Below are 72,089 nucleotides of genomic sequence, written 5' to 3' on the forward strand. Positions count from 1 at the left end.
ACCATCCCAAATTCTCTATAAAATGCCTATGTCCTGGATGAAGCACACTAGTCGTTAAAAATTCTTGGAAATGCCATGAATCGTATGCCGTGTGCTGTTTTGTTCGTAGCTCAAGACAAAGATGTGCCGCGAGAAGGGAAGGATTGCCCTCCACTGGGATAAATAAAGCAGATAGCTAGACCTGAGTGGGACACTAGGACACCGTTATGTCGCCATTTGTACGAAAAAACGGTAAAATTATCATACAGTGTCTTGATGGCTGTTTCTGGTCTATCTTTTGATGACACGGATAGTAATGCACTTGGTATCGGAAATTGGCAAGTGGTAGCCAGCGATAGAACCAGCGTCAGGCGACTCCTGTGGGAGGTCAAAGATCACAGTTGTACGACCAGTGAAGTAAGTAAGTAAGTTTTGATGGAAAGCAAGAAATATAGCTCTATAAATAAGACGTCAACTGACAGTGGTCAAAGATCACAGCTGATCTGTATGGCCAGCGAAGGAAAGTAGTAAGTAATGATTCGAACAGTACATCATATTTGCTATGATACCACTGCATCTCCGTAATTACCGGTAAAACGCAAAATTACCCTGAATGCACCACGACGGATGATTTCGACCCTGTTTTGTTTCAAATAATGCGATTCACTGCATTTGTCGCTCAGAAATGAAAATTGATGAAAGTAAATTGATTGAATATTTCCGAAAAAGACACCAAGACTAGCAATCTATTGGTCAAATAGCCAGACAAACTGCAAACATTTTAGCAACCATCCTCATTGCAGAAAATCCACTAAAAAAATAATAAAGTAAGTAATCATTTTCATCCATGTCATTTCGACAATTTTTCACTCACTACATTAATTCTTTTTTTTGAGTCTGGTGTGTGTTAAAGTGAAAAGGCCGAAAGGTGTTGATCGCTGTATAATTTATAATGAATTGAGTTTTCTCACATTTTTAGCTTCGGTGAATGTTTTTTAATATTAAAAAAAATACAAAATGCTACCACAGTTGCATTAATGCATAAAATATCCATGAATAGAAGCATCCAATTAATTTTCAAGACATCACAAACTTTTTTTTTTTTCTTTTTCTTGTGTTGTTTCCACCAACTATAATTATAGCGCTTTGCGGCCTCGCTCTTTATATTTACAGGTGCAAATTATTATACGGAATGACGTTCTCTTTATTGTTTGTTGACTGTATTTTATGATTAACAAATTAATGAAATTACATTTCAACTTTTTTTTTTCTTCTTTTTTCCATTCTTTTCTTGACTCGGACTTTTTTATTTTACCTCCTCATCGGCCTCCTGTTTTTTTTGTTTGTGGATTGGAGGTTGAGACTTGTGTGAAGTTAGGTTTTTTAGAAATTTTATTGGAATTTAAATTTTTTTATTTCGATAATTTTGGATTTTTTCAATTTTATTTCAGAATTTTTCATTATTCAATTTCTTCTAAAATATTTAAAACATAAAGCTTTTAACATTTATTTCATAAAATTTAAAAATATTGAAAAACTCATAAATCCCAAAATTAATTATTAGATTTTGAATACTCAATTTGTTCAAAACATTTATAAATTTAAATAATATTTTGAAATTTGAATCATTTTTGGATAGTTTTAAATGTTAAGAATTTTGATCGTTTATTAAATTTATATATATTCAATTGTTACGAAAACCTTACAATTTTAAAATTTAAAATACCTATTCTCAAACTTTTTGAAATTTCAAGTTTTCTTAAAATTTTGAAATTAAAATTTTTTTAAAATTTTGAATCCTACCTAAATACATTTTGAAATTGAGACAGAAAATTTTGAAATTTAAATTTTTCTTAAACAAATTCAAAAAATATTGCAATTGAAACAAATTCAAAAATTTTTGAAATTTAAAAAACTTTATTTTTTTTTTTTAAATTTAGTCAATTTTAATTTTTTTTAAAATTTTAACAATGTTTAAATTTTTATGAAATTTAAGAAATTTTTTTTTCTTTTGAAATTTAAACAATTTTAAATTTTTTTTAAAACTTATGAAATTTGAATTGTTTTCAAAAATTTTAAAATTAAAATTATTTTCAAATTTTAAAAATTTTAGAATTTTGAAATTTTAAAAATTTTTGTTTTAATCTTAAAAAATTTATCTAAAATTGAAAATTTTGTAAAATTTAATTTATCAAATTTTTTTTCAATTTTTAGATTCTTTAATAGAATTAAATAAACTTGATTCTGAAATTGAAATTTATTCAAAATTGTCTTGCATTTTTAAATTTCAATCTCTTGCAATTTTAAAACTCTAATTTAAAAGTATTAATAATTTCAAATGCTATCATCTGGATATATTGAAATTTAATTTAAATATTTAAATTCTAAATTTTAAACTTTTTCAATTATTTTATCGATTATGTGCCATAGGACCGACCGAATTTCTGACGGATTTCTGATGGAATTCTGAGGGATTTAGGATGAAATTCTGACAAAATTCTGATAAAATTCTGATGAATTTTTATATGAATTCTTTACGAATTATAGTGTAATTAAATGATTAAAAAATATTTATTTCTGACGGATTAAAATAAAATTCTGACGGATTTAGGATGGAATTCTGATAAAATTCTGATGGATTTCTGATGAAATTCTGATGAAATTCTGATGAAATTCTGATAAAATTCTGATGGAATTCTGATAAAATTCTGATGAAGTTCTGATGGTAATGAAAAAATTATTGTTATAATATTTATTATATTTTTTTATAAGTGTGTGTGTGTGTGTGTGTGTGTGTGGTGGTCACGAAAAGAAGTGACGGTTAATTTTCAAAAAATACTTACTCTAGAAATGTATGAAATAATATACTTCACAAGAACTACTATTTTGTATGAAATTATATACTTCACAAGAAGATATTTATTCGTAAATTTTTGTAAAAGGAAAAATTACAGTAAAGACCTTAAAATTTCTTCTTGTGAAGTATATAATTTCTTACAAAATTTATGAGATAATATTCTATTGTGAATATATTGATATATTTTTGCCATCATCAAATTTCCTGATGTTTAATATAATTAAAATAATTTTATCAAATAAATATTTATATATCTTTATATATGAAAATTGCCATCACAAAAGTATGAATTAATATGTCTTGATGGCGAAATGGTAATGGCTAGGGTATCATACGGTCATGTGTTCAAGCCTTCGCATGAACGAAACTTTTTTTTTTTTTGATAAAATGTGAAAATTATGCAAAAGAATTTAGCTCTTGTGAAGTATATAATTTCATACAAAATAGTAGTTCTTGTGAAGTATATTATTTCATACATTTCTAGAGTAAGTATTTTTTTGAAAATTAACCGTCACTTCTTTCGTCACCAGACACACACACACACACACACACACACACACTTATAATAAAATATAATAAATATTATAAAATAATTTTTTCATTACCATCAAAACTTCATCAGAATTCTATCAGAATTCTATCAGAACTCCATCAGAATTCCATCAGAATTTTATCAGAATTCCATCAGAATTTCATCAGAATTCCATCAGAATTTTATCAGAATTTTATCAGAATTTTATCAGAATTTTATCAGAATTCCATCAGAATTCCATCCTAAATCCGTCAGAATTTTATTTTTAATCCGTCAGAAATAAATATTTTTTAATCATTTAATTATACTTTAATTCGTAAAGAATTCATATAAAAATTCATCAGAATTTTATCAGAATTTTGTCAGAATTTCATCCTAAATCCGTCAGAATTCCATCAGAAATTCATCAGAAATTCGGTCGGTCCTATGGCATTCGCCCATTTTATCACTAAATGAGTTGTTAAAATCATTTGAACATTAAGCAAATAAATATCAAATCCAACTATAAAGTCTCAATATACTCCAACAAATCATTGCATCTATCTTCACACAAATCATCCATATTAATACAAATTGATACAAATATCTGAAAGATGTCTATATAGCTACCAAAACTTACCATATTATTAGACCAATTTCGAAAGCTTACAAAGAGTTTTACTTTCATGGCATTCATATGGAAACATAAAGGATTGTAATAGAGATATGGCGCAAGACTGGGCAACACCCATCATCATCTCATGTTGGCGCACCACATTTCATAAATGCTTGCTTATTAATTAAATTATTATACGACCATCTATGCAGGCCCAACAATAAAATAATTGACTTGATATTTTGAATTTCTTCTCATCTTTCGCTCTCTGTCCGCGCGGTACTCAATGGAATGATTTTGTAAAAATTTTGATTGTTAATTTCTTTATTTTCTTTGTGATTGAAAAATCCCGCATGATCATGTAGAGAAGGCCTTCTTTCTATAGATAAAGTAGGAATTACCATAGATGACTAATAATAACGATAATAATAAGGTACATAAAAATAAGTATTTCATTGTTTAACATAATAAACTTAATAATATTATCAAACAAACATTACAATAGAGTCTTCAAGTGGTAATGATCGACTATGGTACGGCAGCGGCAGCAGCAGAGGCCGTGTAACCTTATTTAGAGATTATTGATGTTTTAGCGTGGATTTTTTATGATTAAAGAGAGTTGGGATTGTCAGTTTGAGATGATTAGTTGTATTAGGTATTTAAATTTATTTAAGGCTCATGTAGTTTGAGCTCCGTTTGCGTGCCATCCGTAGGGACACCTCATGTCCACTCAAAACTCTAGTATTGATCCACTTTTAATCGTAGAGCGTTTAAAGCAGTTGGTTTCTGTTCCCGACCAGAACGGCCACCTCTGGTAGTTTATTGTGTTGTTGCTCTGCCTCCTTCTCTACGGTTGTATACCAACTCATTTTTCTTCTGTTAACACTCCTTTGACTTTTTACGTTCCAAATGTTCGGAATGCACTATGGGGCAAAATGAAAAAAAAGGGACATTCACTTTGATTTTTGGACTTTTTAAAATCAAGACTTGAGGGTATTTTTTCTTATAGTACATATAGCAATAGACTTGCATGCAAAATTTCAGCTCATTTGGTGCTGTTTGGTCGGTTCTGGAGCTGTTTGAAGTTGAAAAATGGTAAAAAAATGGTTTTTTTCACTTCTTGTTTGACTTGAAAAGTTTCATATTTAATTAAAAGATATTGAAAAACGGTTTTCGGTTCCTAATTGTACTATATAAGAGCTTTAATTTGACATAGGACAAAGTTTATATATACTGGGTTTTAGTGGCAGGACTTGAGAAAATGTATGAAAAGACCAGGAAAAAAAAGCTTCAAGCGTCCGGCAAATATGCTAGTTCTCAAAGTTTCTCATATAGACCTATTTTTCGTAAAGTACTTACGTTCTACTTTACAAAACTGAAAAAATATTAAAAATTGGTTGGTACGAACAAAAGTTATTGCATTTTTAGTTTTGGACGAATTTTTTCTCAAAACTAATATTTCTGAGATGAATTTGGAAGATATCATTTGGAATAAGTTTTTTAATGTTTTTTGATGTATTTAGTGATTTTAAGAAGACTTGTGAAGAAATTTTTTGAAAAAGTTCAAAATTCTTCGAGTTAAAGGTACATATGCTATTTGACGACTTGACCCTCTTTTCATCACTCAAACTGCTATAACTTTTACATGACTAAATATATTTCAGTTCTGTTTCTTGTTTAGTGTAGCTTGTTAAATACCTTTCTAACGATATATAATACTTAATAGTTGGAAGTAGTCTTGGTCGTGAAAACGGACCCTGTTTGTGACTGACCCTTTACAAAGAAATTTTCAAAAAAGTCATTTCTAAAACTACCACTTAGAAATTAAATAATATAATGATTTTGTGTTTTTTAGATCAAAATATGATAGTTATGAATCTCAAAACACAAAAAATCTCATTTTGTAAATTTTCTGTAACTTTAGGGGCCTTCATAGGTAATACTCAGGTAGTCTCTCAATTCTCAGAAATGAAACTTTTTTATTGACTTTTTTTGATTGATATTGAATATTTACAATTATTTTGTGCAGAATGTATCAATTTTAAAAAGTTTGGGTCGAAAAAAAGTGATTTGTGACTATTTTGTTAAAAACAGGCTTAGGTAGGCCACATTTAAGGCACTCCAGTAGCCACTATGATTAAGTTCTATACATGTTTTATACATATTAATAAAGGTAATAGTAGTAACTAGCAATAACAGAAAACAGAATGTAAAAATATTGGTTCTAAAAAAAGTTATAGTCATTTGAGTGGCCAAAAAAGTGTCGAAGAGAGCAACCAGCATAGGCAAAAACACAAAAATTTAAAATTTTACGTTCATTTTGGCAAAAAACGCAATAATTTGAATTATTACAACATAAAAATAGTTTTTGTTCAAAAATCTTCAAGAATTTCGTTAAAATTTTGAATTTTTGTGTTTTTGCCTATGCTGGTTGCTCTCTTCGACACTTTTTTGGCCACTCAAATGACTATAACTTTTTTTTAGAACCAATATTTTTACATTCTGTTTTCTGTTATTGCTAGTTACTACTATTACCTTTATTATTATGTATAAAACATGTATAGAACTTAATCATAGTGGCTACTGGAATGCCTTAAATGTATTTTACTAAGCCTGTTTTTAACAAAATAGTCAAAAATCACTTTTTTTCGACCCAAACTTTTAAAATTGATACATTCTGCACAAAATAATTGTAAATATTCAATATCAATCAAAAAAAGTCAATAAAAAAGTTTCATTTCTGAGAATTGAGAGACTACCTGAGTATTACCTATGAAGGCCCCTAAAGTTACAGAAAATTTACAAAATGAGATTTTTTGTGTTTTGAGATTCATAACTATCATATTTTGATCTAAAAAACACAAAATCATTATATTATTTAATTTCTAAGTGGTAGTTTTAGAAATGACTTTTTTGAAAATTTCTTTGTAAAGGGTCAGTCACAAACAGGGTCCGTTTTCACGACCAAGACTACTTCCAACTATTAAGTATTATATATCGTTAGAAAGGTATTATAACAAGCTACACTAAACAAGAAACAGAACTGATATATATTTAGTCATGTAAAAGTTATAGCAGTTTGAGTGATGAGAAAAAGGGTCAAGTCGTCAAATAGCATATGTACCTCTAACTCGAAGAATTTTGAACTTTTTCAAAAAATTTCTTCACAAGTCTTCTTAAAATGACTAAATACATCAAAAAACATTAAAAAACTTTTTCCAAATGATATCTTCCAAATTCATCTCAGAAATATTAGTTTTGAGAAAAAAATTCGTCCAAAACTAAAAATGCAATAACTTTTGTTCGTACCAACCAATTTTGGATATTTTTTCAGTTTTGTAAAGTAGAACGTAAGTACTTTACGAAAAATAAGGTCTATATGAGAAACTTTTGAGAACTAGCATATTTGCCGGACGCTTGAAGCTTTTTTTCCTGGTATTTTCATACATTTTCTCAAGTCCTGCCACTAAAACCCAGTATATATAAACTTTGTCCTATGTCAAATTAAAGCTCTTATATAGTACAATTAGGAACCGAAAACCGTTTTTCAATATCTTTAATTAAATATGAAACTTTTCAAGTCAAACAAGGAGTGAAAAAAACCATTTTTTTACCATTTTTCAACTTCAAACAGCTCCAGAACCGACAAAACAGCACCAAATGAGCTGAAATTTTGCATGCAAGTCTATTGCTATATGTACTATAAGAAAAAATACCCTCAAGTCTTGATTCCAAAAAGTCCAAAAATCAAAGTGAATGTCCCTTTTTTTCATTTTGCCCCATAGTGGAATGTCTGTTTCATGCGATCTTAAAATGCGACCATCCTTCTCCATTTCCTTCTACTAATCTCGATCGTAATAACTTCCTCGCTTATCAAGGAATAAGTAAAGGGAACATTTGGAAATGACGTCACGGAGAGCCCATAATTGGCCCCTTCCACTCCACCTAACTAAGTGATGAGCAATCTCAGTGCCGCAGCTCACGTGTACGATTTAAGTAGAGGTTTATCAAAAAGGATTGTTAAAAATAAAAGGTTGCTCACCCCTGCCTTAAGTATTCGTAATTTCCGAACGTTCCAAAGCCACAATCTTCTATGCCACACTTGGCGACTCTGGTTTACATCAAAGATTGAAGAATATTAAGAAATCTTAAAAATGAACAGAAAACAAGCGTGATATTGATTACAAAATTGATCATGCACATAAAGTGATTGAGTTTACTCATGAGTACGCTCATTTAGGTGAGTATCTTCATTGTCTGTCTGTTAGGGAAAAATGAACTGACAAAATTGAGTCCGGATCATCTGTCTCAATCATTGAATCCATGGAATTTATGGAATTTGTGGAATTCATTGAATCAAAGTTTCTGCCAGATGACTCCACTCCTGACAAAATTGTAAACCTAAAATAACTGCGTTATATCCACTTATTACCCAACTCATTCCCACCTTACAGCTTCCAACAAAAATTACCATAGGTATATTGGCTATTATAATTACTCTCATTGTTGTGGGTTGGGATGGTATGGAAATTTGAAAGGCAGCTGGCAAAATATGTATCTTTATATATCAAACAAAAATTCTTCGTTTTACCATTTTACTATCAAATATGGACATCAATAGATGCCATGATGCTTCAAAACAGGATCCATTGAATTTTTATTTGTCACGATTTTCAAATAAAACGACAAAAAAAGTAAAAAAGTTGAGCACGAATATTTTTATTGAATTTCTTTTCATCCTTTTGTGCCTTTCATAAATTTTTTTTTTAGTTCTTCATCTCTCAATATTTTATTCAGTTATGTAATTCATCATTGTTGGTAATGACATGAAAATATTTCTATATTAAAATGTAAAAATATTTAATCAAGATTATGGTAACAAATAGGTTTAAATAAATAAATGTGTCATGATGTCACATTCAGTTCTTCTTTTATTTAACTTATGCATTACACACATAATATTATTGTATTGTGAACTAAAAAATTTGTTGTTCTTCTTCTTTCAACGTTTAATATGCATGAAGGAATCGTGATATTAGAAAATATAATGAAGAAGTTAAATTGATAATCTTATTAAATAAATCATTTTTTTAGAGTAAATTTCAGGTGAAATTGTGGAATTTGTTAGGAAATATTTTAATAATGTTTGGTCTTTTATTGAAGGACATTTACTATAGAGCTCTAAGTTGAATTGGACTTGATATCAATAAGTCATCTTAAGTTGACTTCATATACTCAAATGGTCATTGCTGCTGAATTTCGAGAACATTTTCAGAAGACACTTACATATTTACATGTTTAGTTTGTCATACAGATCAATTGTGATCCATGGTCTCCCTTAGTTTGCGCTTGAAACTGGCTCATTCGCAGCTAATCGCTTGTCGCTAACCGATACCAAGTGTGTTATCTGTGGAAGATCGGATTTGCCGCAATTCTGCGAACGTCGAGGATAAATGGAATAATTTAAGCCGTGATGATTCTAATTCACAAAATGGTATTTTATTGAATAATTCCTTAAATCTTTGAAGTTCACACTATACAAATAATAATTGGTGAAATAATTAATTCACTTAATTTACAATAAATAATAAAAGCTTACAATATTTGCTATCCTTATCCGTCTTCTTCAACGTGTGAAAGTAGAAAGAACGCATGGATCGGATATTGAGCAAATTATCAATAGAAAGGGTATGAAAGCTAATAAATTGAGCAATGCGTTATAAATTTTGAAACAAGTAAGAAAGACGCTTTTTGTCTGTCATTCAGCGTTAATGACATACTCGGGCCAAGGAAAGAAGTATTTCATAGAGGGCATAAAATAATCATAATTAATTGGGGATTTCATGTTAATTCTGGATTTTCAAATACGATGTCAAGAACTTCTTCACTAGGTTCTCCTTTGATTTCTTCTTCCTTTGCTTTACAGCTTTCTTGCTATTCTTTCCTTTGCCTTTCTTAAAAACTTCTTGGATAAATTCAACGATACTTGTTGATGTAACTGCATACGGTTGATTATGTTGATTTTCCAATGAACCGCCATAAATTGTGTAGCCTAATTTTGTCTTTAGTGCTACTGGATTATTAGCTCCGCCTTGCTTCACTGCTTCGACTCCTTCAATTGCAAATGCATGTCTTGAACCTATTAAAATACAAGGAGTTGCATTATAATAAGAATCGAATGGTACGTCACGCAAGTAAGGAAACTTTTCCTTCAACTGCTGAACATTAAGCGACCTAGGTGCTATTTGCAAGTCATCAATTGCATAACATTCATTGAGATTAAGAATTTCACTGTTGGGAAGGATTCCTGAAATTGTCAAGTCAACTTTCATTGCAGGCATGATTTTGCTCTTTGCATCAGTCCATTGAAGTTCAATCTCACAAGGTATTCCTTTCAAGCCAAGATCATCCATTAATGATCTTTTAATAAGAGTAATTTCCGCTGCCGAGTCACCAACAGCATATCCAACAGCTTTATTGTTAACACCATAAATGTATGTACGGAATAACTTGACGGTTCTTTCTGAACTTTGATAGCTTCTTGGATTTGAAGTTGAGCACATGACATATCCCTTGTTGATATTTTGACTAATTGTGCATTGAGATGTTGGATATCCACGATATTGACTTGTCTGTGGTGCGTTTGATTGCATTACAGCATTGGCTTGTTGCTGTGGTTCTATAAGTGGAGGTGCAGAAGGTTGTGGAACTTGTGCTGTATTTTGTTCAGCAATTGCATTGACCTTTTCAGCATTACTAGACTTTGGATAAGTTTTTGAATTTTTGTGAGCATTATTGGATTTGTATCTTCCACGATGAAGCGAAATATGGTGCTTTAATGAGCATTTGCTGAAATTATCCATGTTATGTCCACATCCTAGCTTGATGTTGCAGTCGCTCGCTTGATGATCGGGTGAAATGAGACAGTTAGGACATAAGTTATGAGACTTTACCATGTTGTATCGCTGATCAATGGGCTTATCACGATACTCCCGGCATTCAAGTGAAAAGTGACTTAATTTATCACAAAAGTAGCACTTTTTCTGGATTAATTCGAGTTTGTCCATATCATAACCGATGTATGGTGCCTTATCTCTGGATCTAATCTCAAATTTGAAATCGTCTTTGTGTGTATTGGAATGAAACTTCGGAGAAGATGATTCCGAATGCGTTTCATGATCAGTCGATGCGACTGAGGTTGAGTATACTTGATAATTACTGTTTTTATGTGTAGATTCTTTTTTGTCACTGGATCTTGATGCTCCCATCGGTAGAGTTTTCGATATTTCATTGAGGAATTCAAATTGAACATCAAGTCGTTCCATTCGTGTTTGTCCTGGATATTTAGCATAATAAAAATTATAATACTGTTGTTGATGAGCAGGTTCCAGTTGATTATGAATGTGTATGGAGATGCTCATGTCCAAAACGGGTAAGTGTGCGTATTTGCACGCTGCCATGTAAGATGCGATTTTTGTCGTCACTTCCATAGCTGATGAATGTGTCAATGGTCTGGCTAATTTTACTGCCATTAGTTTCATACGAGAATTTGCTACTATATTGTTGGAACATCCATAACATTCCCTTAAAAAGCTCATCAATTCATCGGCTGTTGAATGATTGTACAAATCGTCAATTCGTTCCAATGCCTGTCCTGTGAGAGCTTCACGAATCAAATTTTTTGCTATGCTGTCTGGATATTGACCTTCCTTCCTGTTCCTCTCAACTGCACGTTCGAATGTCAGCCACTTGTCAACATCACCACTAAATTTTTTCGATTTTAGGTAAAGTTTTGCGAATGTCTCTCAAAGTGATGAATTGGCTATTGTTGGCATATGAATTTGAGGAGGAATCATTAAGTTGTGTTGGAATTGATTGTGGATGTGATGATTGTTGATTCAGCTCTCTGGATATTTGCTCCATAATGTCGTTGGCTTTGAGAACTTTGATGCTGTATGAAATTTCATTGATTTTGGATGCGTTTCTGTTATCGTCATTCGCAAGAGTATGACTCATTGCGTTTGAAGTACCAGAAGTTGTGGGATTTTCATGATTTTGGTGAGATGGATGATTCATCACCATAGTGGAGGATAAATAAGGAGGATTTTGACTTGTTCCTACTCCAGCTTGTAATTTTTGTAATTTTGTGTCCTGCAAGTACATTCTCTCATTCATTGTCCTTTCTAATTGCTCTAATTTCGCTGCATATGACTCATTCTCTTTGAGTTTCTCGGCTAATTTTCTTGTCAGTTCCAGCTTTTCCTTCTCAGCGGATATCAAATGACTTTTGAGTGCTTCAAACTCTTCCTGTTGACTCACTAATTTAGTTCCTAGGATTCTGGACACGCTTACTGGCTCCAAGTCTTGAAAATTGGCATGTAAAGACTTTTCAATTGCAGAAATTTCCAGGAATGAATCCAGCTCAATAATTGGTGGATTGCCAGTCTTCTGTTTTGGCGATGGAATTTCAACGATTGTTGTGAATCTCTCAAGACGTGCCTTTAATGTCAGATTATAACGATTGGACTTGAAAAAATCAGTAGCATGGGAATTTAGTGGATCTTTGGTGCATTCAGGACATATCCATGGAGTATTGTCATTCTCTAAGTCCTCATCTGAAGTATGTGAACACCGTTGATGGAAGATTCGGTCACACGAAAAGCATAAAAGAAATAATCGAAGGTCCTCATTATCTGGATCACGACAATCTTTCTTTAATTTCTCACAATTCTTGCCTGTTGCACATGAAAAGCCGGTTTTCAACGTATTGACTGAGATGATGTAGTTGTCGATTTGATTGGCCCCTGGATTATTGGACATGTAATTGAGCAACCACTGCTTATCCTCAGCAATCAAGTTCCTTAATGATTTGAAAGACTTTGTAGACATTGTAAGAATTTATGTGCTGGACCAAATGCTCCTGACTTGATTGATGCCTTTTGATGGCTTGTAGATCTCTTGAATGATCCGATTTGACTGTAAATGATTTGAATGTCTCTTGTATGACTGTTTGGATCTTTTGTACGATCCGGGAAATTGGATTGAATGGGAATTTAGGTATGTGAAATGTATAAACCATGGATTAATTACCATGCGTAATTAAAGCCAAGTTGTGCGTGAATCTACAACCGGGTGATGGCGTGTAGTTGTCCACGTCTTATGAGTATGTAAATAATGTGTAAATAATGCACTATAATTAATTGTATCACTATAATTCACTGCTTCTTTTGAACTTTATTATTATTTTTTTATCACTCAAATTTGACACTATATCTCACCCTAATCCGTACCACTGATTCTATGGAGGTTCCGGCAGGCTCAAGTGCGGTGATTTAATTAATTGCAGAGGCTTACAGGCTGCTAATATCGCGTTGACTGCTCTAAAATGGATAAAAATAATTCCAAGTGCAATAATATTTTTGGATCACTATTTTGACCGTTAATTATGGACGTTGAGCTGCTTAACTAAGCTCTAGTGCTTCCTTCCTAATTACTGCTTGGTTGATGATTGGTTTGTGAATGATTTCTACACTAATTAAGTCTTGTTTTGCGAATTTTGTGCAAAATTGAAATATCACTCGCGGAATTTGTTGTTGTTACGGAGTGTAACCTGACAGTCCGTGTATAACTGGAATTTACAAAACTGCTGGTCCGCTGGATTGACTTAAATAGGTCCACACAAATATTTGTGAAAATGTGGAAGATCGGATTTGCCGCAATTCTGCGAACGTCGAGGATAAATGAAATTATTTAAGTCGTGATGATTCTAATTCACTAAATTGTACTTTATTCAAATAATTCCTTTAATCAGCGAAGTTCACACTATATAAAATAATAATATGGGATGTAATTAATTCACAAAAATGGCAATAAATAATAAAAGCTTACAATATTTGCTCTCTTGATCCGTCTTCTTCAACGTGTGAAAGTAGAAAGAACGCATGGATCGGAAATTGAGCAAATTAATGGGGGAAAGGGTATGAAAGCTTATAAATTGAGCAATGCGTTATAAATTCTTAAACAAGTAAAAAAGACGCTTTTTGTCTGTCATTCAGCGTTAATGACAAATAAGTACTGTCTATAATAGGAATGCCAATGCGTAGGCAAACCTAGCATAGATTTGAGTAGGTGCGTGATTTATTTTTCATTTTTACAAAAATCACTACCTAAATACTGGATCTTGTTTTGTTGTGGGTTTGGAAGTGGGGTTGGTCTACATCCTTCTTCGTACCGCCATCTGCTGAGATGTTGCTGCCGAGTTACGTAGAATGCTCAACTCGGTTTACGACTTGTCCACCAATAAACAATGGGCTATTGTTCCTCGTGTTGACTCGAATCTCTTCCGTCTTTTTGACGTTGATGACAAAGTTCACTTTTTCTGATTCTAATTCAAGATCTCTGAGCTTTCCTTGCATGTCCTGATGGGTATGTGCCAGCAAACACGCGTCGTCGGCGCAGTCCAAGTCTTCAAGACGATCATTTAAGGACCAAATGATTCCTCTTGGCTTTCCTCTTGTCGCAGAACGCATTATTTGTCCATAATAATTAGAAAAATTAATGGTGACAGTAAATCTCTTTATCTGACACAAACGACTCTGATTGTACCCCATCGTGCAACACTCTGCATCTAAATCCATTATAAGCTTCACGCATCTGCCTTATGAGCTTCTTGGGAACTCCTAAATTTCGAAGTTCAGTTCAGATGCACTCCTGATCTATTGAGTCGAACGCCTTCTCGTAGTCTACAAAGACGAGGTAAAGTGCTGATTGCCACTCGACTGACTGCTCTACGATGATCCTCAATGTGCTAATTTGATCGATGCACGATCTGTATGGACGAAAGCCTGCCTGCTCCTTCCTCAATCTGGTTTCGATTGGTTCCATTAACCTCTGCAGTATCACAGACATAAACACTTTACTTACAACTGACAGTAGTGTTATTCCTTTCCAGTTATTGCAGCAACTCAAATCTCCTTTCTTAATGAGTTTAATTATAAAGCCCTCCTTCCAGTCTTCGGGATATTGCTCTAGCGACCATATCTCATCAAATAGTGGCTTAAGTATGCTTGCAGTAGCATTTACATCAGATTTGAGGACTTCAGCTGGTATCTCATCAATTCCTGCAGCTTTGCTGTTCTTCAGTCTTTTTACAGCATCGATAATTTTTCTTCTTTTGTAGGAGGGCGAATGTCTACTGGCAAAGATTATTTAACACTTCCTTAAAGTGTTCCTTCCACCTGGCTGCTTGTTCATCGATGGTGACTAATACTTTTCCATTTTTTGACTTGATTGGTACTTGCTTCTTTCCTGACTGGACACTAAGCTCTTTTATGGTGCAATAAAGGTCCTTCATATTTCCAGAGTCTGACGCTGCTTATGCTCTTTCTGCGAGTTCATTTAAATGTCGCCTCCAGTCGTTTCTTACTTGCCTTTTGACTCTCTTATTCAACACTGAGTATTGTTTATTTAATTCGGTAGCTCTCGACTCACCAGCATTCAGGTCACTTTCTCTAGTGTTGCGCTTTCGAGTGTGTGACCTATGCAGCCATACTTTCGCTTGAATACTTCCTGATTAATGTCTTCCTGATCAGCTCATTAGTAATACTTGGATTGACTGTATCACCAGTTCACCAGATTCTGAGGATCCGTCAAAAGCAGCAATTCACAAAAAGCCACAGTTTTGGTTGTATCTGTGTCCAATTCTACATGTGACTACAGTCTACCTGTTGTGCTCAAATACTACTCACAAGACTGAATATGTCCGCATTGAATTACGAGTAAGGTCAAGCCATCATTAAGAAGTTCTCATGTCCTTGCTGAGTATTTTTAACTAGTAAAATTGATAGAAATCTAATTCGGACATGTTCAGTCTTGCGAGTAGGTCAAGCTTCGTTTGGTACATATTTGAGCACATGAGGGCAGCAAGGATGATTTCTTACAATTCTTTGAGTCCAGTCACGGAACTGAGCAGTCAGACTATTTACTTATCAAATTCCTATTTCCTGATGCTGTACCTGGACTGGAAACTGCTGATCTTCAGAAAATTAACACAAAATATGGCGAACAATCTCCGGTTCTTATGTTGATGTCTGAAAATGAAGAAAAATGGACAATTTTGTGGAAATCACAGGAAAATGAGAAGTTCTTCGAGCTTAAGCATCCAAAAAAGCTGAATTGGGAAGAAAGTTTAAAGTTGTGTGAATTTGTGGCTGACTTCTTGGCAAAATCTTTGAAGAATAATCACATAGGTAAGTGGATATTGACTAGTAATTATAGAATAGAGACCCTGACTAGTTTCATAATAATTCCCAAATGAAGCAGGTTGACATTAGTCGACCGTATGTCCAGAAGACTGATAATTTCCAGGATATGATGAGTAAAAAAGGACGCTAGAGTCTTTAGTATTCTAAGTAAGCTGAAGTATAAGGCTGGAAATACGGTCGATTAATTGCAGTCTGTCCTACATGCGCAGGATGTTAATCCAATCAATTTTCCTTATTTTCAGGCATCATCAGTCAATTCTCATATCAATCTAGTTTAAATTTAATTGAACTGGATTTGCTTGCTGATTCTCGTGACTTTAACTTATTGCAGCTTGCTGCAGAGACCGGAAACACAGAAATCGTCAATATTCTCCTCAAACTAAAGATGAAGACATGCTCAATGGACAACAAAATCGATGCTCAATCTATGGCATTTAATAATAAACATTTTGATGTCCTGTACATTTTACTGCAGAATAATTTGACATTTCCGCAATCATTTGAATCCAGCGAGTGTACTGGGAAATTAAAGGAGTTTTGTGATGTGACTGAGGATGTTCATAAGCTGATCAGTTCCAATGAGAAGGACAAACTTGAGGAAATTCTGAATCAACATCAAAATTTGCGCCATTTTTTCAATTTCTCGAATAAGTCAGCATTAATGATTTCATTAGAAAGCAAGTCATTTGAGGTTTTCGATCTACTGTTGAGTAAAAAGCTTCGATTTGGTTCCAATGAAGATCCAGCTGATTATTATGAAAAACTTGATGATTACGACATTCAACGACAGATCCGAGATATCCAGAACAAATATTCACAGCCATTTCTTGAGAAGCATATCCACACACTTGTTGCCAATTCTACAGCATGTTTTGATGAAACAGAAGTCAAGGACAAACTTGATACAGTTAAGAGAGCATTTGAATTATTAAGTCAGAATATTTTCACCAAAATTATCCTTCAAATTGTGGCTGCATCTAAGAACTTTAAGATTGTCTTTGACTTTAACCGTGAAGCTGTCAATGTTCTTGATCCAACAGCTACTGAGTTCACTCAAGGTGTTTGTTATATTTCTGGTAAAATGTACATTGGAGCTAAGCAACTACTTGATCCTGCTACAGAACATGAGACATTGGCTGTATTGATCCACGAATTGTGTCATTTTGTCATGATTCAAGTCTACAAAAATCATGCAAATCCATACACAAAAGATGACAAGAAGACCATGACGGAATTTGAGGAAATATCAAGAATATGTGAGGAAAATTCGGAAGCAGAAGAGATCATCGGTCTCGTCTACAATTGCTATCCTGAGGAAGACTTTCATGCTGAGCTGATTGTACGTGTTGTGCATTTACTTGCCTTTTACCGCAACTTACCCGAGAAACTAGCTCAAGTACGAACAAAATTCATTAAACTTTTTGAATTTTATGAGAATAAGGTCGTACCAGAATTGCAGCAGGCACTGCCAGAGATTGAAAGTCATCATGAAAAGGTGTTAGAAATTAAGGATAAGAAAATTACTAAGTTTAAGATTATTTCAATTGTTGTAACAGTTGTTGGGATTCTTGGTGCAATTCTTATTGCTTACTTCCTTTATAAACCAACTTATAAGTTTAATGAATTGTCTGATGTGGACCAAATGTCTGTCTTTAAAGCTCCTGTATTGTATAAAGGAATAAATCTTGAATTTGAGGATTTATTTGCTAAAAATTCGACTATTTATGGTAACTTGACATCCGATCACATCCTTAAGATGATTAATAAGGAACAATTAGACTTGACTGATCCACACTTGCGTTATGTCCAAGAACAGATTAATCATTCATGGGAAAATATGACACAAAAGTTAAAGGATAAAGTTTTAAATTCAAATTTCACTTTCCAAGATGAAAGTTTAAAATTGGGAAAATTGGACGGAATTAATTCAAAGCTTTTTAATTATTTGACATCTGATCAGATTGTTAATGTCTTAGATGGACAGGAACTAATCGTGCATGATATGATTAAAAATGAAACTAAATTTTATGTTGAACGGAAATTTGAAAATTCAAATATTCGTGAAATTTATTTCAGTTTTAGGCAACATGTAGAAGGACAAGAGGATATAAACTGTTGGAAAACAACTTACATGCCCAAATCGAACAAAACATTTGAATCCTTCTATCAGGAATTCATAAGCCAAAATATGTCTGATCAAATGAGCACAATCGATAGAATAAAGCAAAGTACACGGTTTGAATATTGTGTTAATCTTGATTCCTTTATTGAGGCATTGTCCTCAAATTATGTTCCACTTGACTTTGAACAAGTTCTAAAGACCGCAATTGATTCAAAATTGTTCATTTTATCAGGTGAAGCAGGAACAGGAAAGACAATAACATTTGAACAGTTTACGATGAAATTTAAGAAAATATTTCCAACTCGATGGGTTTCGTACATTGACTTGAAGGATTATAAGCATCTATATCAGGGCAATAGAACCTTAGATGATGTTGAGAACATGCTTGAAACCATTTTCGGACTTAGTTCCAGGAATGAATTTGAAAGACAAATTTTTAAAGATTATTTCAAGTCAGGAAATTTGATTTTATTTTGGAATGGATTTGATGAAATTTCACCACAATATAGTGAGCATGTTTTGGGTATTTTGAGCTTGATTAGGATTCTACCGCGAATGTTCAGTTAGTATGTACAAGACCACTTTATGCTGATCTGTTAAGGACTAATTTATCAGCTCATATCTTTAATCTAATTCCATTTGATTCAGACGAACAAGAAAATTATATCAAAAAATTTTTAATGTCCGAAAATATTGACGAATCCAAAATTCCAAATTATCTCGAAAAAGTCCAAAAAATCGTAAAGTCAACAGGATCAAAACAAAGTTTTGACACACCATTAATGTTAGGTATGATTGCGGAATTAATCGCAAGTGATGAAATCATTTATGAGTCAGAAAATTTGTACCAAATTTACCTAAAATTTGTGAAGAAGAAAATTGATAATTGGAAAAAGAAGAGCGATTTTGCATTGAAATTTTATGATGATTCCTTCACAGATCACCGAACATTTGATATGATGAAACTTTATCAGTCATATGCATTAAAGACCGAAGCATCATATCGAGGCATCAAAGCAAATGCATTAAAACTAAGAATAATGCGTCAAAAGATTCCAGCGGAACTGACAAGTGACGAAATCTCACGGATGGGTATTTTATACATTAATGACGGTAAAAATGTCGAATTTGCCCACAGAACATTTGCTGAATTTTTCATTGCACAATATTTGATCGAAAGTATTTATATTGCGGATGATGAACCTTCGGAAGTAGAAGCGGAACTAAGAATTGATATGTTTAGATATTTCGCTCAACAATTGGGAATTCAAAACTTTCTTAATTCTTACATTCAATTAAAGACTCCTGAAAATGTAAAACCGTTTGAAAAACAAATTGCGAAGCTTTTAACTACAAAATATCAGAAAATTTTATTCGATTTGAAACCTGAACATTTCTCATTCTTATTTAAATTTTTTAAACGTGATCCGAAAGTATTGAAGAAATTGCTTCAAATTGATGAGAATGAAACCTTTTACACATTCTACTTTAATTACCCTACTGTGAAACCTAAAGTAATTGAATGATATGATGAGTTTAAAAGTCAAGCTAAACCACATCTTAGTGACGGTGAATATAACAGATTTATTCGGGGTAAAAATCAGAAAGGAGTCATTTTATTCAGCGAATATTTATATGAAAAATCAAGATATAAATTTTATACAGATAAGAATGTTGCTCATGATATTTATAAACTTGATGACGATTTAAAGCAAAATGTTGACAGGACTTATGTTTTTAATTCCATTGCAACTAATTTGACATTCGATGAGTTAAAGGAACTCATAATATCAGGACTACAATCTAAAAAAATTAGTAATTTACCTGAATTATTTTTCAACTATACTGCCCACAAATACAGCAAATCCGAACAAAAGGAACTTTACATGAATGTTTTCACTAACACTAGATTCTTAGAAAATGACGTCTGGAGCTTTATTGATCTTTTAAACAAAACTGTTGAAATGTTTACGGAAATTGAAATCGATAAAATTTTTGACTCATTTCGTGAAGTTACTCGATTTTATCTGGATTACTCTGAATCATTATGGGACACATTTGTGACTTACGCAAAGCGAGACATGCAAAAACTGCTTTTAAGAAGAACTAATTTATGTAATTCAGAATACGAATGCTTTCCAAATAGCTTTCTTTTATTTCCATTTACTTATTATTACGATGAATTTCCAAAAGTTCTTGACATTTACGAAACTTACTTCAGTATGGCTGAAATTCAGGAAATTGTTCTTTCACATCCGAGTGATTTGTTGGTAGACCTTATTTTGTATGGATTAAATATTGATAAATTCCCTGAATATATGTTAAAGATATTTAAGGGAAATGAAAAATCATTAAAAGACTTTTTGCTTAGGGAAGTTGAGCCAACAAATTTGAATACTTTTGAACTTTTAAAAGATTTTGATCTTAATAAATCCCAAACAAACAATTTTAAAATTTGTTCAGATTTATTGGAGTCATTAAGTAAATATTAAAAATTTTTAAATAATAAAAATTCAGAATATTTTTTTTAATTTTGTAATTTTCTCAAAAAATATGCGCTTAAGTCCTTAAGATTAATAACTCGAGTAACTTTTAACATTTTTTGTAACAAATTCTAAAAATTTAAATATAAAACTTAATTAAACCTTAAAATTTCAAAATATAATCCAAGTAAATTGTAAAACCTCTAATTGGCTGTAACATAATATCATAATTAATTATACATATCTTTTCCATAATCACTATAATTAACTTACATGAAACTTATTTTCAACTTAAAGGTTATGCTTGACTTACTACTTATTATTTTAAGGTAAATTTCAAGTTCTTCTTTAGCAATATGAATCTTTCAATTCAGACCTATATACAAAATATATTGATTAGTTCCTATGATCTATCGTCCCTAAACTTATTACTCACAGAAATCAACTTCCAGTGATTTCCTGTTGTATTGTCGACAAAAAAAATGTCGAAAGCTATAATATTAAATTACATTAGGCTAATATTCTTGTTATTTACGCGTTCCTTACCTAATTGTTAAGCGTTTCTTTGCAAACAATTAGCTCACAATTACTTAATTTAAATATTTTTCTTAATTCACATAATGTTTTTCTCAGATGACTAAATTTTTCTTAGATGACTTGATTGTTTTCAAATTTTAGCTTACCGTTAAAATTTAAACCGAATTACTATATTTTTTAACCACCACAATATTTCAATTCAAAAGATCATCTTTATGCACACTCCAAATGTGCAGCACACACTTGTGTATCAACTCTGGTGTCGCTTCCAAATCTCTTTTAAATTCGAATCCGTGCAAGTTATGTCCACCAAATCTTCTACAAAGGAGACACCTTCTTTGTCAATTTCTACATTTGGAATTGACATTTTAAAATATTCTTTGACATTTTTACTGCAAGTTCCACGGATTGTGACTAATAAATGACCAGTTATGCTGCTGTTGAGGGAGATAAAGGAAGAATGTGTTGGAAATTAATTGAATTTATAGAAATTTTGTCGATTTTTGTCAAATTTTGATGAATTTTGTCCGAATTTTGATAAATTTTGCAAAATTTTGAATTTTGTCCGAATTTTGATGAATTTTGATGCAAAATTTTGACGAATTTTGATGAATTTTGCCAAATTTTGACGAATTTTGAATTTTGCCAAATTTTGAAGAATTTTTGTCAAATTTTGCGAATTTTGATGAATTTTGCCGAATTTTGATTAATTTTTGCCAAATTTTGACGAATTTATGTAAAATTTTGAATTTTGATGAATTTTGATTAATTTTTGCCAAATTTTGACGAATTTTGATGAATTTTGCCGAATTTTGATTAATTTTTGCCAAATTTTGATGAATTTTGATGAATTTTAATTAAATTTTGCCGAAATTTGATGAATTTTGCCGTATTTTGAATAATTTACGCCAAATTTCGACATATTTTGAAATTTTGCCGAATTTTGTAAAATGAATTTTTGCCGAATTTTGAAGAATTTTTGCCAATTTCTTGATTATTTACCTACCGTTCATATCTATACCGAAAAATGATGTGAAGATAGTTGTCTAATTTTACATTCAACAGTTTAAAATCTAAGAAAATATTAAAAATTAATTAATTATTTCAAAATTTAAAAAATACCAATAATTTACCCATTTTTACTCACTGAATCTCTTTCCTTAACAATACAACTTTCACATTTGATGTTCTTTGAATTATGAACGATGCTTTTATACTCAACAATATTATTAACTCGTATTAGCTACGGCAGCATGTAAGTTGTTGATAAAAGTGTCGGCTTCTTTCGTCTAAAGCGCGTGAAATTAGCTATAATTATTAATTTTTACGACTTACAGTTCAAGTAACCGTTATAAGTATAACATAATAAAATTATTGGGAATGCTCAAGGCATTTGGGGGTATTGAGGAAGGGGAGGGGCAAGAGGGGGCGATTTGGGGTCAGCTAGATCTTACTATTTTGGGAAAAAATCTACAATTTTTTAGGGATTTCCGACAAAAATTCTAACTTGAACCTAACTTTTCCCTACAGCTCCTCCTCCGCCCCATCTCCCCCACCCCTTCTTCCTCCTATCTCTCTACTTCCTCTAGCATTCTTAGCATTTCAATTGATAATTTTTATAGCTATACTTAAATTATGTTTTATGACTTTTAAAGAGAAATTTACCAACAAAAAATACAGTTGCATCATAATGTGAATCAGTGGTGGTCAACCTTTTATTTTTCACGGCACCACGGTGGTAAGCCTAGATCAAAACCGCACACGGAATGCGATTTATGGAATTTTGGTTCCATTTTAGTATTCCGCGTCACACAGGTGGGCCACCACTGATACAAATAGTCATAAAAATGCCATGCACCGTTATAGACATGAATATGTACTAAGATTGCTCATGAAATTCACAACTTGAATGTTGAAAATAAAAATCTATTTTTGAATAATTAAAATAAATAAATTAATTAACTTGACAATCCACCTTACTTTGATTTATGCTTAAAAGTATATTTAAATTTGCTAGATAATTAGTGTCTTTTCAGCATCTTGTTTAAATTTAGAATTAATGTTTTTTAGTCTGTGAAATTTTTATAAACATTTTTTATATTATTTTTGGGAACCTTCGTCGGGATGTTTAAAGAACGTCTGTAGACAGCTTTAGCGTCCTTATCCGCACATCTAATCCAGGACATTATCGGTCTTCATCATGAAATTTTTTGCTGTCCACAAAGTCTGCAAATGTTACTCTATGTATTGGAGCATCCTGTGGTCGTTTGTTCACATGACCTGCCCATCTCATGCGATTTACACGAAGAATAGTGACTCACTAGGGTTTTCAATCCCGGGATCAAAATGTATGTAATCCCGGGATTGATTTATATGCAATCATATAGGGATATATCATATAGGGTATTATAGGGATTGAAACCCCTAATAGTGACAATATCAGCACGCTGGAAAAGCTTGTAAGCTTCATAATTATGACTAAATCGGTACAGAGTTGTAATCTGTGACTAATCTCGGGATTGAAAACCCTACTTACCACTAAAGAGTACCGCGAAAATCAAAAGTTTCCCCATCACTGGTCTAAGACAGAGTTGGCAGGACTTTGGGATGTCCGGAGGCGCCATCACATTGGAGTCTTGTCAACTCTGGTCTAAGACAATGCCTATTAAACTTGTTTGTTCTACTGCTAAGCTTGCTATACTGCCCTTGGTTGGAATCCACAAGGGAAAAGGCGTCCAGGTGCTCCACGAGCAACATGGCGTAGGACGGTAATGAAGGAATGCCAGTTAGATGTCAAAACTGAGAATTTGTACAAGCTTTGTGATACATCCAGCAACAGAGTCAGAAGGAAGGCCTTTTGTAGAAAACTAGGCTCCACATCGTAGCATGGTTCCAGAAAGTATGTAAGTAATTCTACGGCATACTATGGTTTTAAGCTTCGACTGAGACTATGCATGCTTACGTTAATATGTCGCAGCACACAATCTTCTTACCTTAGTTACTTACTTACTTATGAGTTAGCATCCAGCTATAATCTAACCTCTTATGGATGTTAATCAATTATTCACCAGAATTCATTGGATGTTAAGGAACTTCTGTAAAAAAAATTCATGAAAATTTCAAATTTTGCTAGGAATTTGGTAAGACTAAATTAAAGCTATTGTAAAGTGAATTAAAGTGAACAGGCTGCGATGGGCTGGTCATGTCATTAGGCTGTGGAATCTACATTAATTAAGGTCTACAAAGCTGACTTTTTTGACGGTAAAAGAGCCCGTGGACGACCAAAGAACTCTTGGAAGGAAGCTGACGATAGAGATAGTATTGCACTTGGTATCAGAAATTGGCAAGTGGAAGCCAGCGATAGAGACAGCTTCAGGCGACTCTTGAAGGAGGTCATGGATCACAATTGATCTGTACGACCAGCGAAGTAAGTAAGTAAGTATATTTAAAAAATACAATTTTTGAGGATTTCATATGATTTTTATTTATTTTTACAAATATTAATCAGGGACCGTTCATTTATTACGTTCAGTAACTTAATTCTGTAACGTAATAAGTGAACAGTCCCTTAAGTAATTTACAATTAATAGAAGAATGCCCATACAAGTCCGAGTAAGCATTAATCCATGCTTAGTTCCTAAAACACCACAAATTGTTTAATCGATCAAAAATCCGGCATTAGACCGGCTTGACTCTGACTTGATGCTGGATTTGATTCAAAAATTCCGACACTTGGCCTGAGTTAAGCTGACCTAGTGCCGAATTTGAACCGAATCCAGCATCAAGTCAGAGGGTCAGCTTGGCTCAGACATAGTTCCGGATTTGAACCAAATCCAGCATCAAGTCAGAGGGTCAGCTTGGCTCAGACATAGTGCCGAATTTGAACCAAATCCAGCATCAAGTCAGAGTCACGTCGGCCTGATAACCAATTAACCAATCTGTATTATTTGGAATTTAAGCATGGATTAATGCTTATTCAGGCTCAATTAAGCAGCATATGCTACCCGGGTTAAATCAGCTACTCCATTTAATAAAGATTATAAGTAATAAATCCAGGTGTACAATGAGTTTTTGCAGTTTTAATGACATGCTGAACAGATGCAGCACTATCACGTGCCTCCAAGTTGATACAAGCATTTTCCTCAAGTCCCAAAGTCGTCAAATTAGTCAGCATATCAAATACATTTGGATCAATATATGAAATATTATTTTTTTCAAAGGTTATGTATTCAAGCTTTGGATTAAACTCAAATAAGTCCTTTTCAAGCCTCTCAATGTGATTGGTGTGCAGCGATAGAATTTGGAGATTTGGGAATGGCTTCAAGTCACTTTGATGGATTTCCTTGATGCTGCAGTAGTAAAATTGGATGTATTTGAGATTCTTGAAGAATTTGTCAATGCCACGGGGGAAGTAATGAATTTGCTCTAAGCCAGCAACAGTCAGACCAATAACATTATCATTATTACGGTCATTCCAATGTTTACCGGTAATGGCATCGACTTCCGCATCATCAAGTGATGTTATTGGTGGAGAATTACGAATTTGACATCCATAAATTGACTTTAAACTGCCTACATACAGTGATGTGTATGTACAATCAAGTGTTACTGATTGTGATGTCCCGAAAAGTGATAAAGTCATGCACACGAGCAATCTAGTCAAAATAGACATTTAAGCATCAATAAATCCATCAAAAATTAACAAATTTAACTCACAAAATTATTTTGAACATTTTTCCAATTTTATGTCCAACGTCAAGTCCCCAAATCCAGGATATAAATTGATATTGTTGACCAAATCAAGGCACAGCTCACAGCTTCTTCAGAATGATCCTCAACTTAAGACAGATGACTTGAAAGTGAAGCTAGAACAGCACAGGAACTGCTTTTATATAAAATTATCTCCCAATTTTGCACACGGCCGGTTTTTGAGAGTATTTCAGGCATAAATCAAGTTAAGAAGATGAGCGAGTCTTTTACCATTGATAAGAAACGTGTGCTGATGCTGATGCTGTTGTTGGCCATTCAGGAGAGTATTCAGGGGTGTCAAACTCATCGTCTTTGTTTTTTGGAGGAAAAAGTGCATTTTTCTATGGTCAGAGCTTGAATTTGACATGATTTAAGTCGACTTAAGTTGACTCAACTCGACTCAAGTCAACCTCAAGCTCTGGTTAAGGCTTATTGAGACAAAAAAACCCAAAATTCCAGCAAATATTCTGGTAACGCCCATACTTACTTACTTACTAGACTTGGCAAGACACTTGACTAGACACTTGACTAGACACTTGACTAGACACTTGACTAGACACTTGACTAGACACTTGACTAGACACTTGACTAGACTTCACATCACAAAGCTTGTACAAATTATCTGGTTACGTCCCTTGTTGATGACTAACTAATGATTTTTTTCTGTAGAAATGAACTTACACCTCTAAATTTAGGAATCAAAACAATTTTTAATCGCAAATTATATTTTGTTTTTTAATTCAAAACTAAAGATTGCGATGTCTCGAGCAGCACAGGGTATTTGCTAGGACACAATGTGGTGGGCAGCCTTTCATTCTTCGCGGCACACCTTGGTTGTAAGGCTTGACCGAAACCGCAAACGGCATACAATGGCAAGGGCATTTGCAACATTTTTTTTGGCTACGCACTAATGTGCCACAACGCACATGTTGCTCATTATTGTGCTAGGACATGACTATCTTGCAACATTAATAGCATGACATGACTGCTCCCTGAAGGCTGTATAATTCCTTAATTTGCTCTATTTTTTTGACGAAAAATGAAGTTTGTTGCATCGTGTTGTCTATGGATGCCCCAAAGTCATCAATTTGTAGATTTTAATTCCGCTATTCTTGTCTATCTCCTTGAAGTCACCCAAAGAACTCATGGAAAGATGCTGTCGATAGAGATAGTAATGCACAGACAACGATAAAGGCAGCTTTGGACACAAATTGAGGATAATTGATTTATACAGCCTGAGAAGGAAGCAAGTTACAATCCACATTAAATCACATTTCTTATCAAAAAAACAGCCATAAATAATTTCAATGATTATCATGTCTATTTTTGACTCACGGTCATTAAGCTATTCCTGATCTATCCCAACATAGACTTATTATTACTTAATATTTGTAGTCAACTGACAATGCTGTGTTTGTGTTCCCAATAGCTGTTTTTTGCCTCAAAATTCAAAGAACTGGAATTAAGTGACTTACTTACTTATTGCCGCCATGTTCCTATGTGGAGCTCAGGTTACATCCCATCTGTATCCACAATATTCTCTGTCCTCACATTTACCTGACAATCTTTCATTACTCCAAGTAGGGGGTTGGAGGGGTAATGCCGATTTATCACGTTACGTAATTTGTGAATGACCCCTTACCGGATATGACAAAATAAGAACTAAATTTTAAATTTATTATTTCATTTATTTTAATATTTTATTGAGGAAAAAGCCAATTTAAATATGATTAAGCATAAAAAAAGGCATAAAAAACCTCGACTTAAAGCTACATATAAACAGAAATTAAAGGAATTACAGCATTTGCATCGTTATTCATTAATGCTTAGTGCCTTCATAATTTTTGACAATTTTTGGTCTTGATCATCGAATTTCCCATGTAGCTCATCAAATTTCCGATCTAACTCCTTCATTGCCTTCTCAATCTTATCAGTTCTGAATCTCAGTGATGTCAAAAGTCCAGCATGATCAGTTGTGGCTGCATTTTTAATCTTTTGGATCTCTCTGAGCATTGCTGTTTTGGTATTTTGTCCATTTTCATCAAGAATCTCCAATTTTGTGTCCATGTCTTCAATGTGCTTCCTTAAGTCATCTTTTAGTGCATCACATTGGCTGTTGTTGATCTGTGCAGCAGTTCCACTCAATTTTTCATCAATTTTTGCAATAGTTTGACTCATTTTTGTGAAATTTTCATTGATAAGTGCTGAACATTGTTGACTGTCGGTTCCATTTTTAACAAGGGACATCAAATCTTCTGACATTTTGTCAACTTTTGACTCTAGTGCTGAACATGTCTCGAGTTTGGAGCTTTGAGTTGTTGTTGTGGTTGCTGGTGTCGTTGTTGTTGTAGTTTTAGGCTTAGCTGTTGTTGTAACTACTTCCTGTGCCTTTTTGACTTGCTCAGCTTTCAAGTCCTGAAGTTCATTTTGGAAGAAATTTGGAAATTTGGAGTTTTTCACATCATTTTCCAATTTTTCCAGCTTGTCCTTAAGTTGTTCAGAATTTAGTTTTATGGATTCAGCTTCGAGGTCCTTGACTTTATGCTCTAAATTTGAATAGTCTGAATTTATGCATTTGGTGCCTGCTGTCTTGATGATATGTTGAACAGCTGTTAGATTGCCGGAAGCAGACATGCTAATACAAGCGTTTGCGTCAAGGTACAAAGTCTTCAGTTTAGTCAGCTTTTTAAACACATTTGGATCAATGTGCGTGATTCTATTGGACTCTAAATAAATCCAATCTAAATTTGGATTAAATTTAAATAAATTTGCTTCCAATATTTCCAAATTATTATTAGGGAAGTGAAGATTCCTTAAATTTGGGAGGTTTTTGAAGTCACTTTGATGAATTTCCGTAAGTCCAGTGTAGCCAATTTGAATTCCTTTCAGATTCTTGAAGATTTTTTCCAATCCACGTGGAAAATAATGAACTTGTCCAATATAATAAATAGAAAATCCCACAACATTATCGTCATTATAGCCATCCAGATGTGTACCATTAACTGAGTCGATTTGTGCTGCATCAGGTGAAGTTATTTTGACTGAATTTTGAACTGCGCAACGATAAATATTTCCCAATTCGCTCCAAAAACCTATTACACATTTATAATCAAAAGATACTGATTGTGATGATCCAGGAAGTCCCAAAGTCATGCACAGAAGCAATCTAGTCAAAATAGACATTTAAGCATCAATAAATCCATCAAAAATTAACAAATTTAACTCACAAAAATATTTTGAACATTTTTCCAATTTTATGTCCAACGTCAAGTCCCCAAATCCAGGATATAAATTGATATTGTTGACCAAACCAAGGCACAGCTCACAGCTTCTTCAGAATGATCCTCAACTTAAGACAGACGACTTGAAAGTGAAGCTAGAACAGCACAGGAACTGCTTTTATATAAAATTATCTCCCAATTTTGCACACGACCAATTTTTTTTTTTGGTTCCTGATAATTCAAATTCAGAAGCTGATTAGGAATAACCCAAATTTATGCCTTATGACAATCTCAGTATTATTTCTATTGTAGCACATCAAAACAAATGTCATGTATATTACGCGTGATACAAAAGCTTATACAGGAGTTCAACTTATGTCATAAAACATAAATTTGGGTTATTCCTAATCAGCTACTGAATTTGAATTATCAGGAACCAAAAAAAAAACTGGTCGTGTGCAAAATTGGGAGATAATTTTATATAAAAGCAGTTCCTGTGCTGTTCTAGCTTCACTTTCAAATCATCTGTCTTAAGTTGAGGATCATTCTGAAGAAGCTGTGAGCTGTGCCTTGATTTGGTCAACAATATCAATTTATATCCTGGATTTGGTGACTTGACGTTGGACATAAAATTGGAAAAATGTTCAAAATTATTTTGTGAGTTAAATTTGTTAATTTTTGATGGATTTATTGATGCTTAAATGTCTATTTTGACTAGATTGCTTCTGTGCATGACTTTGGGACTTCCTGGATCATCACAATCAGCATTCTTTGACTGTAGCTACATATCAGCTGGATATGGCTTATTAGGACAATCTTATCATTGCTATGTCCAAAATATTGTCAGAATAACGTCACTAAATGCAGCTAAAGTCATTTCCGTTACTGGCACACATAAGGCTGGCTACAATGATGATAATGTTGAGGCTTTTCATGCTGGAACTGGACTAATTTATTATTTTCCGCGTGACTTAGGCAAAATCTTTAAAAATCTTAAAGAAATTTCAATTGACTACACTGGACTTAAGGAAATTCATCAAAGTGACTTAAAGGACATCCAAAATTTAAAGAATCTCATTTTATCAAGCAATAATTTGGAAATATTGGAAGCAAATTTATTTAAATTTAATCCAAATTTAGAGTACATTTCATTATCTGGCAATAGAATTTCACACATAGATCCACATGTGTTTGACAAGCTGACTAAGTTGACGGACTTGCACCTCAGCGAAAACAGCTGCATCGACATGAGTGCCTATAACGAGCCAGAAGTTGTTCCAAATATCATCAAATCAGCAAGAACTCAATGCATAAATTCAGATTATTCAAATTTGGAGCATAAAGTCAGGAATCTTGAAGCTGAATCTTCAGCATTAAATTCAGAACAACTCAAGGAAAAACTGGAAAAATTGGAAAATTTAGTGAAAAATTCAAAATTTCCAAATTACTTCCAAGACGATATTGAAGACTTAAAAGCAGGTCTAGTCAAATAGGCACCAAAAGAAGCATCAACGACTATAATGACCTGAGCATCCGACAACAACTGAACATGCAGCCACAACAACAACAACTTCAACTGAGCCTATAGCCTATAGCGACACCAATAACAACTACATCCAGAGATCAATGTCGACTTTTTCATATACAGCACTAGTCTTCTTCTAGATCTGACTTCAATTGAGTCTACAAATACGTCAACAACAACAACAACAATATCTAATAAACCTACAATCACAACAATCACTATAACTGAGTCTAGAGCTAAGACAATGACTCCAATAACCATTACAGTTAAGCCTACAACTAATAACCACAACACCTGAGTCTGCAACTAACAATGCGACAGCACCACGACAGCAGCGACAACCTCTGCGATACCAACAACAACAGAAGGGCTGGCAAAATCAGACCTCGAAGTCAAGTCGGATTATGTATGAGAAAAGTCGATATAAGTCGACTTAACTTCACACAAACTCCTAGTCGACTTCAAGCTCTGTTCAAAATTTAAGGCTCGGTCAGCACTAGAGTCAAAATAGCCAAGTATGGTCATAAGTATGGTTACAAAAATGACCATGCGCAAGTGTATTGATTGAGTATGCTCATAGGCAGGGGTATAGCCAGGGGGCTTCCATGGCTACTACCCTGTTCATGGACAAGCTCATTTAGTTGCATATTCTCATTGTTTTATTAGAGATTATAAGAAAATTTTACGAAAATTATGAAGGAACTCAACATTAATGCATGACGATGCAATTTATGAATAAATCAATATTAATAATTTCAAAATTTGACTTTAATTTATTGATATTTTAGCAGCTTTAAATCTTAAGTCCTTGATACAGTGATGGTCAACCTTTTATTTTTCGCGGGACACCAATTCTTTTCCACTATCGGCATCGGAATCGCGATTCCCCTGAATATCCCGATCCAGAAAAATCCCGAAAATTTTAATCCCGAGCCCGAAAATTTATCGGGGCCGGGATTTCGTGAAAGCATTGGGACACCTTAGTGGTAAGCCTTGACCGTAAATTCCAAACGGTTCATGGCATTTCAGAATATTTTTGGCGACACACTAATATGCCGTGATCCACAGTCTGCCTTAATACTTACTCACTTACTGCAACCATGCATCGAATCTGGAACCTAAGTTATTCCAAAAGGCTGTCCATCTGACTCTATTGCTAGCTCAGTCTTAAAAATTCTCTGTTTTTTTGGCATCTAATTGACATTCTCGCATTAATTTTCTACGCCTTTAATCCTGCATAAACAGTTCACACATACGCATTTTTTTGGACATTTTTCTCAATTTCTCAAATGCTCAATTTCTGTGCGTGAGCATAACAATGACTCGTCATTTTCTCTTCATTGATTAAAGCAAAAATGTTTATGAAAAAAATAAAATCTATAAGTTTGAGACAATGTGGCGACATATGAAGGCTGATGACATTATCAAGGCTGTTTAATGCGTGCTGCTGTATAGGCTGTGCAGATTTTTAATGAAAAAAGTGGGAATTTTTGTGCTATTTCAGTAAAAAATTGGGTTATGTATTATTTTTGAAGTTTTACGACTTTATTTTAGAACAAAAAGTCGGAATCTAACTTAGAATCCGAATTCCGATCCCGAAAAATGCCAGGAAATCCCGAAAATTTCAATATCGATCCCGAAAATGTATCTTTACCGGGATATCGAGAAAACATACACACAGGTTGCTCACCAATGGGTTAGACACTCCAAAAATACAGTACTGAACTTAGTGAATTTATGTGAAGGTTCAGTACAGTATTTAAGGAGTGCATTATTTAGCGTACAGTGCAGGAAAAGCATTGTACATTGGAGTGACCGACCCTGCACATTCTCCTAATTTACGGTAAACCTGCTATAAGGATCGAATTATTCTAAAAATTAAATAAATTACAATAATTGACTATAAAATGATTTTCTTTATTCTCTGTCAATGTAGGGATCATTCACTTAGCGTGTCACACGTAAAAATCTCCTTTTTAATACATTCTTCCACAATCCGCCCTAACATGCAAAGAGCAGCTCTCAAAAACCTTAAATAACTTGCTCTCAGGTTAATCTGCTCTTGAAGGCACTCTTTTTGCTTGATGAGGCCGTAGAAGTGATACATAATAAGTGAACGACCCCTCATTTATTGTCATTTACATTCACAGTATACAGCATACAAAAACATAAAATAAACTCAGAGTGTGGCTTTCTCAAATATTATTTTATCATATTTTTTTGTCGTTAATATTCAAATTTTTTTTGACCGTTACTTTTATTTTTCTTTGTAACGGAAATTTGTATTTTAAAATAAGTTGAGTTCGAAATGTTCGAATTTTTCGACAATCTAATGTCGAAAAACTCGAATTTGAGACGGCCACACTCTGAATGAACTAATAGGCCCAATAGGAACCATCACCTAAATTTAATGAATATTTTCACAATTTCGTACCCGAGTGACAGAGTTGGAGTTTGAATGACTTTATCTCGAATAGGATAAATCGGTTAATCGATCCACAAATCCGACTACAGGTTAATGTCAGCAAAGCTTGAAGTTGACTTGAGTCAACTTGATTTGAATCAACTTGACTTGAGGGCAACTTGACTTGAGTAAACGTAACTTGAGGTCAACTTGACTTGAGTCAACTTATCTTGAGGCCAACTTGACTTGAGTCAATGTGACTTCAGGCCAACTTGACTTGAGGCCAACTTGACTTGAGTCAATTTAACTTGAAGCCAACTTAACTTGAGTCAACATAACTTGAGACCAACTTGACTTGAGACCAACTTGACTTGAGTCAACTTGATTTGAATCAACTTGACTTGAGTCAAATTTGAGCTCTGGGTTTTGACTGTGACATGATGTCGAATTGGCTTGAACCCAACACCATGCCACAGTCACGTCAACCTAGTGCCATACCTCCGATCGATCAACCGACATGCTATACTCGACTATATCATCACCATTACCTCCTTTATATCACTCAAATCCTCAAATTTTATTCATTTTTCTTGTCCAATTCAAACGTTTTTGTTCTCGCTTGTTGCTTATACTGCTCAATTGTAGCCTCAAAAAGTGTAATTTGTCTCAATTCCTCCTTAAATTCCGTACACGTTTCAATTAATTCATCACGAAAATGATATAAAATAGCATGATCAAGTGACGGAAAGAAATGATGCAAAATATGTTCACCATAATGTGTCAAAATCATAAAAAGATTTGAATTAGCCTCAAGTCGATCAATTGTTGCTGCCATTTGATGAATTGCAAAGTCTAAACTTTTAAACTCGTCACCTTCGTGTGTAATTTCAGTTCCATGATGACCAGCATTAAGTCCAATGACACTAAAGACAATTGATGCAACAACAATTATCATATTCCAGGCTATAAAGACTTCAAAGACATTTTGGGATGTAAAAGCTGCTGATTTGCCGATGAGGAGCATCAATAGTGGTACAGCACATCCAATTAGGTCATCAAGGTAGAATATTTGCTCGCCGGACACAACTTGACTTGCAATTCTAATAAATAAGGCATAAAAGCACAAATAAAAGAGAAAGTGAAATTATCAATTTTACAGAAATTGTCAAGTTCGAAAATGAAAAAGTCAAGTTCGAAAGTGAAATTGTCAAGTTCGAAAATGAAAAAGTCAAGTTCGAAAATAAAATTGTCAAGTTCGAAACTGAAAAAGTCAAGTTCGAAAATGAAAAAGTCAAGTTCGAAAATGAAAAAGTCAAGTTCGAAAATGAAAATGTCAAGTTCGAAAATGAAATTGTCAAGTTCGAAAATGAAATAATCAAGTTTGAAATAAAATTGTCAAGTTCGAAAATGAAAAAGTTAAGTTCGAAAATGAAAATAATCAAGTTTGAAAATGAAATTGTCAAGTTCGAAAATGAAATTGTCAAGTTCGAAAATGAAATTGTCAAGTTCGAAAATAAAATTGTCAAGTTCGAAAGTGAAATTGTCAACCACTTGAACTTTACAGTCATATTAAGGCACAAACCTGTAAACTAAAGCACCATGGAATGATAAAAGATGTACGATTGGTGCCATGGCATAGCTTATCATAATCCTTAATGTATTCTTCTCAATTGGTAGCATTTTGAAGAATGGCTCATAAATTGTCGTTTCCAGATCATATACTGTGTTTGGGTATAGATGATGTGACTGTATGGGATGTAATAAGTATTGACAGAATTAAAGGTTCAGGTTCTGTTTATGAACTGAATGAAGCTTAGCTGGAGGTACAGTGATACCCTAGAGGTAGCTCCCCCACCTTCACATGTAGTAAGCAGAACTTAAAGTTAACTTGGGTCAACTTGACTTGAAAAAATAATTCAACTTGACTTGAAAAAAAAGTCAACTTGACTTAAAAAAAAAAGTCAACTTGACTTGAAAAAAAAGTCAACTTGACTTTAGTCAACTTCAAGCTCTGGTTCTCTACACCTAAATTCTGACCACACCTCTGCATAACCTTCATTTAGTCCTTAATCCAAGACATAACAATCATATACAAACCATCGCATGGAACGTCCTGAACTCCCGAAAATTAACAAACACCACGTGACATCCAAACATTCTCCAATTATTTTTCAAATGTATAAAATTATGGCCGGCATTGACAATAAAGCATGCAAACATTCCAGCCAGGCAAACACCTGTTAATCGTAATGTATTGTTCTCAAAGTAAACACTTGCACATGCTGACATGATCATAGCGAGTAAGAAAAAGTCAAAATAGAACCTTGACTTCCATGACTCTTTTTTGACGTCAATTGTTTTCAGCTTTTTGACTACTTTACGCTTAATTGTTTGATAAAAGTCATTTTCGTTGAATGTTAGGCGGTAGTTGCGTGGTTCCTTGGCTTCGCGGACGTAATATTTCTTTAGGATTTCAGCTGGCTTTGAGTTCATGTGGAAAACTTCAAATGCTTCGGTGATGTCGGTTCCCTGAATTTTGATAAAATGACATTATTAGAATTTTCGAACTTGACTTTTTTATTTTCGAACTTGACTTTCACTTTCGAACTTAACAATTTTTTTCGAACTTGACAATTTCACTTTCGAACTTGACAATTTTACTTTCGAACTTGACTTTTTCATTTTCGAACTTGAAAATTTCATTTTCGAACTTGATAATTTCACTTTCGAACTTTACAATTTAATTTTGGAACTTGACAATTTCACTTTCGAACTTGATAGTTTCACTTTCGAACTTGACTTTTTTATTTTCGAGCTTGACAATTTCACTTTCGAACTTGACAATTTTATGTTCAAACTTGACAATTTCACTTTCGAATTTGATAACTTTTTTCGAACTTGACTTTTTAACTTTCGAACTCGACAATTTCACTTTCGAACATGAACATTTTCGAGCTTGACAATTTCACTTTCGAACTTGACAATTTTATTTTCGAACTTGACAATTTCACTTTCGAACTTGACAATTTTACTTTCGAATTTGAACATTTTCGAATTTGACAATTTCACTTTCGAACTTGACAATTTTATTTTCGAACTTGATAACTTCACTTTCGAACTTGACAATTTCACTTTCGAACTTGACTTTTTCATTTTCGAACTTGACAATTTAATTTTCGAACTTGACAATTTCACTTTCGAAATTTAGATTAGCACTGCCATACCTTTGCCAATATCAGCCACTCCCGACCACCAGGATGCTTCTCAACATAGTCACTCAAATCATACAATTTATCCCAAACACGCCACAATCCCTCAGCATTATCATCAGCACGTCGTCCTTTCAACCACTTCCAACATCCTTTAACATATTCATCACGATGTGTTGGATATTTATTACAAATTGTATTAAATTTTGTCTCACGATTTGGATTCATAACTGTCAACCTGTTAACGATGTGATGAGATGTAGCACTGATAACTGAATAAGTATGAAATTCATAAGAATATTTATATATCTACCGAGTTAATTAATTACATCAGTTAATATGACTGATAAACTTCATTGTTCATTCTTTAATCGTGGAATTAATTCTGTTTGATATGCTAATTACTTGTTGATTCTTTTATGACAATTGACTCGTGTCACTTGTGCATCAAATATCGAAATATGTGTGATTAATATGTAGGTTATTTTGAGCAATTACTAGATGCGTTTACTTATTTACTTACTTTATGGAATGTACAGATATATTCAGTGATCCATGAGCTACTTTAGAAGATTCTAGGTGCATGTTTAGGTGGATGGAGGGATGAGGGGTTGGGAGATGACCAATTATTGATATTGGAAATTCCAAAGGTATAATTTCGAAAATGAAATTATCAAGTTCGAAATTGTTTATCTACCTCCTTCTCTAAAATTGTACGTCAAGAAGTATGACATATAATATCTATCAATCAAATGTTAGGTAACCATTTTTTGAGCGACAGAACACTAGTTGACTGTCATGGCTCAATGTGCCATGATCATCAAGAAGGTTTGGATGAGATTTCTCTGTTGTTTGATTGCATAAAAGTTTGAGAAGTTGCTCAACTTATTCAGAGATGTGTATTCTTATCATTCTTTATTTAAAAGTACATAGATTCCAAAACTTTATAGAAATTGTGTTGTACAGGTTGCATTCTTACTCATCCTTTTCATGCATTTTGATTTAAATTACTTTGTCATAACTGCACGAAAATGATGAAATTTTGAAGACTATCCTGGAGGCCGTTCTTTAATTACGTTACAGAATTGAACATTTTTCAAAAATGAACAATGGAATTCTCAGAATTTTCGGCGAGTTCGAAGCTAGCCGGGATATGAACTCCAAAGAGTGGATTAAAATCCTACTCAAACCCGAGCTTGTAAGGTGGCAGCCCCACAAACAATCTGGTGACTCAGATCAAAAGGTCCGGACTCCATGGAGAACTCAACTGTACAAAGAGTCGCTCCACATTGGAGTCCTGCCAATACTGGTACAGACAGACAATTTATACAAAACTAGGTGACAGAACCAGCAACAGAGTCAGATGGAAAGTCTTCTGTTGTAACCTAAGCTCCACATAGGAACATGGTTACAGTAAGTAAGTAAGTAACTCAATATGACCCATTTTTAGCAACTCCTATCTCTTCCAGTCATTTCACTATTTATATTCAATACATAGTCACATTCTTCAACTTGTATAAAGTGAGATTGTTCAACTTTTGCAACAAAGTATCTCAAAAGTTCAGATTAAAAACATTACACAATGAGTAAATTGAGTGAGAAAAATTGAGATTGATTCCGTTAGTTTTATTCGATTTGTTGAGACAAAAGGATTAAAAAAATTAGTTAAAGTGAATTAAATTAATTGACAAAATTAAACAGCTGTGGATTGTTAAAATGAGGTAAATTTATGGGAACGGGGAAGTGGGTGTCTTACTTCGCTGGCCGTACAGATCAAGTGTGATCCATGGCATCCCTCAGTTGGGGCTTGAAGCTGGTTCTATCGCTGGCTATCGCTTGTCAATTAACAATCCCAAGTGTATTACTGTCTCTATAGACAGCTATGAGTACTTTGGCCTCCCGCGTGATCTCTTGCCATCTAAAAAGTCGGATTAAAATGATGGAGCCTCCACAAGCCTTAAAGTCTCACAATATCAGCTTCATTGAACAGCTCCTCATTATTCCTGCTCTGGAAAAGGTCACATTCTCTTTTTGGTCCAAAGATTGATCTAAGCTCATTTCTCTCAAAAATGCCTATTGAGTTTTCATCTGCTACAGTCATATTCCATGCCTTAGTATCTGGGGGTACTGTGCCTGGACTATGCTTAAGGGTTGTATAGGTTGTCAAAAAGTCGATTAAATTGTGCTGCTCAATAAGTGAACAGCAACAAAAATAAAATTAATTTTGACATATTTTCACACAATTTCTAACAAATTCAAATAGGGACCATTCACTTATTACGTCCAGGACACCCTCCTACCCCCTCCTACCCCCCGGGAATTGAAATTGCGAGAATTTTCTTGTTAATTTTTAAAAATTTATGGATGTACAGCTGCCTTCTAAACACATGAGCTTTGTACCGGTTAGCTTCGCATGCTTGCGTATGAAGCTATTTAATGTTGTATCTATTAAACTAAATGTACATTTTGTGACTTAATAAGTGAACAGTCCCCATAGAAAAATATTCCAAAAATTCTAACAAATTTTCTCTCATTTTTCAGACTAAAAATTCCTAAATTTACATCACACAACACAACAGCAATCATCTTATCAGCCGTAATCTGGTCGACATTTCCTATTGCTCACTCAGCACCATCAGCCGTGACTGAAGTAAAGCTTAATTGCATTTATGAAATAACGACTCATAATTCACAAGATTACTACACATGCAATGCAGCAAATCTTGTAAATAATCATCCTAATGCCGAGATTGCGGAAGTAAATGGCAAGCACATGAGTGGATATGACAGCAGTAAAGTTGAGGCACTGATTATTGAGCATCAAAATGTTGCAGTTTTGCCGATGAAAGTTGGACAAGTTTTTGAGAATTTGATCAGATTTGAGGTCAAAAATTCAGCATTGCTGGAAATTTTGAGGGAAAATTTTGAGGAAATGGACCTGAAAATTTTGAAAATTGTGGAAAATCCGATTGAAAAAATTCCCGACGATGCCTTTGATGACTTGAAAAATTTAGAGGAACTTGACTTGTCGGGAAATAAAATTGAAAATTTTCCATCAAAAAATGAAAAATTGAAAATTTTGACAGTCGATGGAAATAAAATTAAGGAACTGGACCTAAAAAATCTGCAAGATTTGAAGACATTTTCAGCTAAAAATAACGAAATTGAGGAACTGACTGAAGATTTATTTGAAAATAATCCAAATTTGGAGGTTATGTTCTTCAGCCACAACAAATTGACTAAAATATCGCCAAATTTAACACAAAATTTAGAAAATTTGAGGCAATTTGACTTCACTGGAAATCCATGTTTGAAGGAATTGTCAACAATTGATGGCGTTACGCATGAAATTGACCAACTGGAAGGATTATTTAGGAGTTATTGCCATGATCAAACTGAAATTCCAGACGATACCACTGTAGAATCAGAAACAACTGAGGAACCTGAAGGTTTGACTGAATCAACAACATTAGAGGACACAACAGGATCTGATGATGCAACCGATGAGACAACTGAAGAGACAGACAAGGAAAGAAATGAAAATATTGAGGAACAGGTTGACGATTTGCAAAACAATCAAAATTTATCAAATTCAAGCATATCAGAAGGAAGTGAGAATGATCAAATTGAAGCTCCAACGGTGGACAAAATTGAGGATTCAACAGATAGTCAAGTGAGTAGTTTTCAATGTAATACTCTAATTAGAGGAACGAGTGGAGGCTGAGATTCTAAGTAAACGACCCTTAGGCTCACCAGCTGTATTTACCGATATCAAGGAGAACATAATCACTTGATATTTGGTCAGGCTTCGGAATTCCTAAATACCCGAGTTTTGCTTATTATGATGCTCAAAACGTCGGTATCAATTCGACTAGACTAGGCTTAGCACACATACTAAAGTCATATATCGGTAAATTCCTATTTGCTGTTGCCAAATGGGTTGTAAACAGCATAAGAAGCACCTTAAAACATTACTCTGTAAAAGTGTGTTCTAGAGTTTTTGAGATAAAACCACAAATCCGTGGCCTTGCCTTAAATTATTGTGGTTTAGTGTTCCTTACAAAAGCTCAATTCTTACAAATCATAGTCTTAATAATAGGTTTCAGTTGACAATATCCATGTTAGCTCTAATTCCCACTATTCAGCAAGTCATAACAGTAGACAGGACATTGGGAGTCGCTCACTTCAAAAAATACAAAAAGGCCACTATGAAATCACCTCCCAAAAAGTGAAGTGGAATCGGGTCCTTTAATCAGGGTTGTGATGGCCGATGTCGGCGACCGAGAAAATCGGCCATCCGTTCATTGATTTTACCGGTCATTGTTTTTTATTGCTTGCCGTTTTTTTATCTGCCCAATTCTGCCTGTAATGGAGTCGAACTTTACGGCATTATTGGAGTGCAGCCAACTGCAGTAGTTTTCACTTAGTCTAATTTCCAATAGACCACACTGTGTAATTCAGTTCTCATATTCAGACTTGGCAGGCCATTTTGGAAGCCGACTTCCACTGTCAGTGGACCTTCACTAGCTTATTAAGTCGGTGGACCTTAAAAATTGAAATTAACCTTATTTTGAATCTTTTTAGGTGTTCAACACAACAGAACCAACAACCACATCATCTGAGATATCATCGACAGTCCCTCCGTCATCTGACTCACAACCTACTTCCACTCCCACCCCAATACCCAACATAAACTCTCACAAAAACCGTCAAATGTCTTCAATCGACACTAAAGATCAACTCGACAAAATCTGCATGGAATGGGAATCCAGGAACAAATCTGAAGCTGACCAACCATCAAATCTACCAGTAGGGTCAAAGGAAGCTGAGAACTTTACAGTCCAAGGATATCTTCGTGATGATAAAATTTATTTGATAATAAAAGGATCAGGAGTTGCCACAAATGTTGACTATGAGGCCATTATTGAGGAAAAGGAAGCAAAAATTATGGAATTACAGGATAAAGTTGGTGATTTGGAAGGAAAAGCCACAAAAATGGCGGAACTGGAGCAACAAGTTAAGGACCTAAAAGCTCAAAATGAGATGAATCTTAAGAAGTTTGAGGATAGTCAGCAGGAACTTCAGGATAAATTAGCAAAAATCGGTAAATTGGCAGCTAAAATCGACAATCAAGTCAAGGAAGCTGTTGTGGACCAAAATGGACCAGATTCATATGACTTAGATGAAGACATCGCGTCCAAAAGTCATGAAATTTCAGATTCTGATCCTGAATCCTCTACAGACATCCACAACAGTCATGAATCCACAACAACTCATCCAGAACCCAACACGACACTTGATGCTGCATCCAGCTCATCCTCAAACATCCAACAATCATTTTTGGACAACCTCGAAGCTCAATTCAGCCTGTTGCTTACTAAAATTGACAAGCTGACCCTCCAGAACTCCAAAAAGTCCACAAAATTGTCATACTTGGATAAAAGCCTTAAAATTTGTCAGGATAACAAGTTTTCACTGGAATTGGATATAAAGCTTAACAGCATGAGCATGCAGGACAGAAATAAGACATTAAGTTTGTTTGAAGTGGAACTTGATGCTTGCAGGAATAGAACAGCTGAATTGGAGACTGTTGGAAGGAACTACGAAATGTGCAGGGAGTCAAATTCGAGACTTGACCTTGAAATTTATGAGCTGCGCAGCACAAACCGAGACCTACAAGGTGAAAAGGCTGAAGTTTTGGAGACGATGAAGGAACTGGAACAACAAAATGGCGACCAAAATGGCGACCAAAGGGACAAAATTGAGGAACTGGAACAACAAAATGGCGACCAAAAAGACAAAATGGCGGAACTTGAGAAACAAAATGGCGACCAAAAGGACAAAATGGCGGAACTAGAGAAACAAAATGGTGACCAAAAGGACAAAATTGAGGAATTGGAACAACAAAATGGCGACCTAAAGGACAAAATGGCGGAACTTGAGAGACAAAATGGCGACCAAAAGGACAAAATGGCGGAATTAGAGAAACAAAATGGCGACCTAAAGGACAAAATTGAGGAACTGGAGAAACAAAATGGCGACCAAAAAGACAAAATGGCGACAACAAAAACGACCAAGCAGAACTTGAAGACCTAAAGTCCCAACATGCAAGCCATCAAAGTCAAGTCCGAAACTGTCAAGCTCAAGTCACTAACCTCAAAAAAGAGATTGATGTCTTACATACCCAAAGTGCAGACCTAATGACCATCACCAACAACCTAAAAGCTCAAAATGACAACAAAACAGCCACAATAGAAATATGCAGTCACGCAAATCAGGAATTTAAAAAAGACAACGACGACTTGTTCCATGTCAATAAGGAATTAGGAACTAAAATCCAGTCAGTCAATACCCAGTTGGCATCATGTCATGAATCACTGACCATTTACTCGTCATTCCAAATTAACTGTGATGTTGAGGATGTGGATGGGGAAGCGACATGTGTTGCTAGAAATGTGATTGCAGCACATCCAAATATGCTTGCTGTTCTGGTCGATCAAAGACATTCGAACCTTAAAAGGTTGCAAATTGTCAATTCCAAGTTCCGATTCATGACAAATTCAATTTTTGAGCAGTTTAGTGACTTAACGTCACTGGAAGTTGTCGAGTCTGAGCTGCTTGACTTGAATGTTAAGGTCGTGTCCAATTTGCTGATTAATTTGAGAATTGAGGGCAATTTTATACAGGAAATACCAAATGATGCTTTTGGTGGAGTTCCAAACCTGAAATACCTATTTTTAGCCAATAATCAGGTGGAAGTCATCCAAAATGAGGCATTCAGAGGACTATCAAGCCTAAGGAAACTTGACCTAAGGGACAATAAAATTACAGCATTAAATGTCAATGTCCTGTCCTATGTTCAGGCACTGACTCATCTGTCGCTGTCAAATAATCGTCTCAGTGAACTGCCTGGAGATTTGTTAGCCTACCTGCGGTTCCTTCAAGTTGCTAAATTTGACTCCAATCCGATCACTTATATTGGAACTGAATTGCTGGATTACGGAAATGAGTTAGAAAAGATTTACTTTGATGGAACTTGTGTTCGTGGTACATTCAATGGAATCGATGAGACAAAGCTGAGGATTAAGAATTATTGTCAAAGGAAGCATTACTAATAAGTATGAAGTCTATCTGAGTGGAATTGGCTGCGATTGGTTGACTTGATGGGGGTGTTAGTCACCGGTTCAATGAGGTTCAATGACCTTCGTTGTGATATAATCATCCACTGTCTAGTAATAAGCTTGACAGTTCATGGCAATTTCCATAAATGCCAAACTTTCAAGGTCAACTAATCGCAGTCTATTCCACTCAGATTAAGACCAGAAAGCACAAATCGGTCTATTAGCTAAAAATCTGGGGCATTTTTTTAAAACTATTCTGGATACCATACCATACTCTGAATACCCTCCCATGCCTAGGATACCCTACCATAATCTTATATACCAAAACCATCAGGATACCCTAATATACTAATATACTAACTCGGGATACGCTACCATATCCCAAATCAGAGTTGGCAGGACTTTGGAGTCGGACTTTAAAAGTCCCAAAAGTCCCAAAAGTCCGGACTTTGAAAGTCCGGACTCCACCAAAGTCCGGACTTTGAAAGTCCGGACTCCACGAAAGTCCGGACTATGAAAGTCCGGACTTTTGGGACTTTGGGACTTTTAAAGTCCCATACAAAAATTTTTTTTTTTTTATTACAAAGTATTTTAATATTTTTTTTTCGGTACCACTGCGTAACCCGACTTGATAAAGTGAGTTTTTTGACATTTTTTTCGATACCACTGCGTAACCCGACTTGAAAAAATGATTTTTTTGACATTTTTTTCGATACCACTGCGTAACCCGACTTGAAAAAATGATTTTTTTGACATTTTTTTCGATACCACTGCGTAACCCGACTTGAAAAAATGATTTTTTTGACATTTTTTTCGATACCACTGCGTAACCCGACTTGAAAAAATGATTTTTTTGACATTTTTTTCGATACCACTGCGTAACCCGACTTGAAAAAATGATTTTTTTGACATTTTTTTCGATACCACTGCGTAACCCGACTTGAAAAAATGATTTTTTTGACATTTTTTTCGATACCACTGCGTAACCCGACTTGAAAAAATGAATTTTTTGACATTTTTTTCGGTTACACTGCGTAACCCGAGTTGAAAAAGTGAATTTTTTGACATTTTTTTCGATTACACTGCGTAACCCGACTTGAAAAAATGATTTTTTTGACATTTTTTTCGGTTACACTGCGTAACCCGAGTTGAAAAAGTGAATTTTTTGACATTTTTTTCGATACCACTGTAACCCGAGTTGAAAAAATTAATTTTTTGATATTGTTACACAGTGTAATCTAAAAAATGTCACTTTTACAACTCGGGTTAAGCAGTGGTATCGAAAAAAATGTCAAAAAAATCATTTTTTCAAGTCAGGTTAAGCAGTGGTATCGAAAAAAATGTCAAAAAATTCATTTTTTCAACTCGGGTTACGCAGTGGTATCGAAAAAAATGTCAAAAAAATCATTTTTTCAAGTCAGGTTAAGCAGTGGTATCGAAAAAAATGTCAAAAAAATCATTTTTTCAAGTCGGGTTAAGCAGTGGTATCGAAAAAAATGTCAAAAAAATCATTTTTTCAAGTCGGCAGTGGTATCGAAAAAAATGTCAAAAAAATCATTTTTTCAAGTCGGGTTACGCAGTGTACCGAAAAAAATATTAAAATACTTTTCAATAAAAAAAAAAAAATTTGTATGGGACTTTTCGGACTCCCAAAGTCCCAAAGTCCGGACTTTCAAAGTCCGGACTTTTCTAAAGTCCGGACTCCACTAAAGTCCGGACTTTGAAAGTCGGACTCCACTTTTTTTTTCAAAGTCCGGACTTTGAAAGTCCGGACTTTGAAAGTCCGGACTCCACTTTAAAGTCCTGCCAACTCTGTCCCAAATACCAAATCCTATCAGAGTTACACAACCCTAACCAAGATATTCTACAATAACAGGAACATCTTACCCTACATTGCAAATTCTACCATACCCAGGATATCCTACCGTTGTCTTGATCGATAAACAGACTTGTGTTATTCGGTAATACTAACCAGAGCTCGAAGTCAATTTAGATTTTGTATGAATCGGGTCAACTTTTCCATATTAAATCTGAGTCGACTTCGAGCTCTGTCACTAACAGTTCATTAGTATACTTAGAACCTGCTTATTCCAATAGGTAATTTTGATATTTTGTTCTAAAATCAGCCATTTCATTCATTGATGTTATTTGATGAATAAAAATGTAATAAATTCTGAAAATAAAATGTATTTTTCTCAAAATGATTTATGCCTTAAACTTATGCAACTTTATGTCTGAAACACTTTTTTTTGCATAAATTCAGGAACTCCAACAAAATTCTTCAATTTTTTTCCTTTATTATAATGAAAGTTCCCACCCATATCTCATATATTGATGATACCCTACATCCATATTGAATGAATGGCTTCCCTAATAGACGATGAGCATATTGCTTACATGGTGCCTTGATTCTCACATCATGTCGAGTGACAAATGACATCACAGGTTCAGATGACCATCTCGATGACCGTCATTCACGATTTTTCGGTCCTCATCAGCGTTCTAGGAACGAAAAACCGCGAAAAACCATTAAAACCTTCATCTCAGAACCATATGAGCATCCTCATTGTCTATTAGAGTATATGATGTAAGTTGTAAAAAATAATGTTAATATGTTCAGATGCTTATGCACATCCAGCAGCCCATGGCCAATTGCAAACGCTCAAATCACGATCAAAGTGAAGTCTATCACCCGAAACGTTGTTATAAACTGGACAATCCTTTTCAACTGAAAGTAAAAATTTGAATGATTTTATTAGTTTTGTAATTAAGGTAGAAGTGGACTTTGTGGTAGAAAATGAAGATGTTGGGGTTAAGAGAAGGATCGTAGGTAGAAATCTGGGGATGATGATTCCGATGGTGGTATGGTATGGTACTTCACGGTGTTAATTCACCAATGGTGTGGTACAATACTACATCTGGTATAGCAAAGTGGCATATCTGTACCGTACAAATTTTACACCAATGGGGTACATCAGTGCATCAGTGGTGTACCAATTGTGCACCTGTAGTACGAGATAGTAGTGCGATGATACGTCATTAGAGCATCATTTGTACGGAGCAGACATTCCACTTTGACATACGAAGTGTGTACCGAGCCTTTGGTGTGCCTTTACCGTACCGTATCATACCGTTCCACCAACGGAGAAATCGGTTCCAGCTCAGGCGTTTACGTAAGCACAGGATTCATAGTTATGTACCGAGGCATTGAACCATTCAATCACTGAGTCACTACGGATTCATATCAGAATATTCAGATCAGAAAGATCCAAAGCTTCGCGTTTTATGCGTCTCAGGGCAAATAATGAGTTTGCTTTACCATCGCACTCGAACCTAGACCAGGCCACAGTCTTCTTTTGTAGATATGTCAGTAATATTATCAAACAAGTGGTTCGGATCCGACGACGCTGTGTCAGTATTGCAATAATCAGGTACCAAAGTACAAAACCATTCCGTCATCGAGTCACTACGGCAACAGGCTGTATATTCCCATGGAATTAGTTCCGTCTTACTGTGGTTAATGTCTTAAGCGACTGCCTATGTTACATAGTCCATACTAAGCTGACCCTCAACATTAATCCTTCGATACTCACAAGCAACACCACGATCACATTTCCAGAATTTTGTACAATCAGTCTCGTGTGGAAAGAGAGCAACAAAATCACCATCTGGTGCTGGACATGTCGGTACACTTGTTGATAAGCCAACAAAGGCAATCAAAACGACAGCAAAAATTATAAATTTCATTTTTTTGAACTGCTTTAAACAACCTTCGTGTTACGTCTGACTTTAAAGTCGATTGAAAGTCTCAGCTTTTATCTTGTCATTGCTTTATCGTTAATGACTTAATCGCAGTGACTTTATTATCTCAAGAACATTTCGCAATGATTTTTTTTGTCAATTTTGTTTATCGAAAATTGGATTTAAATTGAAAATTTAATTTATTTTTAGATCTCAATTGTTGATTTGGTAAGGGAATGCAGCATGAGTAATCTAGGCAAATTTTTAGGTTATTGGGGTTAAAAAATATACGTAATAAAAATATTTGAAGTGTTTTTTATGGTTTTATTATTGAGTTGAAAATTGACATTGAGTACTTTATTTATCAGTCAGAAAAGACTTTTACTATGATTATGCCAGGTGTCCTCCATTATTACGTACGTTATATTACCCTAGGTTGCCATGGGCTGCATTAAGTTCCACTAGGTTGCCTTAGGTTGCTTCAGGTTGCCCTAAGTTGGCACATGTTGCTCAAGGTTGCCTAAGTCACCATTAGTTATCCAAATTTGCCCTAGGTTGTTCTAGTTGCGTTCAAGTTGCTCTAGATTAGCCTAAGTTGCCATAAAGTGCTCTAGATTACCCTAGAATGCCGTAATTTAACCTAGGTTGCCCTAAAATAACCTTGAATGCTCCAAGTTTGCCCTATACTGCCCCAAGTTACCCAAGGCTGCACTAGATTACCCTAGGCTGTCCTTGGTAGCCCTTAATTGGTTTTAGTTTCCCCAGGTTGCTCCAGGTTATCCTAAGTTACTTTAGGTCAACTCTAGCTTTCCCAAGAAGAGATGTGGAAGCTGTAAAAGGTGATTCGATGGAGGTATGAAGAGAAGTAGAAGTAAATACCGGAGAAGTAAATACCGTTTGAAAATGTAGGCTCAGTAAGTGATGCCATAGTAGATATGTATCTCAAGTGAAGCCAAGTAAGTCAGAGTTGCCAGGACTATGCGAGTCCGGTCTACAAAATTTCAAAAGCACCTCCAATTAGAAGCTCTGACAACACTAAGGTAAGCACGACTATTTCTAATCTAAATATGATAACACAACTTGAAGTGATTGTATACTTTCTTGGAAAATAGGATTTCTTTATCTGGAAAATGGGAATTGGAACTGGGCAAGGTAGCAAATTTAGAAATTATTAGGCTTATCTTGAACTAATAAATGTACAGATTATGAGTGAATGTTGATAATTTTCCGGGAATTGAATCAATAGATTTGATATGCTTTCTTGCGTTACGTGCTAAGGAATTTATTAACCATGCCAGATTTAGACACAATTGACACTTCGATTATTTCTACTTGAATAATCTGAAATTTTAACCAAAATACAAAAACCAAAAAAACTAAATTTAATAATTCATTTTATTATATTTCATCAATTTTTCCACATTCGGTACGGTATGGGAAGTCACAGTCATTTACTTCTGGATTGAAATACATTTTTGTCTCAAGAATTTCATTAATATATGGACAGTCCATCTCATCTGCAATAAAAAAAACATAAAAATTCATATTAAATAAGACTTAAATTATTTTCAATTTTTTTAAGGGTGTATGACAGTGATGATTTTTATTGTTTCATACTTAGTTCTGGTCTAGAAATATTTTCAAGACACACAAATTTGTCGAGGGACACAGGAATCCAAGCATTGGTCTATGAATATGGCACGATTCAGTTAACCATGGGATCAATTTCTTCAGTATTGATACGATTAGGTACACGCGCATTACTTTGCAATACCTAGAGTCGGTTTCTCAACCTATCCGGGATATCCTAACAAAGCCAGGATACCCTGCTAAACTATCATACCTATTCTACCTCTGTTCTAGACCAACTCTAATCAAGGTAGCTAGGATATGGTCGGCATAGGGTAACCCAGGGGTGAGACAAGGGTAGGTGTGGTTCTATAGAATAATATTACCTACCAGGGTAGGGTTTCCAAGAATCTTAAAGTATACCCGTATAGCGTTCGTTAGGATACCTGGGTATGTTAAGATGGGGTAAGTTAGGGTCCTCGGGTAGATTAGATTAGGATATACAAAGAGGGTAGGTTAGGGTACCCGAACCATACTGTACCATCCCAATATTAAAGAAATCACCTCTTGAATCGAATTTTCCACAAAATCATAGATTATCAACTTTATTAAACTTAGAACTTACATTTTAGATTTCCTTTACACAAATAATATTTCGAGCAGTCATCCTCATGTTCAAAGACGACTCGTTCATTCTTATTAGCTGCTCTGACACATCTTTGATCTTCAGTCGGATCAAAGCTTTTCAATGCATTAACAGCAACGAGCAAACAAAGTGCAACAATTAAAATTTTTGACATTTTTTGAGTAATGGAACTAATGACTTGAAAGGCTGAAAAACTATTAAAATAAATTCATGAAATTTTTCAACTTTTTTACCGCTTTTGAAGATTTTTCGAGACTTTTTTAATCAAATCTTATCAAAATTAGTGATTAAATTGTCATTAAGTGCTCAAAAACGGTAGTTTTGTATCAAAATAGTTCAATAATCTTTACCGATAAGAAATCACGTCAATTGATGCCCAAAAACAATAACAAAACAATCTATCGGAAGTAACATTTCAACAACAAATCAATTTATTTCCATGAAAATTAAGTTACAAGTCATCAGAATCGACTTGAGTTGTTTATTCACATGTCATGAAGTGAATTTCTAGTTAATGCATTGGAAAATCACCAGAAAAACGTTATTTTGAAGGTGGGGCGATCGGAAATGATGTCAATTTGTGTCAATTTTTTAGTGTTTTTTGGTCAATGTTTTGATAAATTTTTGGTAATTTTTTGGACAATATTTTACCATTTTTTGGTCAATGTTTGATCAATTTTTAGAGCGTTTTTGTTCAATGTTTTATAATTTTTGATCAATTTTTAGTCAATGTTTTGAGCGTTTTTGGTCAATGTTTTGAGCCATTTTTGGTCAATTTTTGAGTGTTTTTAGTCAATTTTTTGAGCGTTTTTAGTCAATGTTTTGTCACATTTGTTACATTTTTTGGACATTTTAGTCAATGTTTGTCTATTTTTGGCAATGTTTTGAGAATTTTGTCCAATGTTTGGTCAATTTTGGTGAATGTTTCATCAATTTTGGTCAATGTTTTATCATTTTCAGTCAAATTTTGAGCCATTTTTGGTCAATGTTTTGAGTTATTTTTGGTCAATGTTTAGAGCATTTTTGATCAATGTTTGAGTCATTTTTTGTCAATGTTTTATCATTTTTGATCCATTTTTGGTCAATGTTTTGAGCCATTTTTGGTCAATGTTTTGAGTTATTTTTGGTCAATGTTTTATAATTTTTTCGTAAATGTTTTGAGCCATTCTTTGGTCAATTTTTAAGCTTTTTTAGTCAATGTTTGAAAGCACTCAACAATGGACATAACCTCCAACAATCCCCCCACTCCAATCCCAATATCAACCATCTCAGTCAGTAACAGACGCAAAAAGAGACATTGTTACTTCCTTATAATTAGGCCACAACACTAATAATTGTTATCAATTACATGCAGTTAAACAAAATCGCATTTGACATATCTGTTATCTATGACTACAATTACGATAAAACAAAAAGCTGTTGCTGTCTTGTGTCATTTTAGCTATAAAATCATACCGAAAATTGCGTGCAATCAATAGTTACAATTGTCTAATTAATAAGATAGAATGTTAAAAGTTTTTGTGATTTTTGGGATATTTTTGGCCGTTTCAGGTCAAATTCAGCCAAACTTTCCTACCTTTCCACTTAATCCATCGCCAATGGAACCAATGGTACCAAATTTTCCTATTTTTCCACCTGTAAATTCACCGACATCAAGTCCATCCGAACAATGGCCACCAATATTCCCTAATAATCCATCAGCTGCCACAAGTGCTCCAGGAACTAATTGGTTCCCAACAAATCCACCAGCAGCTACAAATCCACCAAATACCAACTGGTTCCCAACAAATCCACCATCCGGGCAACATCCACCAATTGACATTTGGCCGCCAGCATTTCCAACAAATGCTCCAGTCGCTCCAACAACAGCACGTCCAATTGACACAAATCCATGGCCACCAGCATTTCCAACAAATGTACCGCCAGCAGTCACAACCCTTCCACCAACTCCACCAATTGCAACAACAACAAGATCCTCAATTGCAGTCACACGACCAACAATCCCGATCATAACTCGTCCACCAGTCACACGTCCACCAACTATAGCTACACGTCCACCACAGCCTAATATCACAAATCCACCAAATAATAATCCAATAACAAAACCAATTAATACAGTATGGGGAACAGCTAGATACGACAGTCGATGTCCTATGGGAATATCAGAACATCCAGTATACATTCCAGACCCGACAAATTGTAGAAAATATTACATGTGTAATTATGGTATTGCATGGTTAATGAGCTGTCCACAATCGGTGACTGGGCGTGTGATATGGAGTCAGGTTGATAATGCATGTAGAGAGGTTGAGGATCCAAGATGTTAATGGACATTTGTGATGAATTTTTTAAATGACCTTCCCAGAGTGTGGCTTTCTCAAGCACAACCGTTAATTTTTTTCCAAAAAATATTTTTTTGTCGATAAAATTCAAAATTTTTTTGACCGTTACTTTTATTTTTTTTCGTAACGGAAATTAGCATTTTAAAATAAGTTGAGTTCGAAATGTTCGAATCTTTTGATAATTTACTGTCGAAAATTAGCCACACTCTGGACCTTCCTAGTGCTGAACTGGAATTTAAATGATGTAAAAAATTAAAAAAAGGGAATTATTTTTGATATTAAATGTTAGAGGATTTATGGAACTGCTGTGAAGGCAGTCATGTTAATGCATAAGTTCAAACTGTAAAGTCTAATAAAGAATTGACATTTTTTAAATAATTTAGTGAAATTTAATGAATTAAGAAGCATCTAATCAGGAGCGGAGTGGGGGACCCGAACTAAGGGTTAATGGATCAATGCCAGTCGAGTCATGCTGACCTTTTGCCGGATTTGAGATCGATTAATCAACTTGTGCTATTCGAGATTCTTCCATTGTCCTCTTGTACATTTTCAAATCAACATAAACTGTTAGTTTCGCTTGAGTACTCGGTCAACACGGTCGATAAAATTATAAGTGCGTCATTTGTTTCCGCCCCAATATTTGGTTTAGATTAATGTAGGGCGGCCATCTGATGTATTTTTGCCGGAACGCTGATGTACTTTTCAGCCTTGCTGCTGTGTCCCGATTAAGCCTCAAAACATCCTGATTTTTCGAGAATTTTCGTAAATTTCTAATGTAATTTAACTAGTTTTTTTGAATATTCTAACTCAAAATAGTCCAAAGGAACCTTAAAAGTGCCAAACTAAGAATTCTGATTTTTTCCAAAAGACGAAAATCGTTTGGTCAATCTGGTCCTCTGGTAACTCTAAGATTAACTAACTTGTGTTATTTCTGATCCATCCGTTGCATCCTTTCAAGTTGAGCACAAAGTCAACAGTAACATAATAATTGAACGTTTCCATGGCAATAACAGCAGTTTTACAATAGGTTGACTAATCGCAGAGTCTGTTCAACTCTGAAGATCATAGCTAAAAGCAGTTCTCACGAGCAAACTCATCGGCCGACACTCTAACTGTGGCGACCTTAGACAATTTTCCATGAAAATTCTCGATCAATAAACGAAAAGAAACTCGAGTGTCTTAATTCAAACTTAATTTATTTAATTTCGATAAAATTTTAAAATAAATTGTCGACTCAATCGTCGTCAAAAATAGAAAATATGAATTTCGTTAAAATAATTCAAAACAGATAAAGCCGTTACAAATTTGAATTCGAATTTACCGTTAATAATAAAATTAAATGAAATAATAAATTTCATTTGTCGCAATTTGTGACACTAACCACTACGCCATTGCTGCTTTTTCGCTGCCCATGCTCATCAAGTACGAAGAGAACGATGAGTAAGCACTATAACAAATGCTTTCTGCTTGATAGGGGGCAAAGCAATGAAACTTGAAATAGCCCATTGATCCGCTCGGGTAGATAAAAATGTTAAAAATTCTATTGATCAAGTGTCTAAAGCGCGTTTTTGCCCAGCAATGCGAATTTGAATAGCACAATAGAAAAGCATTTGGGAATCAGCTGAAACATTTTAAGCCAAGACTGAGAAACTAGGCGGTATCTGCGGTATTTAGCCCTATTTGTTTGGATACTGGGGTATTACCGTGGAGTTTCTCAGTCTGGGCTTTATGTTTAAAGAGGACGGGGCAATTGCTTCAAATCAGAAGTCTCTACGATGTCTAGTTACTGAGATACCCACCCAACCGATCAAAGTGAAGGTCATAAACGCATTTTCTTCAAAAATCAGCTCAAAACCTGTCATCTTGGGATGCTGTTAGATTTTTAGGTATTTAAAAAAATTAAAAATTTTAAATCAGGTAAATTTACCAGACAGCAAGCATAAAGCTTGGCTAATTATTACAAACTTTGATAATCTTTTAGCCAAATTTCAGGTAAAATGCATGACTTTTAAGGAGGTAATTTTGCTATATAAAAATCAGCCATAAGATCCATTCCATTTATATAATTCTTACTGTTCAGTGAATTTATTCATTTTAAGTGATATTAAAAAAATGGTTTACATTCCAGAAGAGGTGTTAATTGAAATTTTTACATATCTACAGCCATCCGACTTGCTGTCCATCTCCCTTACGTGCAAGTCATTCAGTCATCTCGTCGACACGACAAAATTAAGAAAAAAATTAACAATTTATTTTCCAAATAAAAAGCATAAAAATTTCTGGGAAACAAAACGAAAATATCAAAATGTACAAATAACGACAGATGGTAATCCACAGACCTTAATACCGTCAGCAAGCTTTAATGAAAATGTAAGGAAATTGACAATAACAAGTGCATCAATAACTGGCGATATATTGTCAAAAATGTTGGAACTTTGTGTGAATTTGGAAGTTGCCAGATTTGATAATGTCAATTACTGTGGTGACCGGTACGATACAGGACCTAAGACTGATGATGTGCCTAAATTAAGGAACTTAAAGCTTGAAATGATTACGACAGATTTTGAAATTTTAAAAATTTTTGAGACATGCCAAATAACAAAAATGACAATTGAAGGATATAGGCTGAATGAGGAGGAAGGCAACTTGAGGTCATTGGAAGGATTCTTTAAACACCAGACAGACTTAGAGGAACTGACAATTCAAAAAATAACACAAAATTTTTTTCAACAAAATCGACTTAAAAATTTAAATTTAAATCTTAAAAAATTGACAATTTGTGAAGTTTTTGTGCCAAAAGACGATAATTTTGGTAAATTTTTGTCAAATTTTTACGAATGTTTAAAGGCATTTGAGGTTGAGAAGACAATTGTACCAAATTTAGGTGATTTATTGAGAAAATTTAAAAATTTAGAGGAATTAAAATTGGATCTTGAGGATAAAGTGATGAGAAATTTACCAAGGCTCGAGAAAATTGAGAAGTTGACAGTGTCTAGGAAGCGAATGCCTAAACGATGGCTTGAAAAATATCCAAATTTGAAGAAATTAAAACTTGATTTTGTTAAATAAATTTTAAATTAAATTTAAATTGAAATTTTAGTGAGTTTTTTTTTTTGGGGGGTTTTTAAGGTTTACGAATCAAGAATTTAAGGATTTAAATGCGGGTAAATGCGAATACATGCGAATCATGCGGGTGAATGCGAATATCCGCTTGTCGGTCAGTAGCGAGAGTAGCTAGCTTAAATCAAGTAGCTACGAGTAGCACAAGACAAAATAGCAAGATTAGCTCTCTGCTGCACGCATAAAAGTCTGTAAATTGAAGTCTGTAGCTATTTTTAACATTTTACACAACTTTAATTTGAATTGTCCTCATTTTGTGCTTAATACAGTCAGTTTCCTCATGGAAAGAAGCTGTCGATGGAAATAGTATCGCATTTGAACATACTCCATCCAAATTTGTATTTAGTACAGAAAGAGCCCTCAGTAGTTACCTTAAGTCAAGTAGCTACGAGTAGCATAAGAGATAATAGCACGAATAGCTCTCTGCTGCACACATAAAAGTCTGTTAATTGAAGTTTGTAGCTATTTATCATATTTTACACAACTTTAGTTTGAATTGTCCCCATTTTGTGCATAATACAGTCAGTTCCTTCACGAAAAGAAACCGGAAATTGGTAAATTGTAGCCGGCGATAGAGCTGGTTTTAGTCGGCATCTGAGGGATGTAATGGATGACATTTGATCTGAACGACCAGCAAAGTAAGTAAGTAAGTGTAAGCAGTTCTAGAGTCTACTTTTACAGTTTAGGTTCTAGAGCAGTGATGGACAGACAACTTGGATGCTGGGACATGATAATTTGTTGTACATATTGCATAACTTTATTAAATTTTTTGAATTTATTTAAAATTCCCCTCAAATCATTTAATACATAATAATTGTACATAGCAGTGCCAATATAGTCAGTTCTTATCTAAAATATTTGTGTCTATCTCTTTTCAATTTTAAATTCTCAAATGAGCAAATTTAATTAACTGAGAATTTTTTAAGATTTTTTTTCAAATAAAATTCACTTTAAAATTTCAACTTTTCATCATTTTCTGTCCAACTTTTGACTTTAAAGGAACTAAAAATTATTTCCTGTACATTTCAACTTTGTGAAAAAGTTAAAAAATGTTGAAAATTATTTTGTAAGTTGAAAAAATTAAATTAAAAAATTGTCAAATAATTAAAATTATTTTTTTTTGTGTCATTTCCTCGTCTAGCGGTGCTTTGTGTCTCTTCGCAGCATTCTGTGGATCATCGTCGTCAACTAATATTGAGTGTGAATATGGAATTCGTAACTATGACAATGTTTTGGGTGACATCTATGAATGCAATGTCAACAGCAATCCAAACATTATATCTGAAGAATCAGCACAAATCAGCGGAGTTAGTGGAACACACGTAAATAGTTCATATAGCAACGATGATGTTCACAGCTTTAGTGCTGACAGGAAAACAATACAGGTATTTCCAAAAGGTTTGGATAAAATCTTTAAAAATATTAAAATGATTACAATTTCAAGATGTCAATTAAAGGAAATCCACCAGTCCGATTTGAAAGCATTTCCTCATTTAGTTTATTTTAATTTGTATAAGAACAAAATTGAAATTATCGAAGATGGATTGTTTGATTATAATCCAAATTTAGAAGTTGTAGGATTTTATGAATCTAATATAATTCACATAGATTGTCACGGCGGTTTGAGCTGTATTTTGATTCCCCAATAAAAAACTGCGATTCGGACTTAAAAACGACAGTACATTTATTGTATATGTTGTATAATGGAATAAAATTTCCTATGAAGAATATAAAATGTAAAAATGGTGTCTTAAATAAAAATGAATTGTCACTTACAAACAGTTTAGCCGTCAAGAACTATGTGACATAAATTAATCTTTACGATTACAATTGATCAGGAAACTATAATTTAAATATACATAATATAAATCAAATTACAATCTTTCTTTAACAGTTAAAATCCAATTCATACCAGGTATAAAGTGAAGATCATAACTTTTGCGCCAAACTTTTGTCAACAAACTCAATATTCAAATTTAAACTTCTCAAATTTTCAATTCTCTCACTAAAATAATAATTTTCACATTAATCTTTCGGTTCGTTTTGATTTCCTGATTCCATACAATACATTTAAGCTAGTTGTCACTATTTAAATAAACTTAAATTCACTAATTAAATAAATTAATCAATTTTCTCGACTTTTCACACACACAAAAATAAGAAACTAATTTAAATTTTAGAAAACCGTTAAAATTTGAATCTCAAAAATACGTTAAAATGAAACTTAACTCTAATCTCAATTATTCATGATGTATTGATATCTGTCGATGACATGCTCCCTTCCGTTTTGTTCTGCTCTGCTGAAGAAAACCTTCCAATTCTTAAGGTCCAATACATCTAGATAATGAAATGCTTGTTTCTAAATCTTTCCATCCGCAAGCTATTAATCATTGTAGGATTAGTCATCACAACAATGTCGTCTTGTTCAATTGATTTTGAGTCAGTCCAGCGTTTGATCCATACTTTGCTTAAATGCTGTGCACCACGATAGATCTTGTTCAAACCCATTCTTATTATACTGATTCTCCACACTTGATACTTTACAGCAGCTTTATATGCATGACGAGCTACTGTCAGAATCTTATTCGTATTGACGTCTGTTAGTATTGGTAATAACCACGTTCGTTTCCATTCAATAGGCACAATTCGTTCATTCATCTTACTCATATAGCCTTTTGCCTGCAGCTCATCAAATTTCTCATCGTCATGCCTTGATGTATTCTGCATCACTGGCATGACCTTTACATCATCAACAGGCATTGGTTCGTGCTTTGTTGTTCCGACAGATTCGACAGCAACATCACTAATACTCTCATCTGATGTCTCTTCACATCTAATTGACATCAATCTTTCTTCATCAAAAATTTTATGAACAGCGCAATTGTCTAAAACGTCATTTGTAGTGCCAAATACAGTCCAGCCTAACTTTGTCTTAATTGCAACAGGTTCATCATCAGCACCATTAATGCATGACATGCTTGTTAAAAATGAAACATTCTTCAATCCAATCAGCAGCTTTGGTTGTGCATTCTCAAAACTTGGTATTGGAATTCCTTTCAAATGCTTGAATCGTTCTTGTAACTCTGCTGCCACTACCGTTTGCGATGCTAAGTCAAGTTGGTCCACTGTTCTCACTCCATTCAACGGAAATTTCTTTCCTCGTTTTCCTCTTGACACTTGACAATCAAAAATGTACGACTCGCTTTCTTCTCTACATATGCCGCTAGTCCATCTTAAATTCAATGGCCTTTGAACACCCTTCACATTTAGTTTGTCATAAAGCTCTCTATCAAGCAACGTGACTGAAGATCCGTCGTCCAAGAAGGCATATGTCTCAATTAATTCGCCATTGTTGCCGTGCAATACAACTGGCAAGATCTTATACATCACTGAACTTGACTTGTGATAATTCGATCTCTCTGATTCTGCTGGATTTGACTGTGATGAAGATCCAGCTCGAACTTCCGGCTTTGAATGCTTGAATTCCTTTTCAGCTTCACAATTAACATCGCAGGATTGTGATTTCAAATGCAATACTCGATGATGAAATTCTCTACAATTATCGATATTGCACATCCTCTTTGTCTTACAATCCTTCCAACGATGCCCTTGCTTCAAACAACAATTGCATAATCCTCTAGAACGCAAAAAATTCTTCTTGTCAGCCAACATCAGATTCTTGAAATCACTACAATGTTGCAAGTCGTGCGATGAGCTCTTACAATTCATGCATTCAAATCTCTCTTCCCGATGTGTGTGCATTCTTCTTGAATCTCCGGCTCGATACTCATAAGATTCAGTCGGCGGCTGTGCTGAAGCATCTTTCAATCTTTCCGCCAAATATTTCCATAAATCTTTCAGAGTCACATTCTGATTGGCGAGTTTCATTGCACCCCAATCATCTCGATGTCTATCACGCAGTTTGAAAACTAACTGGTCTATAATCGACGGTTGACATAAGAAATCAGCTCTTTCCAAACTTTCAGCGTTGATGACAAGTGATTCCAGTTCGCTAACAAACTCCTTCAGTTTATACTTCTCTAAGTCTTTCGGTGCTCTCATCTTCAACAACCTTTTTACTTGGCGGGACAATATCTTTTCGGGATCTCCGTACACAGACTTAAGGTGGTTCATTATAGCAGTTCCGCCTGCCATTCCATGCAATAAGAGTCGACATTCGACTTTCGCTTCACCATCCAAGCATTTAATCAACCTTAAATGATTCAGTTCTTCCGTGTACCTTCCAGTCTCAGTTGTGATGTTATAAATTCGCTCAAATATTGGCCATTCTTCAAATGCACCACTGAACGTCGGCAAATCGGGCAGCGAAGCACGTATCATTGTTAGCTTCAATTGCTCGTCAGGATCATATCCATTATGCACCCTATTGAGAGGTACATTCGATTGCAGCATTCGTATTGCGTCAGCCAGATATTTGACAATGTTTGCCGCTGGATCATCCTCCGTTGGCTCAACAAATGTTGCATCATCAGTTTGTTCCCTCACAAACTGTCTAGCATTGTCATTGAACTGGGCTGTCGATCGTTTTGGTGTTTCAGACATTCTTTCATCACCATCATGAAACTGTTCATCATCCTTTTGAACCTTGAGCTTTTGTTGCATCAGTTCCAGTTGTCTTTTCGTTTCTTCAAGTTCCTCTTTCAATTTCTTATTTTCATCATCATTGCTTTTTACTTGAAGCCGTGTGTGTTCCTTCTTCGTGACCTTCAATTCATCATATTTCAATTTGCGAGGCGCAAGTGCTTGTTCTTGCCTTTTCTTAACAGCACTTCTTAAAGTTCTTTCTGATTTCAAAAATCCTGCACAACGTTGGCATATCCAATTGTCTAATTTTGATACGTTCGCATCAATTCCAGCACAGTTATGACAGAATTCTTTCTTGCATTCAGCTTTTGCACAAACTATGCTGACATCGATGCTTTGACATTCAGAACACAATTTATTTTTCCTGCTGGTGCTCATTTTCTTGTCTATATCTCTCAGTGGATCTTGAATTTCGGTCTACAGCTTGTTCACTTCCAGTTTCAGTAAAATTGTTTGAAATTTTATCTTATGTCACGGCGGTTTGAGCTGTATTTTGATTCCCCAATAAAAAACTGCGATTCGGACTTAAAAACGACAGTACATTTATTGTATATGTTGTATAATGGAATAAAATTTCCTATGAAGAATATAAAATGTAAAAATGGTGTCTTAAATAAAAATGAATTGTCACTTACAAACAGTTTAGCCGTCAAGAACTATGTGACATAAATTAATCTTTACGATTACAATTGATCAGGAAACTATAATTTAAATATACATAATATAAATCAAATTACAATCTTTCTTTAACAGTTAAAATCCAATTCATACCAGGTATAAAGTGAAGATCATAACTTTTGCGCCAAACTTTTGTCAACAAACTCAATATTCAAATTTAAACTTCTCAAATTTTCAATTCTCTCACTAAAATAATAATTTTCACATTAATCTTTCGGTTCGTTTTGATTTCCTGATTCCATACAATACATTTAAGCTAGTTGTCACTATTTAAATAAACTTAAATTCACTAATTAAATAAATTAATCAATTTTCTCGACTTTTCACACACACAAAAATAAGAAACTAATTTAAATATTAGAAAACCGTTAAAATTTGAATCTCAAAAATACGTTAAAATGAAACTTAACTCTAATCTCAATTATTGATGATGTATTGATATCTGTCGATGACAAAGATCCAAATGTATTTGATAATTTGAGCAAATTAAGAACCTTTTGGTTCTATCATGTTCCTTGTGTTGCTGAAGATATTTACGATTCTAAAGAACAAGTTCAATCAGCCATAAAAATTGTCAAGTCAAATTGCACAAATGCTAAACTTTTGTCACTCGATACTCAACTTAAGAACCTTGAAAGTGAGTCCAACACTTTAGATTCTGAAGCTTTTAGTTCAAAAATTGAAAATTTGGAAAAATCCATCAAAAGTTCAAAATTCTTTAAATTTCGTCCTTTAAATTATAAAGTCCAAAACCTTAAAACAGCCTTCAATACCATCCAAATTCAAAAAATTCTAATTCCTGTTTCAAAAGAATTAAAATACATCACTAATAAATTAGAGGACCTAAAATGGCCACAATGTGGACCAGTTGATGACCTCAAAGTCTCTATGGATGAGATTAAGTCTTCTCAAAGTCAGTTGAATACTTTTCAGCTTACCATGTCTGAGTCCATTAGTAAGCTAGGTAAAGAGATCACTTCTATTAGCCCCAAAGTCACTGAGATCGAAAAATCCCAAAATACTGTTTCAAAGGAACTAACTTTAAACAGTGGATTAAAAAACATTGTTGATAAATTAGAGGATATAAAGTCATCACAATGTGGATTAAAAGGTCCAGTTGATGACCTTAAAGGCTCACAAAATGTGCTTATAATTACTATGGGGGATATCAAGTCTTTAATTACTGATTCTCAAAATCAATTGAATGCTTCCCAATTAATCATGTCTGAGTCTATTAGTCAATTAGGTAATGAGATCAAGGAGATTAAATCATCTCAAGTTGCTTCATTTAGTGAACTTAGTCCTAAAATCATTGAGATCGAAAAATCCCAAAATACCTTCAATGCTGACCTAACTGCCCATGGTTCATCCTTACTTACTATTAGTTCCACTCTCGATAATCTCAAAGCTTCCCATGATGAAATGTCAAAGACATTAGTTGACCTTAAGACGGACATTGACACTAAAATTGATGAAAAATTGGAATTTTTTGAGGATCAATTGTTAAATTCAGAAAGTAAAAATGGTAGAAAAATTGATGAAGTTAAAAAGGAACTTGACTTGATTCGTTACAAGCTTTTATCCTCAATTGATATAAAACTTAAGGCTGTCGAAAATCGCATGATGGCTAAAATTGATGAAAAATTAGAAAAACTTTTAGAAGCCCTTAAAATTTGATAATTAAAAAATTGTAAATTTTGAGAAATTTTAATAAAAAATTGAATAAATCCAGCATATCCAATAGTTTATTATCTTAATAATTGAATTTTCAGAAGGATTGAACATTTTTGTTGCTTATTATTGAGGATTGTTACTTTACAGATGAAGGGTACGGAGGGTTAGGGTTCATAAGTGCCGATTCATTGGGTTACGCTTTATATGAACGAATCTTAATAAGGCACGACTCTATTTTTTGGCAGTACCAGTCAAATGTGATTCATAATACAAATTTGATAAATTTATAGAGCAACCAGCATGTCTATTGTCTTAAATCAGGCATAGGAACTGAATTTGTTATTTTTCAGAATTAGACGATAAAAATGAGGTTTGTGGAGCATTGAATTAAGGAACTAAACAGCCTTTTAAGTGTCAACAACTATATGCCTGGCTGTAGGGCACGTGGATCCATTGCTGCACAGAGTGAACGTCTAGAACCAGCTCTATCCTTCGATAACTTCTACTAGTTCGGAATGTTAAGGATCTTGACGTCCTTTTCTACACATCCAATCCAGGAATCTTCCTTGCAATCTCTCACCGTCCATTACTGTTACCCAAAATACTATGGCATCCTTTGGGCATCTGAATGCATGTCCAGTCCATCTCAAACGATTTATTGCAAGAACTGTATTGATGTCAGGCACTTGATATAATTCATCATACTCTTCCCATCCTTAATAAGCTTATAAATCGTTCCTCACATCTTTCAACGACACCAAAGGCTTCTTAGTCAGCTTATGCTGAGTTCTAGGCTTCCGAGCCATAAGGTTCAATAACCATTGTATGGTTCCGAGTCATGGAATATGACAGTTGCAGACAAGAACGAATTTGGTGTATTTGAAAGGAAGATCCTGTGAGTTATTTATGGACCAAAGAAGGAAGGTGACTTATTCAAAAGCAGGAGCAACGCATAATTTAATCAGCTTAAATAATGTACACGGAATCAAGGTCAACAGACTCCGTTGGGTTGGACATGATGTTAAGAGACCTATTGAAGTTCCAATTATAGCATCAGACGCAAAATAAGGAAGGCAATGGATGACTGATGATCTTTATGGCCATATTGTGCAATAACTCAATTGCTTAATACAGGAAGTGCCAAAAATGTATTATTAATGTATTATTTTAGTCAAGTTTATTAAAAACAAAAAGTCAGCCTTAAAATTTGGGTTTTACCGGCAGGCTTAATATATAAAAATGTGGCAGATTGAGCATCAAAATCAGCAAATTAAATGTGAATTTTAAAGTCAGTTTATTTATTTACTTTACACTCAAAATATACGTCAGTATTAAGGCACGACCTACCTCACTATTTGTATTCTCTCATCTATGCTGTATCTGTCACTTAATTCTCTCAATTTTATGTAATGACGTATTTTAGACACAAAAGAGAGCATGAATAGTCACATAAGGACTTAAGTCGACTTTTCTCTACAAAATCTCAATTTTGAGTTCTGTTCCTGCATAAATTCCCATTTCTGTAATGTGGATCAAAATTAGAATATGAATGGATGTAAGAGCAATCAGACAAATTGATACGAAGCGTATAAGCCTTCGATAAACATGTTCTTGAACACCAAATTAAGTCCACTTCCATTTGAGGTCAGTTTGACAGTCATATGGTCTACTAATGGATGCAGCTGCCATTTTGTGTTGATAACTACTTTATGATCCTGGGAAATGTAATTTTAAGCATTTATTTCCTTTTACTTTGCATGCATATGAATGCACATCTGATGGACATTGAGGCATTTGAACCATAGTTGGTGTGACTTCATTTTGGAGTCTGACTTTGAAGTTCGATTAGATTCCGAATCTCAGAGTCCTGCCAACTAAAATTTGAACTATATCCGCATGTATACCAGCATGTGCTCAATTTGTGTCGAGCCTTAAACGTTAATTGAGTTCCGAATTAATTTTCTCATTTTTACTCAATTTCAAGTGTTGTCCAAACTGTGTGTCGCGGTCCACAAGTGAACTGACAAATATTTTTGGATCATGTCGGATTCAATTATGATCGTGCCTTAATACGCGAGTGTGCCGTGATAAAAAAGTTTGAACAACACCGACTAATTCATAGACAATTTTAGTGTACAGGCAGTGCCAATATAGTCAGTTCTTATCAAAAATATTTGTGTCTATCTCTTTTCAATTTTAAATTCTCAAATGAGCAAATTTAATTTACTGAGAATTTTTTAAGATTTTTTTTTCAAATAAAATTCACTTTAAAATTTTAATTTTTCATCATTTTCTGTCCAACTTTTGACTTTAAAGGAACTAAAAATTATTTCTTGTGCATTTCAATCTTGTGAAAAAGTTTAAAAATGCTGAAAATTATTTTGTAAGTTGAAAAAATTAAATTAAAAAATTGTCAAATAATTAAAATTATTTTTTTTTTGTGTCATTTCCTCGTCTAGCGTTGCTTTGTGTCTCATCGCAGCATTCTGTGGACAATCGACATCGACTAATATTGGATGTGAATATGGAATTGTTGACTACTCTGTTGTGGGTTACATCTATCACTGCGAAGTCAACAACGATCCAAACATCATATCTGAAGAATCAGCACAAATCAGCGGAGTTAGTGGAACACACGTGAATAGTTCATATAGCAACGATGATGTTCTTGGCTTTCGTGCTGACAGTAAAACAATAAAGGTATTTCCGAAAGGTTTGGATAAGATATTTAAAAATATCAAAATGATTTATATTGCAAATTGTGAATTAAAGGAAATCCATCAGTCCGATTTGAAAGGATTTCCTCATTTAGTTAGTTTTTATTTGCATGACAACAAGATTGAAATTATAGAAGAGGGTTTATTTGATTATAACCCAAATTTAGAATTTGTAGCCTTTGATGAACCTAATATAATTCACATAGATCCAAATGTTTTTGATTATTTGAACAAATTAAGAAATTTTTGGTTTGGAGAAGTTCCATGTGTTGCTCAAGATATTTCCGATTCTAAAGAACAAGTTCAGTCAGTCTTAAAAGTTGTCAAGTCAAATTGCACAAATGCTGACTTTTTGTCCCTCGATACTCAACTTAAGAACCTTGAAACCGAGTCCAAAACTTTAGATTCTGAAGCTTTTAAGGCAAAACTTGCTAATTTCGAGAAATCCTTCCAAAATTCAAAATTCTCAAAATTCCGTCCATTGAGCTACAAAGTCCAAAATCTTAAATCATCCTTCAATTCAGCCCAAGTCCAAAAAATTACAAATGTCCTCGTGCTGTTCCTCGCAATCCTCGCGGTCATTAATTAGCTTAAAAGCACTTAAAAATTAATAATTTTACCCCAAATTGACCCCAATAAAATATTTTTTGTTAAATAAATTGTCAAAATAAATAAAAATTCAGCATATCCAATAAATCAGCTGTTTTAAGCATGAAATGATTACTTTGCAGATATTTCAGATTTAATATTGGCCATAACACCCATTAAATATCATCCTTGTTAAAAATTCATTATCAGCTTAACAGGAAACAGGAAACATCAAGCATCAAGCAGGTCTTATTCAATATAAAATTGTTTTTAATTTTCAGTCACGTTTGACTAAACAAAAATAAAGATTAAAATAATCAGCCTTAAAATGTCTTACTTTTGGGTTTTACCCACAATCATAATAAATAGTCATCATATGGTCATAATCAGCACATTTAAAAACTATTCACATTATGTCTTAAAGACATAGACCATCAAAATCATTAAAGCATGTCAATTTTAATCTCATTTGTTTATTTACTTTAGTGATTAGCATGTACATCAGTATTAAGGCATGCCTTACCTCAATTATCATCAAAAAACTGCTTCCATCTCATGCTGTTATCATCGTTGTACCATCCTCAACATTTTGCGGTTAATACTGTTAATTCAAGCTACATCCCAGAGGGATTCCCACTTAGTTCTGAGTCGGTTCCGACTAAGTTTTGAGTTGATTAAGACTTGGTTCCGACTAGATTCCGACAAGGTTCCGACTAAGTTCCGACTAGGATCCGACTTGGCTTTGAGTCGGTAAGGATTTGGTTCCGACTAGGTTCCGACAAGGTTCCGACAAGGTTCCGACTAAGTTCCGACTGGGATCCGATTTGATTTTGAGTCGGTAAGGATTCGGTTCTGACTAAATTCCGACAAGGTTCCGATTTGGTTCCGACTAGGTTTCGACAAGGTTCCGACTAGATTCCGACTTGATTTAGAGTCAGTTAAGACTTGGTTCCGACTAGGTTCCGACAAGGTTCCGACTAGGTTTCGACAAGGTTCCGACTAGATTCCGACCTGATTTAGAGTCAGTTAAGACTTGGTTCCGACTAGGTTCCGACAAGGTTCCGACTAGGTTCCGACTTGATTTAGAGTCAGTTAAGACTTGGTTCCGACAAGGTTCCGACAAGGTTCCGACTAGGTTCCGATTAGGTTCAGACTAAGTTCCGACTGGGATCCGACTAGGTTCCGACTTGATTTAGAGTCAGTTAAGACTTGATTCCGACAAGGTTCCGACTTGATTCAGACTCTTTTTCGTCTAGATCTCACATATCAAAACTCTTATTGTCTTTTAATGACTAACTAAGTCAATTTGAAATCTAACTTCGAGTCGCATTCAGCAAAATCAAGCATTTCCATGAGACACACCAGTTGTGATGGGTATCCTGTGTGTAATGGCACAATTGTGGCAGATTCTATTCAAACAGGTAAAATTGAATTTTCCTGTGACTTGATCTCCCCCTTATTGTGATTTTCGCATCACTTTTTGATGATTTTCGCATCACTTTTCGTACAGCTGACTTGTTTTGTTTATACTTCTTCATAGTCTTTCATAATTCAAAAATTAAGAAATGAATTTAGGAAAATTACTAATTAATTCACTTAAAAGTCATCAATCAAGTCATCGACATGCGTCGTTCCTTAAATCAATCAAGAGCTTCGTTAAGGTTGACAAATATGTTCCGCCTTATGTTCGTGAGTATTTTGCCTTAATTTTTAAATAATTTTAATTAAAATTCAATATTTTTTTAAAGATTTAATTCAAGTCGGCGATCCAATTCTTCGTACGGTATCGGATCCAGTTCCAGAGGACCTTATAACATCCAAAGAAATTACATTTTTACTCAATCGACTGGAACAAGTTAGACAAAATTATGGATTAGTTGGTATTGCAGCACCACAAATTGGAATTAATTTGAGAATTATTTTGGCATGCTTTGATAAGGACAATATGAAGGCATTTAAGCCAGAGATACAAAAGTCTAAGGAAATGTCATTGATGCCATTGACTGTGTTTATTAATCCAGACATTAAGGTTTTGGATCATCGTAAAGTGATTTTTGAGGAATCATGTGGATCTGTGACTGGATATGCTGCTGATGTTCCACGACCTTATTCAATTGAAGTCACGTCATTTAATGAGAAAGGTGTTAAGCAGACGGGACAGTTTAGTGGATGGAATGCGAGGATTATTCAGCATGAAAATGATCATTTGAATGGAATTTTGTTTACGGACTTGATGGACAGGAAGACACTAAGGTGTACGAATTGGGAGGCTGTTAATAGGAAGGCGGGAAAAATTGAAATTCCTTTTTATCCGAAGAAGATTTGGGATTAGAAATGTTGAAATAGAAATTTAAATAAATTTGTTTTAAAAATATAAATAATTAATTTTTATTATTTTAAATGATTTTTTTGAACTTTTTAGATTTTTGAAAATTTTCAGGTTTTTTATGACTTTTCAAAAATTTTTTTTTTATTTTTTATTTTTATTTTTTTTTTTTAACTTTTTTAAATTGTTTAAAAATTTTTTTAAAATTTGGAAAATTTTTAAATTTTTTTTTGGTATTTTTAGATATGTTTAAAATTATTAGTTTTTTTAATTTTTAAGCTTTTTAAAAATTTTTTTAAAAATTCTTTTTTTAATTTTTTAAACTTTTTTTATTTATTTCTATCTATTTTAGATTATTTTGAATTTAAAAAAAAATTAAAATTTTATTAAGCTTTGTTTTTACTTTTTAAAATTTTATTTAAATTTTTACACTTTTTTAAAGTTAGATTTAACTTCTAAAACTTCTTTAAATTTTTCTAATTTTTTTTTTAGGTTTTTTTAAATTTTTCTGGATTTTTTAAAATTCTTTAAAAGCTTTTAAATTTTTTTTAATTGTTTCAAATTTTTTAATTCCTTAGTTTTTTATACTTTTTTACGTTTGCTAAATTTCTTTAAATTTTTTCTAAATTTTTTTAGTTTTTTTAAATCTTTTTTAATCTTTTATGAATTTTTAAAGCTTTTTCAAAGTTTATTAAATTTTTTTAAATTTTTAAATTTTTTAAATTTTTTGATTTTTTTAAGTTTTCCAAATTTTATTAATTTTTTTTTCATTTTAAAATTTTTTTAAACTTAAATTTCGTCGGTTTTTAAAATAATAAAAAGTTTTCAAAAATTTTAAGCTTTTGAAAAGCTTTTTTAGTTCCAAATTTTAAACTTAAATTTTTTTAACTTTATTTGAATTTAAGTTTCTCAAAAAGTTTAAAAAAAATAAAATCCCATACAAAGTATTTGCATTTTTAAAATAAGTTTATAAGTTTTTTTTAAATTTTTTAAGATTTTTTCAAATTTTTTTTATTTTTTTTTAATTTTTTTTGAATTTTTTTTGAATTTTTTATTTTTAGTTTTTAATTTCAAAGTTTTTTTAAAAATGCAAATTAATTTATTTAAATTAATAAGCTTAATATTTTTCAAATTCAAATTCCTTATTAAAAGGATGCAAAAAACGGTTATTGTCCATAAATCCACAATATCCCCCAAATATCCCCCTCAATATCCCCCCAACTGCGTACCCTTCAGACATGTTTTTGTTTTTCTTTTGAAATATTTTTTTGTGCAAAAACTAAAAATTAAAAAAAAATCAAATAAGTCAAATTCAGCTATGGATCTACTTCCAAAAGAGATGCTCCTGGAAATCTTCCAGTTCCTCACATCCCACGATCTCCTGTCATTAACCGAAGTGTGTTCAACATTTAATCATTTAATCAGCAACACTGAAAAGCTCCTCGATAAAATTCCCATAACATTACATCTAAGTCAGTCAAAGGTCGATGCCGTCAAAGTCATCCATCCAGACATATCAAGTCTCATCATTAATGGACTTAAATTTGGTCATCGACGATACACAAAAATTTTCATCAGTGAAATTCGTAAGGAAATTGCCATAAAAATTTGTGAAATTTTAAGCATAAATGTAAAGGAACTGACATTTAAGCGCGGTTCCTATGACATCGAGACAGTTCGTCGCATCCTCTTGGCATGTCCAAACATAAAAATGATTAAATTTTGTCGTAAAAGTGTCAAAAGTGAGGATTGGACAGTCGACGGTGACCTGCCGAGGCTTAAACTCGATACTTTATATCTCGAGAATATTGGATCGCAAGTCTTTCGTGTCCTAAAGGAATCAACTGTTAAGCATCTAGAATGTACAATTGGACGTCGAATTTGTCAGCATGAATTCATCCCGGAGGAACTTGGTCACTTCCTGACCCTCCAAAATGACTTAAAGTCATTAAAACTTGAACGGATTGCCTGGAACATCAATGACATGTTTGAGGCTGACAACTTACCGAGGATGAAATTCAACCTGACGACCTTATCACTCAATGACGTCCTCATCGATGAATCACAGCAATTTAATGACTTTATGCGTCTACATCTTGAAAGTATCAAAAAGCTTGAACTTGTCAGGATTGAAGGATTTAACTTTTCACAAATTTTACGTCAATTGAATGCCCTTGAGGAGCTAAAGTCAATCAGCACATGGCTGGACATTTATAAGCCACTACCTAATGTCCATAAGCTACAAATTGAATATCCACATGTCATTAAAATGTTTCCAAATTTACAGCAATTGACTGTGTCATGTGCTCAATTTGGTCCGTACCAAATACACCTTTGGAATGAATATTTTGAGCAGCACGATCAGCTTACGACCATTGAGGTTGGTAACTTGTCACTGCTTAATTTTCCACGAATTCCAACACTTAAAACTTTACGTCTTAAGAATGTCGAGAGGATATACGTTGAAGTTTTTTATGAGAATCCACAAATTGAGGAGCTTGTGATTGAGAAACGTGAAGGATTCATCATGCGATATGATTATGAGGTGGACTTTGTGTCTAGTCGATTGCCAAATTTAAAGCTATTGGAGATTGTTGGCGGTAAAGTTTGTCGACGTTATTTGGATTTGGCTAAGGAAAGATGTAAAAATTTAAAGTTTTTAAGGTTGATTGATGTTGATGTTGTGGCTAATTGAATGGTCAGTTTTGGGATTTTGGCAGTTGTTCGCAACCTGGGTTGATGTGGTCGTGGATGTGTCGGTTGGGATGAATATGTGATGATGTCAGATTAGTGGTTAATGCATTCTAGTCAAGGATTGCAACGGTTAAGTCATTCAAATTGTATATTTTATCAGTGGTGGACAACCTGTGTGTCGCGGTACCCTGGTACTTACTGGAACCATGCTCCAAAACTTGTAGCCTAGATTATTACTGACTCTAGATTATTACTGACTATCTGACTCTATTGCTGTGCACTAGTGTGTCGTCAAATTGTTTTTATGGAAATGCCACAAACCGTATGCCGTGTGCGGTTTCGGTATAAACCAGAGTTGCAAAACAGGTGTCTGTGACAGGCAAAACCATATAATTTTGTAGGTAAAAACCAGAGTGTGGCCGTCTAAAATTCGAATTCTTCGACATTTGATTTTAAAATAAAAATTTACGTTACGAAGAAAAGTTTAAGCAACGGTCAAAAAAAATTTGAATTTTAGCGATAAAAATATTTTTTTTTTGAAAAAAATTAACAGTCGTTTTTGAGAAAGCCACACTCTGGTAAAAACCATATAAAGTATCAAAAATTTGTACAGTTTTTTTCCTGTCACAGATTCCTGTTTTGCAACTCTAGTATGAACTTTCCACTAAGGTGTGCCGTGTAAAACAAAAGGTTGTCCATCACTGGATTATGGAATTATGGATTAAAAAAAAGGGGAACAGGGAAATGGAATAAAGAGTGCTGCTTAGTGATGGTCATCTGCTTACTGATGTATACTATACTGCATAAGGATAAAAAACTGATAAATTATAGTTTGATCATCTCATCATTATTGGGATTACTTAACAGTGATCTACTTAAGAGGGGAAGAATGTTGGGAAGAAGAAAGAAGGAACGAGGGAAGCAGAGAGTATAAGGGGGGAAGGAAGGTAGAGAATGAATGGGGAGAAGGAACAAGGAAAGAATAGGGTATTAAGGGATAGAAGGAACGGAGAGATGGAACAAATGTAGGAACGAGGGGAAGGGACGGGGGAAAAGTAAATGGGGAAGGAACTGGAGGAAGGAAAGGGGGTATGAAAGAGTAACGAGCACGGGGAAAATAATGGGGAAAGAAGAGGTAAGAAGAGTAAAGGATCAGTAAAAACGTGGAAGGAACGGAGAAACAACTGAAGGAAAGAACAGGGGAAGGAACAGGGAGAAATGACGAAAGGGAAGAACGGGGAAAGAATGGGGAAAGGAATGAGGGAAAGGAACTGATGAAAGAGCGCAAGGAAGGAACGGATAACGAGCATGAGGGGGATGAAGTACTAAGATGGGGTAATAAAGGGGTTAATCGTGAAAAACACAGGAAATAGGAGAATAAGAAGGGATAAGAACGGGGAAAGAAGTTAGAGAGATAGGCACACTCATTTAAGTGACTATCCCTATTGTCTGTCTGGGGTACAACAGAAGTAGACTCGAATTTAGGATAGAACTGTCAATTTAAGTCACAAAATGTCAAATGGACTCGAAAATTAAGTATTAAAATTTGATCAATTTCAATGAAATTCCAAGTGTACTAAAAACATTGCCAATTAAATGCTAATCAATTATAGGTTAAGTCAAATTAAATTGAAGATTTTAGGCTAGGAAATTAGAAGTTTTAAATGAAAAAACAGCAACAACAAGTATTTTAAAAGTTATTGAATAGTTAATGACGTTGTATTGGAAAATTAGATTTAAATTTTTAATTAAAACGTTGAAAAATTCAAAAAAATTAAAATTAAAAAAAAAT

At 34.0% G+C, this 72,089-nt stretch overlaps 6 protein-coding genes and 3 long non-coding RNA genes across 9 annotated transcripts; 5 read left to right on the plus strand and 4 right to left on the minus strand.

Moving 5' to 3' along the window:
• The first annotated feature begins 15,890 nt into the window (after positions 1-15,890).
• Positions 15,891-19,874, plus strand: LOC139099157 (uncharacterized). Its single transcript, XM_070651548.1, has 3 exons — positions 15,891-16,211; positions 16,469-18,856; positions 18,997-19,874. The coding sequence occupies exons 1-3, from the start codon at positions 16,043-16,045 to the stop codon at positions 19,872-19,874; spliced, it is 3,435 nt and encodes a 1,144-aa protein (XP_070507649.1). The 5' UTR covers positions 15,891-16,042.
• A 4,952-nt stretch (positions 19,875-24,826) lies between these two features.
• On the minus strand, positions 24,827-26,552 carry LOC139099146 (uncharacterized). The gene is made up of 2 exons (XR_011545274.1): positions 26,085-26,552; positions 24,827-26,023 (listed from the first exon to the last, which is right to left on the minus strand). It is a non-coding gene; the product is annotated as an uncharacterized lncRNA (long non-coding RNA).
• A 3,278-nt stretch (positions 26,553-29,830) lies between these two features.
• On the plus strand, positions 29,831-31,624 carry LOC139099147 (uncharacterized). The gene is made up of 2 exons (XR_011545275.1): positions 29,831-29,995; positions 30,057-31,624. It is a non-coding gene; the product is annotated as an uncharacterized lncRNA (long non-coding RNA).
• A 2,220-nt stretch (positions 31,625-33,844) lies between these two features.
• Positions 33,845-36,736, minus strand: LOC139099158 (cytochrome b5-related protein-like). The gene is made up of 4 exons (XM_070651549.1): positions 36,492-36,736; positions 35,365-35,796; positions 34,850-35,013; positions 33,845-34,367 (listed from the first exon to the last, which is right to left on the minus strand). The coding sequence occupies exons 1-4, from the start codon at positions 36,702-36,704 to the stop codon at positions 33,845-33,847; spliced, it is 1,332 nt and encodes a 443-aa protein (XP_070507650.1). The 5' UTR covers positions 36,705-36,736.
• A 1,456-nt stretch (positions 36,737-38,192) lies between these two features.
• Positions 38,193-42,572, plus strand: LOC139099159 (putative leucine-rich repeat-containing protein DDB_G0290503). Its single transcript, XM_070651551.1, has 3 exons — positions 38,193-38,197; positions 39,018-40,149; positions 41,061-42,572. Exons 1-3 carry the CDS (start codon positions 38,193-38,195, stop codon positions 42,570-42,572), a joined length of 2,649 nt encoding a protein of 882 aa, XP_070507652.1.
• A 104-nt stretch (positions 42,573-42,676) lies between these two features.
• Positions 42,677-43,591, plus strand: LOC139099160 (leucine-rich repeat-containing protein 15-like). Its single transcript, XM_070651552.1, has one exon. The coding sequence runs from the start codon at positions 42,677-42,679 to the stop codon at positions 43,589-43,591; it is 915 nt and encodes a 304-aa protein (XP_070507653.1).
• A 2,534-nt stretch (positions 43,592-46,125) lies between these two features.
• LOC139099156 (peritrophin-1-like) lies at positions 46,126-47,395 on the minus strand. Its single transcript, XM_070651547.1, has 2 exons — positions 47,191-47,395; positions 46,126-46,325 (listed from the first exon to the last, which is right to left on the minus strand). The coding sequence occupies exons 1-2, from the start codon at positions 47,342-47,344 to the stop codon at positions 46,222-46,224; spliced, it is 258 nt and encodes an 85-aa protein (XP_070507648.1). The 5' UTR covers positions 47,345-47,395; the 3' UTR covers positions 46,126-46,221.
• A 1,320-nt stretch (positions 47,396-48,715) lies between these two features.
• On the minus strand, positions 48,716-49,706 carry LOC139099163 (uncharacterized). The gene is made up of 2 exons (XR_011545276.1): positions 49,533-49,706; positions 48,716-48,855 (listed from the first exon to the last, which is right to left on the minus strand). It is a non-coding gene; the product is annotated as an uncharacterized lncRNA (long non-coding RNA).
• Positions 49,707-66,783: 17,077 nt separating this feature from the next.
• LOC139099153 (peptide deformylase, mitochondrial-like) lies at positions 66,784-67,658 on the plus strand. The gene is made up of 2 exons (XM_070651545.1): positions 66,784-66,966; positions 67,026-67,658. Exons 1-2 carry the CDS (start codon positions 66,843-66,845, stop codon positions 67,607-67,609), a joined length of 708 nt encoding a protein of 235 aa, XP_070507646.1. The 5' UTR covers positions 66,784-66,842; the 3' UTR covers positions 67,610-67,658.
• Positions 67,659-72,089: the final 4,431 nt, after the last annotated feature.

Source organism: Chironomus tepperi, unplaced genomic scaffold (assembly GCF_022539635.2).
Source record: "Chironomus tepperi strain 1889 unplaced genomic scaffold, CSIRO-AGI_Ctep_v1 contig_464, whole genome shotgun sequence".
In the NCBI taxonomy this organism is placed as follows: Eukaryota; Metazoa; Arthropoda; class Insecta; order Diptera; family Chironomidae; genus Chironomus; species Chironomus tepperi.

Bases quoted from the DNA above. Each gene is read 5' to 3' on its own strand.
- LOC139099159 (XM_070651551.1), top strand. The intron at 40,150-41,060 runs GTGAGTAGTTTT...GAATCTTTTTAG, and splicing joins AGGATTCAACAGATAGTCAA to GTGTTCAACACAACAGAACC.
- LOC139099156 (XM_070651547.1), bottom strand. From the start codon at position 47,344: ATGAAATTTATAATTTTTGCTGTCGTTTTGATTGCCTTTGTTGGCTTA. The intron at 46,326-47,190 runs GTGAGTATCGAA...TTTTACTTTCAG, and splicing joins ATGTGATCGTGGTGTTGCTT to TTGAAAAGGATTGTCCAGTT.
- LOC139099158 (XM_070651549.1), bottom strand. From the start codon at position 36,704: ATGAATCCAAATCGTGAGACAAAATTTAATACAATTTGTAATAAATAT. The intron at 35,797-36,491 runs GTATGGCAGTGC...ATCAAAATTCAG, and splicing joins AGTGGCTGATATTGGCAAAG to GGAACCGACATCACCGAAGC. The intron at 34,368-34,849 runs GTTTGTGCCTTA...CTTATTTATTAG, and splicing joins CATGGTGCTTTAGTTTACAG to AATTGCAAGTCAAGTTGTGT.
- LOC139099160 (XM_070651552.1), top strand. From the start codon at position 42,677: ATGACCATCACCAACAACCTAAAAGCTCAAAATGACAACAAAACAGCC.
- LOC139099157 (XM_070651548.1), top strand. From the start codon at position 16,043: ATGTTGATGTCTGAAAATGAAGAAAAATGGACAATTTTGTGGAAATCA. The intron at 16,212-16,468 runs GTAAGTGGATAT...CCTTATTTTCAG, and splicing joins TTTGAAGAATAATCACATAG to GCATCATCAGTCAATTCTCA. The intron at 18,857-18,996 runs GTGAGCATGTTT...CATTTGATTCAG, and splicing joins TGAAATTTCACCACAATATA to ACGAACAAGAAAATTATATC.
- LOC139099153 (XM_070651545.1), top strand. From the start codon at position 66,843: ATGAATTTAGGAAAATTACTAATTAATTCACTTAAAAGTCATCAATCA. The intron at 66,967-67,025 runs GTGAGTATTTTG...ATTTTTTTAAAG, and splicing joins ATATGTTCCGCCTTATGTTC to ATTTAATTCAAGTCGGCGAT.